We start from the raw sequence: 72089 nt of genomic DNA, 5'->3' as shown, positions 1-72089 counted from the left end.
TACTCATAGAACAATGTTAAAAGTAATTTACAAGGATATTCGTGGGTGCTATTCAATAATCATGATTCATGAGCTATTAATCAAATAAAAGAGCTTTCTACCTATATTTTTTATTTTAATTTATATATGTATGAGCACATATACGAATACATATATTTCATAATTATGTATTTATTTTTAATTATGGAATGACTAAAAAATTAATTATTAAAAGTATTTTTATTTCTTTTGTAAAAAATCCAGCTTCTGATTTTAATTTATTTATTAATAATTAAATACAGTGTTTTACACTTATATTGAATAATTAAGTAAAATTAATAATATTGAAGTTAATAAATTATTTTGAAAATTCCGAAATACTCGAGTATATTTATATTTTTACAATAAATTTTGGTAAATATATCAAAAGAGTACAATATTATTATATTCGAATTTATTACGTTATAATCGAATAATAAAAGTTAGGCTCTCAAATGTTTCAGAACAAGGTTTAACTCTTTATTTTAAGTACATATTATTATGACTCATTTATTTAAAGCTATTTATATATTTTTGTTTATAATATGGTAGGGGGTTTATATTGCCGACCTCAAGAATCAAACCATTTGCTGTTTTGATTTCGTATATACTAATTCTTAACCTTGTATTTTAACTGTAATAACGTCCGTTAAGTATATATTTAACATTTATATAATTGAGAAACTAATCAAATTTTTAGTTAGTTGTCCTAATTTTACAAAATACCTACAGTTATCTCTATGTTATGAGTTTATAGCCCTAACAATGGTTTGTTAATTCAATAAAAAAAAAAATCTCTTCTATTTTCTTTCTGCTATTTTATGTGGTCAGTAACGTTCTCGATCTGTTTAATATACAGTCATATTTTCCTGGACTCTTTGCAATTCGCCAAACTATAGCCAAAATTATCTTTGCCATTGAAAAATAATGTGATTAAATATTTTTTCGTCAAAACTTTAAATAGTATTCCTTTTCTATTGCTTAGTCTGTGTGTGTTAGATGTAATAGGTTATTAGGATTTCTATTCTAAGCACGACAGTCAGCACGTGCCTCAAATGTTTTAATATATTTTAATAATAAGTTATTATTCTTTGCATTTAATATTATTTTAGCTCTTCATTAGATATTTAAATTTTTCTAGAATTTTCAAATTCAATTTATTTTAACTTGTGAATGTTAAATTTCAACAGTTTACTTCTATATAATTAAAAGACAGATCAAAGCCAAATTTTACAAAAATTAAATGAAGATGGGGCAATAAAAAAACAAAAAAACTCAATTAAATTTCGTAATTTTTTTCTTTTTTTTCTTGCAATTGTTTAGTTTATGCAGTGTACAAGGTCCGCATGTATCTTTTTTTTAGCATCAAAAATCACATATAGATATTTATGTATATATGTGGATGTACTCTTATTGTGTAAGTAAATTGTATGTACGCGGAATATAATCTGTTAATTTTCTTTATTTTACTTCATTAGATTTTTCATTCCAAAAAATATAAGAAAAAGAAAATTTCTTGTTTTCAACTAAATAACGTACTTAATGAACATAACCACACATTGTTGTTGTTGTTGAATAATATAGATAAAAGTTTACTTACTTACTCGTATACATTGTATATACATAAATGGATACCATATTAATATTTTGCTATGTGGTCTATGTATTCTTTAAATGATTTTTGTACATGCCACATATAATTATTAGTATGTATGTATGATACGTGTGTGTACTAAAATACAAAAGTTATTTTGTTTTTTTATATTTTTGTTTTCTTTTTTTTTAAGTTTTGCACATTTTTCACTCATTTTCACAATTGAAATTTCGCACATTCTCTTCGACTCAATGTCTACAATATTTTTATACGTGATAAATGGTTGCAGATAATTTTCTTAATTATATTTTGTGTTAATCGAAGTTGGTCTCCCCAAGCTAACTTAATTAATTTTGTTCCCATCGGAGCCATTTTTATGTAGAAATTATACATATATGTATATATATATATATAAGTATTTATAGTCATAGTTAAATATAAGAAATGAATTTTCATTTACCCATAATGTGTGTATTATATGATTTTCGTAAGTATATGATTTTTATATGATTTTTATATGTATACATACATACTATTGTGTCTATATGAAGTCTATGAGCGTGCACTCAAATTTAATGAACGTGTATGCAAGTTTATGTGTATGTATGTACGTATGTATAATTATGTAAGTATACATGTATTTTAAATTAAGTATCTTCATATAAGCCTTTTGTTTCTTTAATATTTTGGAGTATAAGAAATTATTTTTTTTTTTTCAAAAATCTTATCATATTTTTTAACAGTTGTTTTAAAACTTTTTTAAAGAATGTGAAAAATTTTATTGAATTTTTGAAATGCATATTGCACTCTTCATAATATTTTGAAGAGAAAATATTTGATTTGAAGTGCGGCAAGTTGGTATACGGTTGTGTGTACACAAAGATTTAATTAAGCGTTCATTCTGTCTGTTTGTCATATTGAACTTCACAGCTCCTGTTTACTGATGGCTAATATTAACAATAAAAGTTCGAAGGGATTACGTGGTTGAATTTCAAAAGCTCATCAAATTATATTTATGACATTCCATACGTAGCTAGTCAAATAACGTGGATTTTTTTAAATATTTGAAGAGTTATAATAATTGTTGAATCTAAGACTGCAGAATTATGAAAAATATAAAATATAGGTAAATGAAAATTTTTAGTTTATATGTAAGAGAAATGAACAAAATTTATGATGCACACCCACTCGAAAATCTAAGAGAAAAAGTTTTAAATCACTCTTATATTACAATGAAATATAATTGAATATCAAATTTCAGTATAGGCCAGTTTCATTAACAAAATCTTTCTATAGATATGTATATATGTGAAGAAAATACAGAGTGGTTCATTAAATTGAAAAAAATGTGTTAAAGATATAAAAAGCTAATTTTATACCTATAAAAAGTTGACATCTGTTGCAAAAATAGATTTCAAAGAGCAGCTTAGTCTTTATATATTTCAAAAAATTCTTGTAGACTTGTTAAAGTTATATGTCTCCAGTACTATGTTGTAATTTTTTCAATTTCTCTGACAAATGTTTTTTTTTAAAACAAATTTTATTAAAGTTCTCTTCATCCTCTTTACTTACGGATCTCTTTCTCAGAATCAATAAAATTTCAGTTCTAATATTTTATTTCTTTAGAATTTGATCAAATTTAGATGGAGCCAAAGATGTTTGGTAGATGTCCTCCTGTCGAAAAATTGCTATTTATTTAATTAACTATCTAGTATTCATGTACAGTATATACAAGTAGTTCTCTTAGTAATATTGTCTCCTGGATGTATGCAATAGGAAGAACTAACATAACTTTAATAATTTTTAAATTGCTGCCCCATAATTTTAATAAAAAATTGCTATCATCCAAAAAAAAAAACTATATTTGAGATTTTTAACAAGCCTTTCATTCGATTCAGTTTTACTTCTTTAATAAAACGACCTATTCAATGTAATATTTAAAAAACGGTTCGTTTATGGTTAGAGCTTTTATAGTCAAGTCCAAAGCAGTTTACAATCTTGTATCTTCGTAAGATTTGAATTTTCTCCAATGTATTTATTTTTTCTTATACATCTTGTATATCTATTATGTTTTCTGCATAATTACTCTAGAAGAAAAAGAAAAATAATAATGTATATTGTATGTATGTATATAAATAGAAATATGATGATAGCCATAATATAACATGTATGTGCCATTTTCTTAATGGAAAATTGTCTATTAAAGAGATTTGAAAACAAAACAATTCTAATAGCATATATACAAGAATTAAATGTATATTAGTATATATCTATGTAAGTACAATAAGATATATACATTAAAATGATTATATATGTATAAATTGTAGAATATGTATACATATATATATATATATATATATATAACTTTAATTTTTGGATAATACTGATGTACGAGAGGATAATTAAATAAACTTGTAAATAAAGACCATACTTATATTTATACATTCATATGTGAATATGTATTTACATAATACACAAATGTATATCTATATGTATAAAAATATATAATGTATGTTAATATACCATAAAATTAAGTGCTTGTTTATAATATGAAAACTTTCATCTTGTTATTTTACATATATACATACAAATATTTCGATATTAAGAGCATGTAATCATATAAATATATGTATAGATGTAGATATAATGTATACGTTATAATAATAACAATAGATAATAAGAAAACACAAAAAAAAAATAATAAGAGAATTAATACTGGCATGAATATCAGTTATCTTATTACAATCATGAAGTAATTAAATGAAAAATAAATTGAATACGATAACCATGATTGCACAACATATCTTTAAATAAAAAAAAAATCAATATTACATACATACATATGTACGTATGTATATAAATGTGTTGAGCATGTTTATATCATAATATAGTCCCCTCCGCCCCCACCGCCTTATCCATTTTACCGCCTGACTCATATGCATTACAATGTTCATCCTATGTTTTACATATTCCAAATTTTTAGGGTAGTGGGCCCGTATATTTTATTACTATACTATGTCTTATACATATATGTATGTATGTGTAAAAAAAAAGAAAATTTTTAAATGCGGATATTGAAAAAGATTTTCATTTTTCGTTTTTTTATGTTTTTTGCTTTTGTAAATGGTAAATGAAGGAAAATTTTTAAGTAATTAACTGAATATCAATTTCTTAACCTAAATTAAGATTTTCTATGTATATAATAAGGTGTATATGTATGATATATGTATATATAGATTATATATGTATGTAGAATTTTTATTTTTTGGGAAAACCATTCTCTAATAGGCATTTCTTTGTATAAATATTTATTGTAAATCCTTAGTCACAACATGCATTATAATTTTTTGGAAAATTTTTTGAAATTTTTTCAAAATTTTTTAAGTTTAATATTGAATTAAGTGTATAATTTGTAATTAAGTATAAGAGAGAGATAGAGAGAGAGAGATAGAGTACATTATGCCAATGCATATTTGTATGTTAAAGTAGGTTAAATTTGGTTTAGTGCTCATAATAATAATTAAATATTCTCGTGGAAAACTTGTAAGCAATACATTTGTATTACAACCACTTGTGTTTATTTAGATTGCACTTAGGACTCTTGCGATTTTAATTAGAATTGCAATTTCAATAGTATCAAAAATAATTTTGTAAGAGTGATTTTATAATTTAAATATAAAATATAATTTAAATGTAAAATATATTATGAAAATTGTCCTCGAACAGGTATAAGTAAAAATGAATTTCTAGTATTAGTATATATCATTATAATACGAAATTGTTTGACATTTTTCTTAGTATTTCATTAGTTTTTTAATAGTAAATATAGCTTGTGATATGTGCGAGTCATATAATACAGGAAATTTTCGGCTAAAGTTTCAAATTTTATTCCAATTTAAGTTGAAGTATGTTGGGAGCCCAATATGGAATTATATGGTTCAGAAAGACATTTCTTAATATTTTAAGGATAATATTTTAAGGCGAATGTGGTAAAAGTAGTTTTAGCACGGACAAAATTAAGTTACCGACGACATTATGTTTTTAAAAAAATATTCAATTATCATTAAATTAAATTTTTTGAAGAACCTATGTGCCATTTTGAATTGCCAAAATGATATTAATTATTATGGAAAATTTGGTATAAATCTTGTTTTATTGTAGTAGAAGAGAAATAGAAATAAAGCATAGCTTGTCTAATTGTGTAATAATTTGCATACCAACCACATAAGAGAAAAACATAATTATTCATTCAATATTTGAGTACACAATAAGCTCTGATAAGCTCATTGACTCTGATGCATGTTAGTTATACGCTATAAATTATAAAATTTTATTTTATTTAAAATATTTTAAATATTTTACGTGATTACGTAATTCATACGTTAGATTTTTAAAAATCATAATTAATTAAAAAAAAAAAAATTAAGGAAAAAAAAATATTTTAAATTATTAATTCGAAAAGGAAATGAACTTGTTTCAATTCTTTTACAACTTTTATAAAAATTAATTGAATACCATCATCCCATTATTGGTTACACACGCTTTATCTTTTAAATTGATCATGAATTTATTATAGTTAAGAAAAAAATCTACTTATATTTGTTGGAAATTACAACTTATTTTTCTCTTATACAATAAGATATTAATGATTTTTTCCTTGTATAATTTCCTATTTTTAATGTGGTGTTAGGAATTTTTATAATTCTCTAATATTCTAGCACGCGACAGTAATGGTTATTGCGCAAAGTTTTTTTCTTTTTTAAATATTTTTACATTGTATCTGTAACCATGCTATGCAGTACTTGTATATTAGTTCATGTATTTGAGAAGAAATCAGTAGGTATAGGTATTACATGAAATTTTATAGCATACAAGGAAAAAAATTGTTTTCTCTTTTAAGGTATTAAAAATTATTTATAATTAAAAATAATCACTACTTAATTATAAAATATTTTTCACAGTATATCGTCCCCGCGATGGTATATTTTGGAATAATAAACCTTATTACTTGGGTTTATACAAAAAAAAGTCTGTGGCAGTGATTTTAATTTATAGTTTTTAAGATGATTTATTTAATATAAATTAACTGAATATATTCAATAGTTTCATTATGATCTGTAAAGTAGAAGTATCCTAAAGTAAAAGAAGTAGAAGGACCCATGCAATAGCTATGCGCTATTGAAGATTACAATAAAACACTATTGAACATTATTTAAAGTCATAAAAATTTAGAGAATTTTTTTTAGAATAATTTTATTGTTTTGAGAAGGTAAATTTTTAATAGCCTAGTTCCAACTGTTAATTAAAACGAATGTAAACTTTTTTGACAATATTCTCGTTGAAATAGTTTAACTTCAAATATAATTTTAATTTGACGTGATAGATTTACAAAGAGCTTTATGATTTTCTTTAGTACATTTTTTTTTCTTTACCGACTGCATTGTGTATACAATAAGGTAGTTTATGTGACGGCAACAAATTTTACATATCGAGTTTTCGGTGGGAACGCACATCTCCATGGTAGAGAAAGGTAAATAAATTTTTTTAGCAATCTGCCTATCCAAGGAGCGGATTGATGGAAATTCTTGAAATTTAATATTTGAGTTATGGTTGTTACCAAAATTTATTGACAAACTTTTCGTATAATTAAGAGCCAAATTAACATTTTTCTAGGTGTGTAAACTAAAAGCTTATTAGTGCCTTTAAAATTGTAAAGGTCTATGACTATGCCTACATAAGTAGTTTCTTCATCATCTTATTTACTTCTGTCATTGTCTTCCTAATACATGCTATCATCTATAAGCTCATTGATATGAATTTTTACGTTTTCCGTAACAACTTTATGATGTAGGTATACCTATCTTATATATGGAATACTGAATTAATTACAATGAATTATAATGAAATATTTGAACGTCTATTTTCAATATATTCAAAACATGCAATAAACACAAGTTTTTAGTAATTAAAATTTAACTGGATTTGCAATTCTATTTCCGTTCTCTTACCATATTTCATTAATGAAAAAAATTTCATTTATGACTATATAAATTTCATTTCATAGAAATTTATATTGAAAGAAGATTTTAAATAAATTCTATTTTTATTATTTTCTTTTCTATATTAACATTTGCATGAGTCTCTTACATAATTAAAATTATATAACTGATCTTTCTTAGAATAAATTAAAACAGGACGAAAATATTTTCTTATTTTTTTTACAAAAAAATTTTATTAGATTGTCTGACAAACAAAATATTGCATTTCATTACAAATGTGCATGTGATTGTAGCTGGTATACAAGAATCTTGATAAAATGCAAAAAATATTTATTAAAATATTCAATTTAATTAGTAAACCGTTTGGAAAATAACTATAAAAATGTCATTCATTATAAATAAATAAATAAGTAATTTTTCAATGGAAATTTTGTATTTATATAATTAAAATTATTTTTCATTTTATACCTACATAGCTGCATTCGCAACGTTGTATAGTGGAAAAATAGGTTTTTTTCTTAATAAATTTCTTTGTTTTTCTTAATTAAATTTCCTATCAACAATTTTGAAATGATTTTGATGCTAATGATATTGATAGTTATTTGATCACTCCTGATTAATATTGACTAATATAGAAATAAATATTTTGTTTTTTCTTGGTTTTTTGTTTTTCAATCAATACTGAATGATCCAGATCATTAAATGATCTAATTAAATAACAAAATACAAAAATAAATATTAATAATGATTTCAACTTAAGAAAATTCCATTTACCAATAAAGTAAAATTTTGTATAAAATGCTGCATGTAAGTATATTTCATGGTAGCTATATGATTTTTTAAAATTTAAAATCTGGATAGGTAAAGAAATACCAGTAAATTTCTGTATCCGTCCGCCTGCTTCTACATTTCCTTACAAAACTTCTCCGCCCTTTAAGATAGAAAGCTGTTGTTCTATAAGTATTTTTGGAAAAACAAATTTTTCTATAAGAGGAAATTTTTGTTTATTCACTCCCCGTCTCTAAAAATTATCACCTCATAAAATCCTCAAAATACTATTTTTTGACAGTGTAAAGTATCGAACATTTTATCTACATCCGCACACAAAGGTTACGATATCAAAATGGTATTTTTTTTCTTTTACTTAGACGGTAAGTCGCAGAACTGTATATGATTTTTGGATCCAGCTCAATTCTTTTTTAATTCATCTCCTCTCAAAATTGTCAAAACTTTTAATTTCCGGCTTCTAATTTTTTCGAAATATTTGATTGGGTATCGAATTTGTCTATTATGATAACGGTACTTTTAATTTTTGTTATTGCCCTAAAAGTATGCAATAATAATTTGTATAGTAATTAATGGCATAATAGCCGAAAACTTCTTCAATTTGAAATTAAATACAATGATTTTTTCTTAAACACAATTTAATACAAAATCATTTTTCACATGTTTGTATGTTGATAAAAAAAAACTTAAGTGTAGCGTTACTGGGCTTTTTACCTTATTACTTTTCAGTAGATATATATTATATTATGTTACGAATTTTTCTTTATAAAAATACTAAAAGTCCAATTTATACTTATTAAACGTCTTCATTAACATTCTTTTAATACCAATTTTTCACCATATTTGGTATTAATAAGGCTAACTAATCAAATATAGAAAGATGAAACACAAAAAAAAAACAGTATAAAAACATATGAAAAAATTAAAAATATTGAAAAAAATATATAGTTGGGAAGTTAAACTATAGGATACTCTAGAAATGTAAGACGATCTCGAAGTTTTTTTTTTAGCGTTCCCGAACAGTCTAATAATGTTAATTCAGGAAGATTGTTCATGAATTTTAATTTATAGAGAAAATTTGACACTGGCGTAATGCAATGTATGAAAAAATGAGATAACAATTTGTTTCACCTACTCTGTCTAATTGAAAAATTATAACTTGTGTTGTTGCTCAGGTAGAAGTACAAAATAATGAAGCATTGCATACACGGCTTAAGTGTGATCCATAGTTTCACATGTCGAGTTTTCCATTCAAATTTTACTCTCGGTTATAGGCTGATCACATCAAATTTGTTTTCTTAATCTAATAATCTAATACCAAATAATAGAAGTCATGTTAGCCATTAAAAAAATACGAGACTTTTAGTCTAGCAAAATTGCCTATATATTAGACCAACATTACATGTACATAAATGTATGTATACGTAGTTAAGTTTCGTATAATTAATTTTATTTTTGATTCGCTTTACTATGGACGTGTGATTGTTAAAGTTTTAATGATTTTCTCAATATTCTTTGTTATTTTCTTGGTGACCCTGTTAACATTGAATTACAGCGTTTTACTATTTTTTTTTCTCATAACAAAATGTAAATACTTTTTTAATATAGAAGAAGAAAAAAACTGCAGAGACTTATAAGAAAATTAAATGAGCAAAAAAAAAATAGAAGAGAAAAAATCGCCACGAAAAATCTTTAAGAGGCAGTTCAACTTGTCATCATCGTGTTGTATGCGATATATATACGCAATATTGTGTTTATTTATGGAGTTAAGCGTAAGCGATGTCGTACAGCATTTGTGTATATGCGTATATATAGTGAAATGTCAAATCATACACTTCTCTCATTACTATAAATGTACATAATATAAGTGTATGACGTATTGGTTTCGTTTTTTTTTTTTCAGTTTTTCTCCAATTCATATTAAAACGTCGTTATGCTTATTATGTTGAGAGTTTTTTTTTTTGTTTTGGTCCCAAAGAGTATTTACATTGTACATTATGTACATAATTTATGCGGTATGGTAGTTCATGTATTTTTCATGAAGTCAATTTGTGGACCGTAAAAATGTCTTACAGGAAATTTTTTTGTTTGAATTTTTTCTTCTTTCTTTGGTTTGTTTTCCACTATAGGTTTTGGATTATAGTGTTTGTTAGTATGAAGAGTTTATCATGAAAAGATATTTACCTTGAACGTGACAAGTTGTTATATGGTTAATTTCCTATATAAAGAACAATTATTATAGTTTCCTTTTATTTTATTGATGAAATGAAATTTATACAAGACTATTTTAGAGTATATGTGTGTGTTTAAGAATATATTATGTTTCAGCTATAACCTATATCCATATACACAAATTTGACTATGGTTAGCTTTTTTCTCTCTATAGGTACATATTATTTATTTTTTGTGTTTGTGAGCTATTTAATCTTAATTTGGTTTTATGAAAAGAGGTTGGTCTTAAAAAATATAATAATAATATAATTGATATTAATCATAGAAAATATAAAATTGGGAAAATGAAGCAAAAAATTAATGAAAAAAAATATTGCAACAAAATAAAATGTTTATATACATTTTTGATTGGAAACATTGTGTTTTGTTTATCTCTTTCCCTCTAAAACTTGCAATTTACTAATTTAATGTTTTAGGTTGTCACGTATTAAATTATTATGTATTACAGGATAAATTTATGTGTGTAAATTGGATAAATTAGTTTTTCTGTTTTTTTTTTCTCATTTTTGCAATCTAATGATAGTAATTTTAAATGAAAGACAAAAAAAAAAGTAAATTTATAACTGATAAAATGATAATAATTAATGTACAATAATAATATGTTATAATTGTAAGTAAGTATGTTTTATATGAGTATGTGAATATGTTGGTAATGATTATTGGCTACATCCCAAATGGGTTTAAATAATGATGTGTCCACTATTTTGGATATTTATTTTCCAAACAAAAAAAAATTTTTTTCCTTTTAACATTATAGGACTTTAAAAATAATATTTTAGTATGCACCTCATGTATTAACAACATACACGAGTCATGTAAATTGCACTTGTAATTATGGATATTCAAGTATACGTATGTATACATAAAAAAAATTTCATGCTATTGTTTAATATAGAAATTATTGATATTAATATTTTCTATGATAAATTGAAATGTTTTGATTTGAAATTTTGCGTGTCAATTAGCAGCGTTTTTAATTACATTTTTTTTACACCTGATGTGGATGTCAAATTGATATTATACATATGTGTAATATCATATATATACATATGTGGAGGAAAGGTTTTGATAACAGTAGCTCTATAGTGATAGTTATAGTGGGAGTGACATAGACAGTGACAATGACAGTGACAAGGACACTGGCAATGACAGTGACAGTGAAAGTGACAGTGACAGTGACAGTGACAGTGACAGTGACAGTGACAGTGGCAGTGACGGTGACAGTGACAGTGACAGTGACAGTGACAGTGACAGTGACAGTGACAGTGACAGTGACAGTGACAGTGACAGTGACAGTGACAGTGACAGTGACAGTGATAGTGAGAGTGACAGTGAGAGTGGCAGTAACAGTGACGATGACAGCGAAAGAGACAGTCATGGGTTGGTTTATTTATAATGTAAAATAATGTTTGTTTGCCATTTTTAGTTATACGAATTTTTACATAGAAATGCCTGGAAAAGTGAAACACGATACATGAACGTTATGACTTCAAATCAATTAGAATAGTGATATATTTTTGTGAGGAAGCAGTATGAGAATAAGCTGTCTACTTGATCAAAGCAATTGAATTTGTGAATGAAAAACAATATCTTTATCTTTAAGGTATAATTCTTACTCATTCTGGTATTTTTTTTTTGTGAATTGTAAATTTAAATTTCATCTCGATTAGACCTAGTTTCATATCCATGCGTATTTAAACTATAAAAAGGTCGGTCAGCTGAAGCAATTATGTATGATAATATTTTTGGCAAGAAATTTTAAACTCTATTCATAAGAAAGGCAACTTTATGTATTAATAAACATTATACAGTTTCCATACTACACCATATTTTTACAAATACACTTCCATATTATTAAAATATTGTTAAAGTTTATTATATTTGATTTCATTTAAGTGGTTATTTCTTTTTTTTTTTTAATTTTTTTGATATTTTTTGCTTATGTTTGTTTTCTTTAAATTTATTTTCCTACATTCGTAAAGCACAAAATGATTTTATTATTCAAACTTTTATTTTATGCAAATTTTTTATTGAATAGAAAGAAAAAAATTAAAATAAATAAAGTTGGATTAAACCAATGGTTGGTAGTGTAGCACTTTTCCCCTCAACAAGTGAAAGCACTGCTTTTAAAAACAATCTATATATATCTACTACACTATTAAGATTTCTATCATTCATATACGAAACTATTTCAAGGATTGCATACATTTAGGATGAACGATTTGTGTAGTCTTTAAAATAAAGCAAAAATTAATATAAAGAGGGGTTAACATAATCACGCAATTAACCCTTATTTAATGGCGTGGAATTTAAAGTTAGCTTTCTGCGTTTATAGAAATTTTAAAAAGCTTGCAGTTTCAGTTATAGGCGCTAAAAATTTTACAAATTTCGTGAGGCGCTAACTTGATACGAGGTACAGGTGCGGAAAACTTTTCTGCTAACGAAATAAACAAATTTATTAGTGTCTAAAGGCTGTTAAAATTTCAGACTTTCGCCAACCTGCAGTCTAGAAGAAAAAAGATTTCAAAAATTTGAAAAAAAAAACGGATTTTAGATAACAGTAAATTTAAACAGCCATTTTGTTTTTTTTTAAGTTCTAGTATGATATGCCGCGATAGAAGATGCCAGCCACTATATATCTGGGTTTGCAAAATTTGAAAAATGCTTATGGTTCCACTGCAATAAATAGTTGAAAAATGACATTTTTAGAGTTTTAGGTTGGTATAACTGTTAGAGGGGGGAGATAGGAAAAAATTTTCTTCTACGGAAATAAGTTTCTAGTATAGATCCCTTTACATTTGAAATTTCAGCTTTCTATCTACAAGGGAGTAGAAGTTTTATAAGCATGTCCATGCACCGCCGGACAGAGGGAAACTAATAAACACTTTTTTTCAAATATTTTTTAGAAAGTGCTAAGAATGAACAAAAAAAAAAGAAAATCATATTAAACATTAATTTTATTTTTCTTTTAATTCAAACATGCTAAAACGGCATAGAAAACAATAAAAGGACACTTTTATATTTCCTTTTGTTTTTAATTTTAGTATATGTGAAATTTTTCTATATACTCTTAACGTAGTATAGTCTCCTTTTCTATATTACTTGTAGAAAACGTACAAAAGTTTACTAATAGTCTGTCAATATTACGATATGTTCGTATTTAAGTATAATAAGCATATATGTATATGCTAAAATGTTTCCTGTGTATGTATTATTAAAATAAATCCAAGTTTGCAGCAGGAAAAAACCAAGAAAACAGTAAAGAAAATCTGATATGGTCAGCACATACAACACATATTTCAAAATTCTAAAAAGAAAAGTTAATTTTTCTACTCAATAGATTGTGTAAAATTGGTAATCTTTTATGGTCTTACGTTACATATGTATTTTTAAAACGATAGATGTGGTTCTTAATAGAGGTGCATTTTCTCGAGTCTAATGTGCTCAAAATTCTGCTAGAACATTAACAAATACAAAAATATTATTGAAACAATTAAATTGGCTTCAAGTTAAGATTTTAGTTTCTCATCCGTAATTCCCACTAAAACTTTGTTGGTAAATATATTTTTCTGTCCGGCAGAACCTATATAAATAAATAATGGAAAAAGTGAAATCGGTCCATAGTAAAGATCCTGTTGTTGAGACTTGGTGTGGCTCTAAAATTGATCAAATCAGTGCATCTCAAAAATTTTCGCAATCGGTTCGAATGAACTTAAGAAGCAGAATTTCATGGGCCGATGAACGGAAATATGCAGTTCTTTCAAAATTTGGAAATGTGATATTTAATGCGAATATAATACTTCCTTTATTGTATACAATACAGTGGTTGGTAATAATGAAATGAAATTAAAAAATAACAAAATAGTAATAATAATGTAAACACCACATATTATGCATACAATATACCGGTATAATAACGCATACATCCATACATATGCACCTATACGGGAATATGTGCATCAATCAGTATGTCGATATAAGGAGAAGGTAAATTATTTTATTCTTTTTACTTTTTCCTTATTGCTTTTTCTTCTGATTTTGTTTTTTTGGTATTTTTTAATATGTCTAACTTTACTTTTTTAATTATTTCAGGTCTTTTTAACATTTTACAAGAGTATTTGTTGTAAAGTTAAACAAGAATAAGAATTTTATTGATTTCCTTTCAAAACTAAATCCAATAACAAAAGGATTTTTCAATTTCTAAAGGACATTCTTTCATTTATTTATAAATTTGTGTGTGTACATATGTACGAGTATATGCAAACGTAATTCTTGGATTTAAAATAATAATAAAAAAAAATATGTGTAAACCTTATTTATATATTATTCGTATATATGTATAAACTTATGTGTTTTGTATTATATGAATATTACATAATATGTGAGAAATCAAATTTACTATAAGAGACTACTGCTGTTTTATAAGCCATTTTATAAGTTTTATAGTCATAAACCATTAAAAAAATAAAAATGTACAGTACCAACTAAAACAAAAAAAAAAGAAATGAAATTTTACAAGGATTTTTAAATGTTAATTGCATACAATAAATTAAATTTAATTTAATTTGTTTACTATTGGAGAACCACTGGTATTCGTTTATGTTGAACATATCGATTTAAATGAATTTGAAAGGAAATTTATTTTTCGTTTCAATAATAATTTTGAAGTTTTCTCTTCTTAATGAGATAAAGTAATTGGGAGCTTTTATTCAGGCAACTAGATTGGATGCGAAAAAAATTTATCGCTTTAATCCACAAATTTAGAATGATAGCATTTGAAATACGAAAATCTTTTTTGGAAATAACATTGGAAAAATTGAAACCGGTTTGGCTCAATTTTTCCCTTCTTAAATAATCTTGAAAAAAATTATATATAGAAATTCATTTAATATGTTTATAGGGGTGTTCCTCATGATATAAAATTATAGATTGTTTTACCTATAAATTTAGTCGTATTTTAATAAGAGAATGCAGGGTCAATTTGAACTATTTGAAACGAGATCTCATAAACTATTTTTTAACCATATGATAAAAGAAAGCCTCCATAAGATTTTGCTAACTCTTGTTCACTTTTGTTAACTGTTTTTTTTTCTAATAATCGAAACGGACGCGTCACCCTTTTCGTTTTAAATGAAATGCCGAAAATTGAAAATTTTATTGAATTTTCTTATTTGAGAAAAAAATTCAACATAATTGTGGAGTAATTTTTTTCTACTTTACTGTAAGTATGTATAGTGTACACCTTTTCAAAATGAATATTTACACTATTTCATATAGTTATAATTTATTTACATATATACATACATATAAATTAAGAATATAATATGCAGATTGTAATTACTGCATTTGAATTAAGGTTTTCGATTGTAATAAAAGTGTGCAAAAAAAAAACTACCATATTTTTCTATACATATAAACATATACATACAAATATAAAGATTTACTTATGTATGTCAACTCCATGAGGTAGTTAAAAGAAGGAACTCTTAAGTAAATATGTAACGTATATACACATAAATATATGTATACATATATGCAAATTATTTTTATATGTATATGGGAAAGTACCTAAATGACATTGATTGCAATCAAAGAGAAAAGAAAGACAAAAGAAAAAAAAAAAATGAAAAAAGAAAAGAAAATTTCTTTTTAGCTGGGACTTTTGCAAATCCTTTTGGGGTAATATTCAATCAAATTTGAAGTAAAATAAAAAAAAAGAAAAAAAAAGTAATTTGTTTTCTTTTAATTTTTATTTGATTCAAAGATTTTTGCATTTTTACATTCTTAAATTTTATGAAATCATTTTCAAAAAAAAAAAAAAAATTTAAAATAGGTTATAAAATTTTCATATATGAATGAGATTTTGTGGGTAAATGTCCTTAAGGATTAGACACACATAAAATATAAAGAAAATTAAATTGTTTTTTTTTTTTTGTGTTGTGTTTTTTTTTTATAGTTTTTTTTTTGTACACACACTATTTTGAATGAATTCACAATATTAAATTTTTGATTATAATTCTATAGAATTTTTTTTCTTGTTTTTTTTTGTTTTTATATAGGATCACAATAAAAATTAATTTCACATAAAATTGATTCATTTTAAGAAATAGTAAAAACAATGTACAGTAGTAGGGGACATATGTATGTATGTAATTATAGGATTTATACACACTTTTGTATTATAGCAGTAAAAATATTTATACAAGCATTTTGATAAATATTATAAATTGAACACAATACCACAATATTTTATGGAATAATCTCATATGAGTAATTATGAGATATATTTAGGTATATATATATATTTAAAATATTAAATATATTTTATATAAACGATATAGAGTATGTGTAATCTGTCACATCACTTTTCTTATACATCGTTTGTGATCTCTTGGGAGTACAACTATGAATAAAAGTTATAATATTTTTAATGACATATTTAAAATTAAAGAGAATGCGCTTCAGTATGCGTGTGATTTTTCGTTGCATCTGTATCTCTTATTCTATTTCTATAAAAGGCAGCTCATTTATTTTATAACATTTTACATATAAAGAGAGGTGGAAATCCAAGATATTGGCTATAATATTATGCTGAAATTACATAAAATAATTGTTGAAACAATTTGCTGTAAAATAATTAAGAATAAATATTTTTGGTGGTAAAATTATTTTGGTTTCATATTTTATAAAGAAAGAACTCTAAATTTGACACATAATTAAAATTTGGAATAACTTTAGAGCTACTCGTACAACTAAAATCTAATTTTAAATATTGTTTCTAAAATATTAGAATTTTATTTTGCCAATTAATATTAATGTATATTTTTTTCTATTTATTTTTAGATATAATGATTTGTATAACAACGTTAAGATGGCGTTGATTGAACTAAGATAAAATTATAAGGTAAATACTTTATAATAATTATTAATTACGAAATGAAAAAAAAAACATTTTAAAAAATTCAGTAGACTAGAATACAAAATAAATGAAAATTTATTAGAGAAGTTTTACTGATTATTTGATGTTGTGTCATAATAATGCCGGAATTAAAACTCTCTGAATGAGTTGCTGAATATTAGGTTTGCTGAATGAGTCGAAGCTCTCATGATTATTTAGGACTCGTGTAAAACAAATATGACTATTCCGAAGAATTTTAAAAAGACTGTGCATGGTGAGATTCTGGGACATTTTGGCACACCTTCAATTGTTTTTTAGTATTACATATATACATAACTTTAAAGAATACAAATTTTTTCCCCTACTTAAGACTTGGAAGAAATTTAGGCCTTGTGTATGGATACCGTAAACAACCATGCCCCAATTTCTTACATTAATGGTGTTTTAATTAGATGGGTTGCGACCTACCTACCTACATTTAATATGTACGGTTATTAATATTTATTGTTTTATTTTTACTGCAATTCAATATTGAATTTTATGTAAATATGGTAATTAATTATGTAATATATATGGAGATGTATATAATCTATTGAATACAATTTTTATAGTAATTTGACCAGATTTTGAAACCAAGATCCCCGTCAGTTAAAGGACCGGTGCAGTAATCACTGTGTCATTGGTCAAGTGGAATATATACAAACATATATAACAATATTTTTACTATTACCTTGATCTTGACTACCTTCCATAAACTAAAAATCATGCCTCAAACAGTACCGTCTTCAAAATTTCTTCTTCTGTTCAAACACGTGTTGAATTTCTTTTTTATATGGTTTCTATACCATATTCCATCTACGTAATTTTACTGTGTAGTGAATATATGAATCATTATGATTGTATAAAATTTTCTTTAATATCCCTTACCGTAAATATCAAAAAAATTATCAAAGGGTTCAACAAATAAAAAAATGTTTTTAATTTAGCTATTTATAATTTTTTTCTGGTTTTCATTAATAATTGCATTTTCGTAAAAATTTATGAGGATTTCGCATAACATACGTCATAATCCTTCATAAAATATTAAAATCTAGAGGAATTCCTATATTACTTTGAGTGTTAATGTGTGTTGTCTTTTCAAACTCTTATGTTTGCATAACATTTTTGTATGTATAGCAGGATGTGTATACCATACACATACTACCAGTTTTTCTTTCACTTTTGTTTATGTTTAAATGAAGTCTGTGAAATTATTTCTTAATTTTAAACCCTATAAAAAAATTTTAACTAAATATCAAGGTTAGCTTTTTAATAAAGAAATTTATTAAAGAAAGAAATGAATTTTTATGACGTACGATAATTTTTTTAGTACGAATTTGAAGAAATTGGAGTTAAAAGTTTTCGTTCCAAAAATTAATAATAATTTTTTTCTTATTAAAAAGGACATGAATAAACTGCATATATTTATAATGAAGGTCTTAACCGCGGGACTTGATACTTCATCTTACTTTTATGGTTAATCGATTTAAATCTGAATTTATTATCACGGGTATCGTTTAATGTCTGGCTCAAATCAATTTTAAATTTTCGACTTCCACAAAAGCGTAACTTTATTTGATAGCTTCTGGCAGTTTTCCAGGAATAAATTATATATTAGGAAAATCAATTGCCGATTATACTGTCTAATACTGAATTTAGTCTCGTATCATTTTTTCAACGGTATATTAAATATACCTCCAATTTCACTTTTTCATTTTTGGTTTTCATTAAAAAAAAATTCTTTTTAATAAACAACTTGCTTATAATTATTATAATTATTACTTTTATACATATATATATATATATATATAATTATTAAATCTTAAATTAAATCAGTTACCGTTCCATCTTTTGAGGGTTACCCATCACCATATATGTACGTATATTAGATCTCAGTTAATTTCTTTTATCCTAAAGCTTTTATCATCCAATGTTTATATTCCTTTTTATCCTGTCACATACAAAATACCCCATTCAAATATATTTTTAATTACACAGAATATATTACGTAATATATATTTGTGCATTCATACGTCATACATAGAGGGCATGCAATCTACTGAAATAAAAACAAAAAAAAAAAAGAATAATAAGAAATGAAAATAAAATTTAACTCAAACAATTAACTTTCTCATTCGACCGTGTTTTTTTTCTCTTTTCTTTCCTTTTTTTTAATACTCGTAATTTTGTGTTCCTCTTGCATTTCTGTACACAATATATAATATTCACTTATACATACATACTTACATATCCAGTTATTATTATTATATATTTTTTATTTTGTTGTTTTGCCTTCATGTTTAGTTTAAATTTTAATTAGGTTTATAATGAATTTACTTAAAACAAGAAAAAAATCAACCCATCAGAATGGGTCCCTGAGGAGGATGAGAAGGAAAATTATTAAGATTTTGTTTTTTTTTCTCTTCCTTGTTGCTTTTTTCTCATATTTTGTTTATATAAGAGTACCCATTACATGCATATTATAATTCTACATAAAAAAATAAAAATCATTTACAGTTACGAACAGAATTTTTATATACTTACATATGTCTGTATGTATAATAATTTTATACCTATGTGTCGTATGTATTATACTTTTCCTTAAATTCTCTAATTTTATTAAAAAAAGTATGGAAAGAAGAAAGTTGGTGTTATGAGTACGCTATTTATATTATTAGGGTATAGTAGATTAAGTACTACCCCAATTACTATTAGTTGGCTTTCCTAACAATTATAATATGTTTTTCATTTACAATTTTCAAAGATTTCTTTAATACGTTTAATAAATTGTATAACATTAGTCAGCTCTATGTTGGCATTTTTTTAAATAGTTGGCATCTTTGTTTTGTTTTTAAAAGATATGAGGTTGTCTAATTGAAAAAAATATAACTGCAATTAACAAAGCTAACGTCAATTCAAATCCTAATACAGGTTCAATTTTTCTTTTATTTTGTGTGAAAAAAAGTAACGGTAATGATTAATTAATCAGAGAATACTACTATACTACTCTTAGAACGTGTTACACTCTAAATAAGAAATATTCCATGCCTATAAAATTGCAATAAAAGTTCTTTTGAGATTTTTGAGAAGAGTAATAGTGCAGACTTGTTCCAGCAGATGGCTTTGATTTTTTAAATGGAAAATAAATGTCAAATTCCATTTACAAACGATTCCCACTGAGTCTTGGATAGATACTTTTATAAGAAACGCACCCATTGATTTATGCATGCTGTAGTATTCAATGAAATTTCATTCAATTTCAGCATATTATATAGTGATAAGGGTAGTATGGTGCAAGCGTAAGAATATACATATCATAAATATACACAGATTCTACATGTATGACCGACTTATGCTCTACCTAATATATACATTTCATAACATAGATTGTGCTCAGGTATGTAATATTATAATGTTAATATGATGTTGTGTTAAAAAGCTTAGATCTTGTTAACAATTATGTACATTATACACACGTATAGGAACATACCTAAAAAAAATTTACTCTTAATACTGAAAATTTTTTTTTTTGGAGTCATTCTATATATGAGATGATAGACATCACAGTAGTCAGTTACAGAATTTATATTTAATAATAATTTCTGTTATATTACACATTCATGAGGGAATGTTATTGTTTGAGCTTGCATGAATTTAATTATAATTTTTAAGGATAAAAAAAAAAGTTAGTTAGAACGGTATGTTCTGGACAGGGTTGAAGAAATGGTTAAATTTTGTGGAAATGAAAAAAGAAATATAGGAAAAGAAAACGTAAAATAACTATAATTATGTTGGTACATGTGTCATGTACAATATTTAAATGCAGTATAACAGTTTATGTATGTAAATTGTATAATGCTTTGTATATATTATAATATTAATATGTAATGTTGTTTTTTTTTTGGACATGGTGAATTATTTAGAAAAATACAATATTGGTTCGAAAAATATTTGTTCTTTTTTTTTGTCCTCGCTGTATATGAAACAACTTTTCTATTTCTGACGAACATTGTGCTTTGTGACAAAAGGGCTCGCTGGATACAACTATTCCTAGGAGAACATATCATAACTTTCAAGTTAAATTAATTGTAAACTTCTTGTTAAAAATTAATTGTAAACTCTCTAAATTGTCTCAGTATAGGCGAGATTTTACGGAACATTTTTGCTTATGAGCTCTATCAAATGTAAGTAATAAAATATAACGATTGATCCCTATATTTCTGTTATTTTCTTGTATTTTGTGACAAAAAACATTATTGATCACAAAAAAAAAAATTGTACCATTGTTGTAAATGTAACGTTTGCATATAAAGCCTCAACTGCTCCTATATATATGCAATTTTTCGTTATTTGTTTAAAATACTGATAAAAAATATTTATTTACAACCTATAATTTTCTTAGCAGTTGAGGAAATAACTAGCTATTGAAAAATTGTATTAGATTTAAATTCAAATTAGTATATAAATAAATGATATTGCTAACTCCTGCGTATATGCAATTTTATCATGACTTCGAATTTCAGTACAATAAGTAAAGAAAGTTCTTCTCTTACAATGAAACAGATCGATTTTTTATTCTAAATCCCGCATTAAAATATTCGCTTTTGTATTCTTGGCATTTCTTTCTGAATTTAGTTTCTGTTATAATAAAGATTTACTATGCGTTGTTCTATTTAAATTATGAGAAATAATGAGAAAAATCCTAAGCATTCTGTAAAATTAATGTTTATTATTATTTAAAATAACTACATTCTTATTTAATTATTTATGTATATTTTTTGTATATTTATAAATTGCATATTCGTATATGATATAATATATGATATATATGATATATGTGCCGGTATGTGCTATATATTTGTACATTTTAATGTAATTATTATTGTAAGTATGTGTAATATAATATAAGAATAATTTCAAAGGAATTTTTAAATTAATTTACAAATGAAAAATATTGTTGAATTGTGAATTGTAAATATTTAAAATAAATTTCAATTTAATTTTTGTTGTTATTATTTTTTTTTTTTTGTTTTATTTCTTGTTACTTTTTCGAAAATTCTGTAATTTTCTGGTATGTTTTTTTCTCTGTTTATTTCTTTGTTTTGTTTTTTCTCTTATTTCACTCTCTCGAAATACACTGACTCTTATACACATATAATATAAAGTTTTTTTCGGGTTTTGACTTTTGTAATCTAAAAGCATTAACATGAATTCAAAAATTTTTATTTTATTTATTTCAATTATTATTATAATTTTTTTTTATTTTATTTTAATATGGAAAAGAAAAGGGTTAAATCATTTCAAACGGAGTAAAAAATTTACAATGTAATGAAATGAGATTTGAGTGAAAAAAGAAAAAAAGAAGAAGAGAAAAAGAAAGTGAGTAAGGGATGAATTTGTGAAAAGGGTGTTAAGGAAAGAGATGAATGATTATATGCACATTCATTCAAACATTTTGTATTTACTTGTAATATTCAATATGTATTACATACATATATATATACATATGTATTTTTTTTCAATTTTTTCTGTTCCGTGTTTTTTATAAAAGTGAAATTGTGTGCACAGATGTTTGAAATATTTATAATATTACCGTTAAAAGCCATAATGTACCCATATAATAATAATTGTACACATGTATATAAGATGAGAAAGTTTGAAAGAGAAAGAATCCTATCACACGAAAGAGATAAGGCTCTTGTAAATAAATAGATTGAAGGAGAAAGTAGAGCGGCAGAAGAAAGTAAAAGAAAATTTTTAGGTTGAAATGCGGGTGAGTCGGTTCGGTTCGGTATAATAAAATGCATGAGTTGAATTGAGATTAAAAATAATTTATTCTGATATTGAGGAATTTTCTGTTCTTATATTTTTTTTTTTTTTTTTTTGTTTCAAATTTACCGTTAAATTTTCGTGAATATTATAGAGAGAGATAGAGAGAAAGAATAAAAGAGAGAAAGATTGTAAACGAATGATATATAAAAAAAAAACAAATGAGTGCAATAATGAAGAACAATAAAAATAATAATAATTATTATGAGCACAATAATAATGATTATAATACCGGTAAAAAATAAGAATAAAAAAAGAATAAAAACAAAAGAAAGCAGAAATAAAACGAAAAGAAAGAAATGAAAAATATTCACTAATTAGCTGAATGAACGTAATTAATTATTTTTATATGGCCAGATTGATAATGATGGAAAATATTAATAATTAAAAAAAAAAAAGAAAATAGTAATAAGAAAGAAGGGAATTTTTATTATATGAGTGTGTGTGATGCGGCGATTCGCATTACATATTATGTATGGATTACACTATTTTGTGTAGTCTGTATGTACAGTAAATGTACATTATATTATTCTATTTTCAATTTATGAATGAGTTATTTATGAATGGGCAGGTCAGTAATTATAAATATAAGCTAGAAGATGCTACCTTTTTGGAGCTATGAGAAGTATTACCATCTAAATATAAAGTAAGACATCAAATATATCACAAAAATTTTATTACAACGAAATAACTTGTTACGAAATTATGGAGATAAATTATTTTTTAAAAGCTAAAAGACAAAATATTTTCAGAGTTGATTTGAGGACACCGCGTTAGATCATATATATTCTATGGAGAATATTTTAAGTGTATGTACTTGAAAATTTTATTCACATTGTTATGAATATGAACTTCTCTTGGAAAGTGTACCTATAAACGCTATATATACCTATAATATTACATATATAAATATAATTATTTCATTTGAATATGCGATACAATGTATATGAGCGTTAAATTGAAAACAAAAAGTATTTCATTGTTTCATCTACAATTATAATGTATAGTAATTGTTATTGTCCTTTATCTTCAGGATATACTAAAAATTATATAATATGAAATGCAACGATGATACGCAATGATTTTAAATTATTGTATTTTTATTTTATGTTGTAGTTGTTGGTGCGGATATTGTTATTCTTTATCATCTCGGGATTTAATTAATACCTTTTGCTTAATTGATGTACACAATTATTTTATTTTTTTTTTACATTTTTTTTTGTTTTTAGATTAATTTGTCTGTACATTAATGCATTATGAATCATATATGTATGTAATTGCATGTTAAATTATATATACATATATTTGTAATTTTAATAGAAGTTGTGTTGTCAACGGCGTACAGATTTGTATAGATTTACTGTTCTTCTATACGGAATTGGGGTTACAGTATATGAAAAGTTATTTATAGGCCAATGGGGTCACAACGCGATAAAGACTTCTACTATAATACTTATTTGAATTTTATTTTTTAGTTTAAGTTTTCCTTCGACCACTACTTGGACATCGACTCTGGCTACATTTCTCACTCGGACTTCAATTCCGATTCTGACTCGTATTTCTATTATGACTCAGACAGCGACTCCGAAACCGATTCTTACTCCGAGTCTCGCCTAGATTTTGAAATCTTGAACTCTGATTTCGGTTCCAGAGTTGTTGTTTTTAAAATTCAGAACAAGTTATTTAAATTATGTTCAAACTTTTAAAACATCTCTCTTTATTATATTTTTAAAAACTGGTGCTCTAGAAATATTCATTTCGGTTTTAGAAACCATTTATAGGCTCTTAAATCTCGAATCTCCCTACTAGACAACTTCTTCATATAATATTACGATATTTGTCAACAAACGCCTTGTGGTATGCAATTATTTCATGCTAACAATAACAATGACAATTTTAACATATGAAATTTTTAGTACCACCACTCACATTTTAAAATAATAATCAACTATGACATTATTAATTTTCGCCTGAAATTGTTGGTTCATTTCAATGTTTTACAGTTTAAAAGTTCTTTTGATCAGAATTGCATACCCTACAATTGTCTTGATTTAAATAATTAATATTTTGTTACAGTATTATTTTACTTTAGTTGATATTAATGGAATAATTTATTAATAATTTTTATTATTTTAAATTTTTATTTATTCAATTTTCTTTGTTTGTTTATTAAAAGAGAGAAAAAAAAAACTTATTATGCTTAAAACCATGCATTGAATTGATGTAAAACGATGTAAAAAGTAATGTAAGTGAATTTACATTGCATTTATTTATTTTAATTATAATTAAATATTGTACATATATTTTTTAATAAATTATATTTTCTTTTTTTTTTAATTAAAATTAAATATTAAAAATAAACTTTAAATTGGATTTTTTTTAATTCTTAATTGCATTTGTAAAGTACACACATATTTGCACTTATTATATATTTTTTTTTTGTATAAGATTTTATTTTTTCAATTATACACATATAACGTATAAAAACATAATTGAAAAAATAAAATAGTTTGTGGATAATTGTACAGTCAGAGAAACTCTTTGTAAATCTTTTAAATACAAAATAAAATGAAAAAAAAAACATACTCAAATTTCTCAATTAATGTCATTAATAAAAATGTTAACAAAGAACGTTTTGTCTTTGAACTCTTCAATAAATAAATGTCGAAAACGTAATATTTTAAATTTGATTTACTTTTAAAATATTATGAAAATTACATTAATTATGAGAATTTCTCGAATAAAGGAAAAAAATAATTTTAATTTCTTTAATAATAAAATTGTTAACGTAAATTTTAATCAAATTTTTTATTTAAACTTAATTAGATTTTTATAAAATTATTTGGGGTTTTGTATGGAATCGGCCTAATGGGAATTGTCTGAGTATTAAAAACTGAAAACTTAATTTTCTTTCAATTTCGTGCTTATTTGTTATGCCACTGATTCGGTGTTGGCGAATTCCAGGCAGACTCTTTTTCTTGGAATTGTTCTTGGATCCTACTTCATTTAGCGAACTTAACCATTGGTGCAGTGGTCAGGCACCGGTCCTTTGACCGAAGGTTCTCGGGTTGAAACCACTATAAAAATTGTATTCAATATTACATAACTTATAAACAATACTAATAAATATTATACAAGTAATTTTCAAATATTCATAATATTCGATATTAAAAACTAAGAAAAATAAACAGTAAATATTAAAAAACTTAAATATTCAATATAAATAAAACTACGGCAGGCTAGTCATCTGCCTAATTAGCTCTATGATGCTATGAAACTAGGGCATAATATCATGCACTAGCCCTATGTTCCTCCTAGGAGTGAAGAAGGATAAAAAAAACTTCTTTTAGCTGACTACGGACAAAGCGAATATTAATGACCTTAATCGGATGATACCACGGCGGATTTAAATGCTCTCTTTGGAAAACCGGTCAATCTAACCTATACAAGCTATTTAAATTAAAAATGTTGGTTTTTTCTATGACTTTTGAGAACTTTACCTCATTTCGCATTGATATTTAGCAGCAGAGCGTCATTCAATATTTCATTTTGAATTTAATACTATTCTTCCTTTTTGATATTTAAATACTAAACTTATCTTTTTCGATATTCAATTAAAAAACCTAATGTGGTAATTTCATTTTATTAATTAAGAATAAATTATCAATTAAATTTTCAGTAAGCAATAAATAACAACAGTAATTGAAAGAATTTTTTTAATTAATGGATAAATTTCACGTTCTACATACTTAATTATAGGTCATAATAATTTTAAACTTGTCAAAATAAATTCTGTTATCTAAATTACATTTTTTTTTTTCCTGTATAATTCTTAACTATTTAATTAATTCGAAAATTTACATAAGAATTCAATAAAAAAGCACATAATTTATCACCTATTCACTTTGTATAATGTAATTTATCACTTTTGTATATAGTGCTGCTAGTGGATAAAAAATCTTTCATTATGCTGAGATAGTCTTTGTCGAATGGTTTTCTTAATGAAGAATCGATTATATAGTAGAGAGACGATGGTTTGAGTATAGGGTAAACAATTAAATAATTATTACCAATAAGATTTCTACTGTGTTACTTTAAGTTGAATTAACCTGAAAATGTATTTCCCTTTTAAGTTTGAGAGTAAAAATATCTGATCTTCAATATGGAACTTAACAGATTGTCCAAACTTTAAACTATAAACAGGGAACCACAAACAACCACTTTTGATTTTTATTTCTATTGAAAATCGGAGTATTACTAAAAACAATTCAACGTTAATATTGTTCATTTTATCATTTCGCAGCTTACTTATTAAAAAAATATTAATTTTATTAGAATTTCTTCTAAGTGAATCCTCTTCGATGCAAATCAAAACAAGTTGGGTCAGTCAATGCAGAGCAATTTCTTTAAATTTGAATTCTCTGGTAGGGAATAAAATAGAAGTTTTAGTGAATAAAGAAAGTGTTGCCAGAAAGTGTTACCACAACTACAGGTTGTTGTTTAAAGTAAATTTTATTTTAATTTTTAAAGAAATTTAAGGAAATTAGAGTTAAAAATTTTAAAATGGCAAAAATTTTTGTAGTATTCTCAGATTTCAAAGCAGAATTTCTCTTTTAAGAGCGAAACATTTATTTAGACTTACCTTCTTCATTTAAGAATTTTATCAAACTATAAATTGAAATTAATATTAGATTTTATATTTTAAGATTTCATTTAAAATTTTTCATTAAAGGCAATTTAAAATCCGCATACATACATGTGCTAAAATGTAATTATTAAGTACTTGTAGAATATATCAGAGTAGGTTCGTGTAGTGATGTTTAAACACTTTTATTTCGTTCTTTTAACATCAGGTGTTATTAATCATAAAATACATTTTTCGTGGAATTTTAATTGGACCACAATGTACATAATCTACTATGTAAAATAAAAGAATATACGCAAAATGTGTAAGCAATGCTAGAAATTTTAAGCATTACAATAATTGAAGCAATAATAAGAAGTTTTATTGTCAACAATTTTAACCTATTATTGCGTTTGTGTGAATAGCTATAAATGGTTATTCCAAAATGAAGGTGGTTATGGGAACGAAGAAATGAAAATATAAAGTATAATTAATATTTACACCTAAATGTATATAAAAACTGTATGTGCACTGTTGATATAAATATTGTAAATATATGTATACAGAGAATATAAATAAAACGATTCTCCCCATTGCTTTTCTCATTTTTAATTTTACCATTTTACCATTCAGTTCTCATTTTTAATTGATATAATTAAAGCAATTCTTTTTATAATAACATGAAAATAAAAACAACAAAAATAAGTTGAAAACGCTAAAAATTTTTCTTTCTAAATTGATATTAATTCACCGTTTGCGTTTAGGAAGTGAATGTCAAATTAAAATTTATTGGCCGTAATTAGGCACAAATTCTTAAGTCCTAGAAAATGAAACAAAATTAAAATGAAACAAAATAAAAACAGAACAAAGAGAAAGAGAGAAAGAAAATTAAACAACAAAATTTTTGTTGTGAATCTTGACTCATGATATTTTTACTAAAAAGTCTCAAAATTGAAATGAAAAATAACAAAGAAGAATTTTATAAGGATAACATGAGCTCACATTCGAATTTGAATGTGTGAACAGAGTATTCAATGTGTCGGAAAAGAGCATTGGAATTCGAAATCGCAAATTTTATTCAGAAATTTGGATGAGAAGCCTAACTTGGAATGAAAACAAAATTACTTTACTAATTAAATGGTGAAAATGTTGGAGATTCTTACACTGAAATGAATGTTTTTAGTTTTGGTATAAGTGCGTAAGAATCGTTTTAAGTTCGTTCATTCGTTTTCAGTTATTTGATTTAATTTTTTGGAAAAAAATGTTGCGTGTAGCTTGGAAGTTTTTCTTACTTGTCTGTACTAATTGAATTATTTTTAACCAAGAAATATTGACAGAACAAGGATCAAATTATCGAGAATGTCGATTTGATATAAAATTCGATTTAGATTATTATTGCATGTAGTCATAGATTTTTTTTATTTAATTGCTTTAAAATTCTAAATAAATTTTAAATATTACAAAAGTTTCTAATTTTGTTACTCTGTCTTTCCTTTAATATGAATACTATAATTTCTCCATCAAATTTACATATATATATTTTTGGATAAATCTATAATATAACATTGCGTGATTACCTCATTTTCATGTCATTTGCAAGAAAACATAATTTAACTTGAAAAAAAAAATATATAACAAGCTGTGTTCTTTTCATTTTATTTGTTAATTTTGTATATACATTCGTATATCAATATATAGAGGTACCTGAGACATGTTTATATTCTTTCATTGTGTCCAAAAAGGAAGCAAAGGTTGATTGCTTCAGAAATAAATAAACTAATAACAAACGACAAGGAAAGGAACTGGGAAAAAAAAATAATAATAAAACTATTAACTTTAGAACCTGTCCACAATTATACGAACATTAAAAATGGGTACTTTAGCATATTGTTATACATACCTACCATATAATATATTGTCGAATAATATCATTTGAACCACATATATATAAGTTTTTCCCAATGTTTATAACAATACTTTATTTTTTATATTGGAAATGGCAATAAAATTAAGAGAAATTAAAACGACCAAGTGAATTGAATATGAATGTCAATGTATGTTCTATGTCAATGGCTGTATATGTATATAATGCTAGTATGTAAATCATATAATGTAGGTATGAACATTTTTATAATATTAGCAAGCATACAGGGGCAGACTATGTAAAAAACTAAGAAACAATTGGGGTTCCATGAAAAATTGAATAAAATAAGAAAATAAAGAATAAAATTCAAAAAAAAAAAATTTTCTTCACAAAAGATTAACAATTTCAAAATTGTTTTATACTACAATATGACGACGACATTATAGGGGGACCCCATTTAAATAAAATGTATATTTAAAATGTCTATCGAATCTAAATCAACTTAACTATATATACTATGTAATATGTGGTCGGTCTCTTGCAACAATTTTTTCTTTAAATATTTACATACATACAAACATTCATATTTGTATTACAAATGGACATATTATAAATATATTTTTTAATTCATTGTATATTAGTAGTAAATTTTCGTATTGTGTTTGAATGTGTATAAAAATTTAAGTTTGTTACCTATGAACTGACCACAAATGTTGAAGAATTTGAATATTCGAAACCGCCTTAATTAGATCCTATCACGAAGATCTTTTTTGAAAAGTTTTGTTTTTGTTTTTTTCTTTTTCTTTTCTTTTCTTATATTTTTTTTTGTTTTATTTTACCTTAAAGGTGAACGTTGAATAATTTATTCAATGGTAAGGCTTCCAAATAACATAAAAACATGACGTGTCACATCTGATATGGAACCCTTAAAGAACTGTTTTTTTCTCACTATAAAGCCGTCAAACAAGTTTTTCGATACATATTTATTATGTATGTATGTATGTTAGGATGTATATGTGGATATATATGTTTATTCTTGTTATTTTTAAGTTGTTTTGTATTTTTTATAGTTTTGGTTATTTTTGGTCTTATTAGAGCTATTTTTTTTGTGCTATTTTGTAGTAGAATTGCTGTATATTAATATTTAGTGCAATAAATTTATTTAAATATATTGTGTAGGTCTTTGTGTGTTTGTGTATTTGTGCATTTTCTCGGCATTAACAAGAAGAAAAATTAAATTATTTAGACAATTGATTATAAATTGAAATTGGATTATGGAAAATAGAATAAGGTATTTGATGAGAATATTCAGTAATTGATTTTGTAATGAAATAAGATTTTAAGTGCCGAAAAGGTATAAGATTCAACTATTTATACTTGGTTTTAAATATCTATTTAATTAAATGTCACATATTGAAACTAATGACCCATCAGTTGTACCGTTTTTGTTGCATTTAGCTTAAATGAACTTGTTCTGGCTAATATCACCATTAAATACAGTAAATGCAGTTGATTAGGTCAACGAAAGTCTCAATGTATTATTATAAGTTCATAAATTTTTTATCTGCCTCACATAATGTATAATTAAGAATTAAGCCTCGCATGAACTGCCCCTTATTACCGACCGTATTGTGTAAACAATAGGTAGGTTATGTGATGGCAACAAATTTTGCATATCGAGTTTTCGGTGGGAGCGTACTTCTCCATAGTAGAGAAGTGTAAATAAACTATTTTTAGCAACCTGTCGGTCTGTCGGTCTGTCGGTCTGTCCGTCTGTTGGTCTGTCGGTCTGTCGGTCTGTGTGTGCATGCGTGTATCTCAAGTTCGGCTGAACCGATTTTGATGAAATTTTATATGTAAGTTTGTTTCCACCATGGCACGGATCGATCAACTTTTGGTATATATCAGGCCTCGGGAACTGCACTTTTTAGCGGGCCTGTTTTACATTTTTGAACATTTTGAAGAAAATATTCAACCGATTTACTTGAAATTTTATATATAAGCTCAGCTCGACCGTCCGCAAAAATTCGTATGTTCTGGAAGAAATCAGGCATCGGCAACTAGATGTTTACAGCCAAATATACATTTTTGTGTATATAAAGAGAAATAATCAACCGATTTCATTGAAATTTAATATATGAATTCCTCATATTAAAGCAATGAACATATAACTTTTTTGGAAAGATCAGGGCTCGAGAACTGATTTGCGGGCCGATTTTACATTTTTCACCATATCCACAGAACAAATTGATGGAATTTCTTGAAATTTGATATTTGAGTTCTGGTTGTTACCGAAACTAACTGGCGAGCATTTCAGAGAATTCTGGTAGCACAAAGCGAAACTCTACTAAGAGCCAAATTTACATTTTTCTAAGTATGTTAACTATAAGCTTACTAATGTCCTAAAAATTGGAAAGAAGTATTTAACAGACATTTTTATAATATTCTGTAACACTTTCATTTAACTAGACAATACACAATGCGGTCGGTTATGTGCTGACCACTTCAGATTTTTTTTTAATTGTTCAGAAGAATTATACTTGATTTTCTATTCTCTTACTTTAAAATTTCTCTTATAAAAAAAGTAATAAAGTAATTACCTCTCGGGTCTTGAGCAAAATTGTTAATGTCTGGAGGTTCAAATAAGTTTTGTCGTTGAATTTTATGCTGTTTAATCAATTTAATATTGTGCGTTTATTTGTATTGTTTCAATGCCGTATATTCTAATTTGTGTTCGTTATTTGAGCTCGGTTCAAGTATTGGATTCGGATATCAGGCCTATATTAAAATTAATTTTGATGTGGTGAAAATATAAATAATTAAGTTGTCCTGGTTACCGATTAATAACCTGTCATATTTTATTCATTTTATTTATAATTAAACTGGCAAAATTTTTTCACATCTTATTTCGCTCCTGCGAGGACCATAAGGCTGGTGCATGATATCATAGATATAACTACATAAACCAGTTTCTTACGCCATTGGACCTACAAGGTAGGTGACGAGCCTACCGTATAACTTCTTAAATAGTCGAGAAATATACATAATATCGTTAATTTTTCTTTTTTAAATACGATAATGACGTTAATAGCGTTAATATTAGCAGAAATGATTATACATCTACATATACATATGTAAATTATATAATGAATGTATGTGTATGTATTTAAACTTATATAGATTTTTGTATATTCGAAGAAAAATTAGAGTTAAATACGTCGACAATTTTGTAAAATCGTTAAACTTAAATTTTTTTTACTATATTTATAATTTTTTTTTTTTTTTTCAATTTTATTTTTATTTTTATATTTTTATAAACATAGGTCATTTATTATGTAAATAGGTATGTATTATTATAAAATTCTTATATACGTATGTATATGGACTATGAAACTTATGATTCGTGTCCATGTATAATTTCTGCAGAACCTTAAAAAAAATTATAATAAAAAAAAAGAAAATATAGGTAACAAAAGTTTGTTCAAAAAAAAGTTACGAAATTCATGCAAATTGGCTGTGACATAGTTTTATTTATTGAAAAGAACATTATTCTTACATATATACATACAATCATACATATATTTGCATGTAATTAGATTACATAGACGAGTATACATTGGTATAACAGAAAAATATATTACTGCTGTGTTATTTTGCTTTAATAAGGTTATTATTATTTAAGGTGCTGGATAATTGGAACCTATAAAACGTATGTACGTATTCGTATATGAGGTCCACTAATTGGAATTTCTATTTTAGTCATTTTAAATTGCATATAACATTTTTAATAATTAAGTATATCATTCATTGTAATAAATACGTTCATTAAATTGACATACACGTATTTGAATTAGAATTCAAATTTAAAAATTAAATTTGTTGGATATTTGAAAAATTCAAATTTAATGTAAATATGCAAGTTCTAAATTTTTGTGTAAATACACTAAGCATTTCATTAATTATTGTTTAGCATTAAGTTTTTAACAAGACGACGATTGAATACAATAGAAATTGCAATATTTTACAATAAATTCATTATGTATGTCTTTAATTTAAATTTGGTATATGGTTAGTTTTTAAGAAATTTTGTAATGGAAAATAATCATCAATTTTATATGCGTGCTCTTTTTTCTTTTAAAATTTCTATGAGAAGCATAAACCTCTCTATCTTTCTCTCTTTTAAGCAGTCGATTTTATTTGTGCAGAAGCTTTTCTCTCCTTTTTTTTGTTCCACTATTCTCGGCCACTTTTCCATCTACCATGTTTTAGTTTAACCGATGTTTTGTAATCTTGGGGATTCCATTCTAATTATTTTTCCTTCTTATTTGTTTTTATATTGGGTACTGTTTTGCATAGATCTCATAGGTCACCATTACTAGTTCTGTATGACTTAAATTTATGTATGCAAAACCAGCTGATCAAATTCAAATTTTTGGAAAAAATTCCTCTCTTCTCCGTTATTAATAATTTTTTCTCGCTAGGTGTATTTGTTTTCAATCGTCCAATATCCCCTTATTTTTATACTCGTAATTCACAGCCTTATTATAAATATAAATTCTTATTCAATTAATTATATAACTTTTGCGTGTATAAAATTTCAAATATTTTAATTTTTATTATTTGTAATGTTAACATATCAAATGGATGACAACTTTAAGTTTATAATAACATTATCATTAAGGAGGTGTTGCATTAAAGGCGAATAACTGTTTCAATGTTTTTTGAAAATATGTAATAAATTTAATTAAATATAATATAGGGATTGAAGACTTTTCTAATCAGTTTAACATTAAATTGAGTAACTCATTGTTCTTATTGTATAATTTCAAATATTTAGTAAACATTAAAATTTGAAAACTCATTTGTATAATTAAAATTGACTTTTATAGTGTCTCTCTCTTTATATTTTTCTTTGAATATACTTTATATAAATTTTAAAACCAATATTCTAGGTGATTATTGTATCATAGTATATATAGCATTTATGTAATAAAAAAAAGAGTCCGTGTCATTCTTTAGCTTAACAAAATATAAAAGTTAAAAGTAATAATAATGATTTCGTTGCATTTAACACGCAACTAGTTCTTAATTAAAAACTGTTAATCTGATAGTATAAAATAGATAATTACATATATAAATACAACTATACAGATATATATATATATTCACATCATTTAATAAGATTGATTTATCCTTAAACTTTAATTAACTATACATATACATATGTATGTATGAAAAGTGGGTGTGGAAAGGATATTTTGTTTTATATGTGTCGTGAAAAGAAGCATATCTTCTTAGCAGTGCCCCCTAAATAATAAATTATGACACTTGGTAATAAAATAAATGACATTGACCCTTGTAACTATTTTTCAATAATAATTTTCCAATTGTATTTGACATAAAATCATTATCGATTTCTAAGGGAACCTAGTGGAGTAGAAGTATTCCCGGGCCACCGCAGCCATTCGCGTTTTATTGTAACCTCCACACATCCCCACCTACAATATCCCCATTCGAAATATGAGACCGGAGACATCCCTAAGGGTGTTCGATTATGTAGGTGATACCTTACCGGATAATGACCCAAACCCTTACCGCATGTTGGAAACAAATAAAAATTCAGGAAAAATCTAAACTAACATGAAAAGGTTATTGTGTTCTAAATTCTTTTCTAAATAAAAATTAATTTGATTTTTTAGAAACACAAGGGAAAAACACGACAAGAAGAAATCAATGGATTTCCTGTTAATGTAGAATGTTGTACGAATATAATAAATTTGGTAGCTGTTTGTATGTATTTCAACGTTGTGGAAGCCAGTCGTATTTTTTTAAGACATTTTTTAACTATCCATGTGAATGCTCAGCTGTTAGCATTTTACTCTTTGTTAAATAGGTGGGTATGATTAAAATAAGAGAAAACAAACAAAATAAGAAATTCCGAAAAGGAAACCGAGTTCCTTAAAAAGGCGGCCTAACACTTATGGGTGATTAATGTTCCATGAAATGGATATATGAAGCATATGTCATAGAAGTATGATAAGTGATGTGTGATTAAAAATCATATTAATTTTGCGATATCAAAGTAATTACCTTAAATTTAGTTTGAAATTCACTGTTTTAAGAACGTATTGAAAATGCTTTGTTTTTTGCTTATAATAAACTTAAATTTTCATTATTGCTTTTGTTTTTATGTGTTCAAGGCAATTTTCGGAAAGAGGCACGACAATGACAACGAAAATTAAATTAAAATAAAAGAATTCAATGAAAAAAAAACAAAACCCCATATGTATGGTTGATCATAATCTAATTATAATGAGTACATACAAAGTTGTGTATGTATAAATTTATGTAACTAAGCATTGGAATGCACATAAATATCTAAACATAAAAGTTTATTTTAATGTATGATGAACATGAAAAATGAAAAGAATTCCGAAACCATATTAAGTCACTTCAGAGAGATTCCCCTTCTGATAACGTTTACAGTATGAGTACGTGCATATGCAATGAATAATATCGTATTTTTACATTTAAGTGTACATACGAATATGTAGTTTAGTTAGAATTTAAATTGCAACAATATTCATTTTGACAATTTAAGAAATTGTGGATAAGGAATAAAACAGCTAATTAAAAAAAAGTCATACTGCAAAAATTGTTTAATATTAAAAACTAGATTACATTATTGTACTTTATTTATTCACAATATTAAAAATTTACGATATTATCAATATAGAAAAATAAGGTATTAATAAATGGAAACCACACTTAACCACCTATTTTCAATAACAGTTGATATTAGTCGTAGGATGTTTCGAAATTAGTACATTCCGCTCTTGACAAGTTACAGGTATTACTCAACAAGGTATTGAGCAGTCGGTACTCGACAAGGTATAGAGCAGTCGGCTCTGATTCCCGTTTTCATTATTAAATTTATTGTTGGAAATTTTTGTAAATCAAATAATAATTAATTTATTTTGCTGTATTTTTCATCATTAGAATTCAGAAAGTTCTCAAATTTTTTTCTGCCTCAAATTTTGTATACGTGTGCTCGTTTATTTCACATATTTATTAAAACACAAAATATGTATGTATGTAATTAAAAATTGTAATTTAAAAATTTTCTAATTTTTCTATACAAATTTCGTTTTTCTTAAAAGTCATCTATACATATGTATGTACATACATGCTCCCCAAATAAAATTACTAATCTTTGAATTTATGTATATATACATATACATAATGCGTGAAATCAAAAACCATACATCTACTTGCAGTAGATTACAGTAAAATTAACCTATGTATAGTATGTGTTATGAGTTGTATGGATTTTTTATTTCTTATAAAATAAATTGAATATTATTGACGTAAAAAGGAGAAAAAAAACAAAATGAATAAATAACAAATAAATAAAAAGAAAAGATGAAAAAAAATTAAAACGGATCCAGAATATTAATAGTTTGTACTTGTACATAGCATAGAAAGACACACTCATTCTTGATGGTTCTTGATCATTAAATGAATAGGTATTACATCTTTATAATAAAACACTTTCCAAACTGAATTTTAAATGAGAATAACAGCAAAATTTATATTATAGAGAGAAATTTATAATGTTATTTGAAACCAGTGTTGCCATACAAAAAAATTTTTTACCAATTATTTCGACGTAAAAAATAATTCAAATAGAGGAAAAATAAACCAATCCGTAATGAAGTCCAATGAATTGCAATTCATTTTTCTTTTTTTCCTATTTCTCCTTAACAGGCTCCACCTACACTTATAAAACAGTAATTTACAGTTACATCAGCTAACATGCAAGAAATTGAGTACTGTAGTCAGTGACACGAAAAATATTTCACCATATTTAAATGTCTGTGAACAGATTTCTTTTGAAAAAATGTCAAAAATTCAACAACAAGCTCACAATAGTCAGAAGAGTGTTATGTAGATTTATATGTATACATAAGGTTTTTAAAAAAAGCGTATCAGCTACAAAAATAACAAAAAATAAAAATTATAGAAAATAGTTCCTCTAAAAAAAATTAAATTAGGAAACAAGTTTTGAATCTAACAGGATTCTATACCTGGTTAACTGAATTTTGGAAGAATTTATTCTAAAACGGCAACCCTATTTTAAACAAATATTGCATTGCAATGCAATAAACGAGTGAGCACCAGAATGAAGAGAACTGCACACACGATGATAGATAGAAATGATGGAAAAAACGGAGAGTGGCAGGAGAGAAATAAAGAGAAATAACAATAATAAAATAGAAATATGCAACTTTAAAGCATAAAATTATTATTATGGTAAATTTTCTTGGAAAAATTCCTAAACAAACTAATTAAACTAATTAAACTGAGATAAGAGGAAATAATTAATAACGCATATATATACATACAATATAGATAATAATATTCTCTATTTAATAAATGCTATTACTATATACTACTAAATAAATGTATAAGTATATACGCATATTTGTATTCATATTTAGATAAAAAATAATTAAATAGGTATTTTGTGATATTGCCAGCTATATATTTATATTAATGACGTTGATAATGTTTTTTATGTATGGTTTGTATAATTATGTGTTATGTGAATTTTAAGTGAATTCTACTACCGTTGATATTGTTTGTTGTTGGTATGGGTATTGTGAATATTACTACTATTTTATAGCGATTGCAATGCGTAAAACATTAATTTTTTTTTTTTTTGTATCTTATGCGTTCTTTTTGGTTTTAATGTATATTTTAGGTATTCCGATCATGCTTTTAAAGTTTTCCACAATAAACACCTATATTCATATAAATAGATATAATGTGCATATTATTTAAAATCTATATGTAATGTAAATGTAATTTCCATCGAGTTTTACAAATAATAGTATAATACAAGTATAGTGGTATATAATTACAAGGAGAAAATAAGAAATCTTTAATAAAGATAAAAATCTATACTATGATTTTTTTTTTGCTTCAATATCAGGTAAGAGTGTAAAGATGATGATCGCTAGAGTATAAATTTCAAAGGGATTTTATTAAAGCCAGATTGAAGAGCCATTTAATTGGATAAATAATATAAAATAGCATATTATAAATATCTTTAAAAAAAAAATTATTAAAACAATTTCATTTACGCCGATTACAATATAAAATGAAGAGAAAACCATAAAAGATATTGAGTTGAGACATTGTCCAGAGACTATTAAGAAATAAACACAGAAAATTTGTTAGTTTAAGATAAGTTGCCTTCTATTTTTATTTCTATATACGTAGAACTCATACTGGAATCTCAAAAGACTTGTAATAATGATTACTGATTAAGTTATCTATATATATACGATCATATATATAGATTTATAATTTTATTTTTTTTTATTATTTTGTTATATAGCTTAATTTTGTCTTCGATATTATCTTAGCTGTTTTCTTTTTACTAAGAATTATATACTTATTATGGATTATTTTATTAATTAGGAGATTGTAAACATTTTAATTTAAATTCTTATAATCTTATATGATATAATATATTTTAATACACTTTATACTATATCATCCATTAGGAAATGGACCAACGTAACTCTAAATATCTAATTTTACATTACAAGAGTTTGAATTATTTAAGCTTTAAGGGAATATTAAATGTTACAAAAACTGTTCTTCAAAAATTTTGCATTCTCTCTCTATACAACATGTGTATAATTTACTCTTATATCACAAGATTTTCAAATACAAAACGAAATTTCATTTATAAAAAATACCAAACTACTTTCAAGTATATTTGTGTCTTATATACTTCTGTAAAAAGAATGTAATTGTAATTATAATCTTGAAGGGGCTTTTTCAAATATTGCCATCTAAAATCAAAATTCCAATACGTCTTTCAAAAATATCTTTCTTTGCAAATCATAAATATGTATTCCGAAATTTTGGTAGTAAATACGTAAATTAAAATTTTCTCATTTATGTAATTTAATCCGTAAACTCATAAATCCCGTTTTTTTGGACTTACACTATTGTTTTCGGGAATCTGACGATATAATTATTTAAAGAGAAAATTCTTTTAAACCTGTACTGTATATTAAACAAGAAGGAGTAAACTTGAATTTTTATTGTCTAAATAAAGTTAAATTATTTTTTTAAATTTTTAAATTCTTGTTCTATAAATTCTTGTTGAAATTTTAGATTTAAATATATAATGAGTGCAAAATATGTATATACAGTAAATTTCTTTCAATAATCTTTGGAAATATAGCTAGTTTCCAATATAACTAAGAGAAATTTTATTTTAATTTACCTTTACTGTGTTTAGAGTAAAGATTACGTAAAATAGTTCGTTTGCTGCGAACAACGCGGGTAACATACCGATTTGAGATCTCAATGTGACAAAATTAAATCACGGTTTAAATTGTTTAAAAAAATTTTTTATTATTATTATTAATACAATAATTAGCAAACAATTATTTACAATAATTTATTAATGTAATTTAGAAGTTTATTAATAACAATTAAAAATATGTGAATATCATGGACATATGTAAGAAAAATTATAGACACGTTAACAATATGATATGATTAAATCTCCAAATTTGACAAAATATAATTGCATTTTCGAAATTTTTGAAATAAATACTTACAATTTCTCTCCAAGAACACATTCGCTATAGGAATTCGAAATAATTTCGCTATAGGAGTTCGAAATAGATTGCATATAATCTCAATGGAGAGAGTGTATAATAAGGACTGTAAATGTTAGCAGAGAGCACAGGTTAAGAGCACAGGCTTTAAAAAAAAATAATAATTTTATTCTCCAGCAGTTTTTATAAAACTCATGTGCCCTTTTTAATCAAATAAGATTTTATTTTTTCTATAATTTTTTCGTAATAATTAAAAGGTTTATTGAAAATTAAACAATCTATGTATATTAATTATATAATTTTATGTTAGACAAATTAAAAAAAATTACTAAATTAAACTTAAGCATAGTTTTTGCTTCAATCCAAAATTAATTGTAAATTATACTATTACAATAATTTTTTTTTGATTAATCATAGCTACCCATTATTAAAATGGAAATTAATTTTATAAAATTCAACATAAGTTTTATAAATTTTTAATAAATTATTTCTATAATAAAATTTTTAAAATATTTTTCATTTTTATTTTGTATATTTTTAGATAATCATGTACAATTGAGTCAACAAATAAAGGACTAAAATCAAAAATAAAATATCGCTAACAAATTTAATTAAAATCAACTAAAAACAACGAACAAAAAAAAAACAAAAACCAAACCCAAAGATCCAACAAAAAAGAAAAAACTAAAAAAAATATAAGAAAACAATAAATTTTTATTCTATACGAATACTTAAATTAAGCCACATAATAAATCAACATACATATATACAAAAATTTATTCCAGTTATATAATATTAAAAGTAATTGATTTCATTATGAATGCTCATTATCAAACTTATTCAAATTTATCATCACCTCATTCACCAAGTCCAGATGATAATGGAAGTTATACAACATTATCTAGTCATACAACAGGAAATTCAAATGGTACAAATAATGGAATAGGTGGAATTGGTGGAGGTGGTGGTAGTGTTGGAAGTAATGGTAGTAGTAATGGTGGTGGAGGTGGTAGTAATAACATTGGTAATACTAGTAATAATAATAATATTATTAATGGTAATGGAATTAATACAAATAATAATAATAATGGTTGTAATATTGGACTTGGTAATAATACAACAAACAGTAATCATATGAATGGACATGGAAATAATAATAATAATAATAATAATGGTATTAGTATTAGCAGTGGTAGTGGTATAAATGGTAATAATATTGGTATTGGTAATTGTAATGGTATCAATATGGTACATCATCAAAATGGTAATCATGAACAACAGCATATGCATATGGATAACGATCAACCAGATTTTCATCATTTAAATAATAATAACAATAATAATAACAGTAATAATCACAATAGTTCAATTAAGAGTTGTGCTGGTTGCGGAGGTAAATAATATTATATATTTTATTTTTTATGTTAACGTTATTAGTATGTCTGTGCATATGTAATTTTTATCAATTACAATATTATGTGCCTAATTTGCGTTCTTCAATGTTGTTTTGTAGAGACTGGTAATGCTAAAAATTTTGTAGTAAATTTGAACTGAATATTCTAAATTTTTGGATTTTTAAATAAGAAACTTACGTAAACGTATTAAAATACATGGGATTTGCCGATTTTGGCATTACAAATTTTAAGTTTGTAAGCTTATGTTGAATATCATGTTATTTAAAAAACTTCAAAAAATAAATTAATATTAAATATACAAAGACGTAAGAGACAAAATGTAAAACCGACGGCAAAATGCTGACGACATATTTTATTAAATATGTGCCTTAGACGTACCAGATCTCTTATACATATATTGGCATATTTATTGATTTCCGTTTAGTAATCTTGCATTCTTGAATTTTAATGAGTTCTTATTTTGAAATTATGGCAATACAAAGTTGTTATATTGTGTACATTCTAATTAACAGTAATCAAATTTTAATAAAATTGTAAATATTTTATGTTACTAATTTTTTTTTTTTCACAGGTAAAATATTAGAACGTTATTTGCTACATGCATTAGATAGATATTGGCATAATTCCTGTTTAAAATGTTATTGTTGTGGTGCATTACTTGCTGATATTGGTTCTAGTTGCTATACAAAAGCCGGCATGATACTATGTAAATCGGATTATACAAGGTAAGAATTTCTTTTTCAAAAATATTGATTGAACATGATTAATACGACTCTGTAACAATTCGAACAATATGTATAGTGTATTTGAATAATATTACATATATAAAATTCGAATAAAATTAAAAGTTTTCTTTTCCTTAAATTCAAATTAATGTGAAACTTAAAAGAAATATTTGTAGATTCCAAGGGAACCGACTGGGGCAAGAGGATATATCCTCCGAACCACCTCAGCCATTCGTAAAGGTTAAATCATAAGCCAATAAATTTAAAAATATAAGGTTTTGACAAATCCGAACCTGTTAAGACCAACTTTTGTAAAAAATTTATTTGGTCTGCTGACCTATAATATAATTGTTATATAAAATTTAAAAAAAAATTCTATTTGTGAAAAAATGTAGAATATAGACAAATGAGATTTGATGTCCCTTTATCTTAGATTAATTGTTGTTGATCGCCAATATTAGAAAAGATTTCTTCCAACTCCCAAAATTTTGTCAATTTCCCAAATAACGTACAATGATATAAGAGTATCCTAAATTCGCGTTACACTATATAAAATTGTATAGTAAAACTTGCTAACGTGTCAAAGATCCCTTTCAAGTAAGTGGGCGATAAATTTCCAATTAACTTTACTCGTTTTCTGCAAGCTAGACATTTGCTAAAAGTAGACAAATATCAAAGTTTAAAATATCACAATATTCAAGTTTAACATAATGTCTGTTCTCTTGATTTCTACATCTACAAATCCATACGAGTATAACATGTAATATAAGCAAATTAAATTTTAAGTAATTTGAATTTCAGATCTAATTTTATCCAATCAGTTTTAATAATTTAAAATTTAAATGTTAGTGCGGTCATATTTGTTATAGTTTTGCAATTATAACTAAAAATTATTATAATAAAGTACGTTTTATCCTTTTCATTAAAACCTTCGTCTTTGACTTTCATTAAAACTTTCGTCGACAACAATAAAACTTTATTAAAAGTTTCAAATCCTAGAAACATGCATACATTCTTCAAGTGGTCTTCCATTTATTTAAATTCATTTTGTTTTTCTTGTTAAACTTCACTAATATGGTAATGATTAAAATTGTGGTTCAATAGTTTTCGGAAGTAATTATTTAACAAAAAAATAAAAATCAAAAAGGAAAAAAGTTAAAAAAACACCTAAAAAAAAAAAACCATTTTTCAAAAATAATTTTACAATTTAAAAATTAAAATTATATTACTACCTCTCTACCTAAATTAATTTCAATTATATTCAAAAAGAAAAGACCATAATCTACTTGAGGTTTTCCTTAAAATTTAGTTTTACATTTCTCACAAAATTATTTTAAGGATTTTTTTCTTTTTTTGTTTTTCAAAAGTCATTTCATAAACTAACCAAAAAGGATAATAATTATTTTTACAACTATTATGCAGTTTTTAGAGAAATTCTATTCATATATGTGTGTGTGTGTCATATATACACATAGATACACATAGATTATTTGGTAAAATTTAAAAAAAAAAAATTATTTCAAGAGTGAGTTGAAAATTTGAATTTATTTTAGGAATAAAAAATTATGGATAAATTGCCAAGTATTGTGCTCGAAATGGATAAAATGCAATTTCAGAGCAAAAATTTTACTTTACAATCATAATATTTTCGGAAAATCCATGTCCTCATAAGAGACATATTCTCTAATTCATACTATATTGAATTTAGGCAGCTTAGCTTAGAAAAATAGCAGATTACAGCGTTCACATAATAAAGAATTATTGTTTTCTTTAATTTCATTTAGCTTCTAATGGCAAACGCATAAATGTACACTTGAATCTTGAAAGAATTAAATAAGCTTTATTGAATAGAAATATGAAAATTTGTATAATTTAAAATTTGGTTTCAACAACACTTCAAAATTCTCTATATTTTCGTTTCTAACAGTGGAAAATTGAAAATAAAAATTATTAAAAACTTGAAAAAGTAAACAAAAAAAGTCAAAGTAATTCAGAATTTGATTCAAATTTTGCATTATTGGAAAGACAACCTCTTGTTTGTGATCTAGCAAAATAATCAAAACCCTCAAACAATTTTTTTGCTTAAAGACCGAATGATCACCAGCATTTCAATTAGATCTGCAAAATTTTCTATAATCAAGTGTAAAGCAATTGAAATTCTAATTAAAATTTTCTCAATTTTTCTCTTATTTTTTCTAAACACGATGCATGCCTTATATAAGTAAATATATGTATAATACAATCGCATACACATACCACTATATAATTTTTATTTACGCAAGGATTTTAAATCAAATATTGAAAAAAGTAGGAAAAAAAAAATAAAAATAAAAATTTTATCTTTTTCATAATTTTTTATATTATGAAGAAGATTTTTTTTTTTCCAAAAAGGATTAAAACAAAAACAAAAGGAAAACAAAACGTAAAGAGAAAAGAAGAGCAAAAGAGATAGATAACAAACCTGGCATTAACACAATTTTGCGCACCATTTAAACAGAATGATAATAATTGTGTGTTTCTTATTTGAATTTGAATTTTCTTACCACAAAATTTTTGTGTCATAATTTGTTCAATTGTCGCAGTTTTCCATCATTTTTCCGTATTTTTTTTTCTCTCATTTTATTTTTGTTTTTATTTTTTATTATTTTTTTTTTTTTATGCTATGTGCCTCATAATAATTTGTCTCTCTTTTTATATTATGTATGTATGTATGTATGTATGTAAATAAAATTTTCGTAAACGTCCTAATGTTACGCCACTATGTGTGCATAAAAACCTATATAAATGCATATTCTGAGTAAACACAAACATACATCCAAACGAACATTGTACATAATATATTTCAAATAAAAATTAAAAGAGAAAAATCTCATATTCGTTCTGCAATAAAACACACAAAAAAAAAAAAAATGGAAAATAAAAAGAGACAAATAATTTTTTTGTTTTTATTTTTTCTTTCTTTTTTTTTTTACTATTTGTTTTGTTTCTTTTTTTTTCTTCTATTATTTTATTTCTATATTGAAAAGGATTTAAATGACTCATTGTCCTGATAGTATGACGTATATATATATAAATATATATATATATATATATATATATGCGGAAGAGATTCATTTGCATTCCTTTTTTTATGAATTCCGTACTGGATATTATAATGTTTTCTCTTATATGCTTTTATATAGAATGCTTGTATGCATGTATGTATTGAAATGGATGTTTGTATAATAATATGTGATGCAAATTTGTTTGATATATTAACATATAGTATGCAGAGATCTTTATATTTATGATTTAAGGGAATAGTTGAAATTAATGGTTTGGAAAAATTACATTTTGAGTTTTACAAATACCTACATGCATATAAAAATATTTTCATATTAAAGGCGTATAACACTCGTATATACAATACGAGTACTTGGTGATAGTTTTTAAATTTAACATGATTTTGTGTTGATAAATTTGAAAGTTAGAAAGTGCAGACAAAGATTTTATATTTCCTTTTTAAATATAAAAGCAAAAAGCCATCTATCGGTATAAATTTGTATTGCAATTCCTCTCTAATAACTTCTTTATATTATATTAACAAACATTACTTGAATACTATTTAAAACATTAACAATTTCTATAGATTTAATATAATGTTATACTACTCATATTCGACTTACAAATCAAAGTTCTTGTTTCCTTCGGCAATTAAGAAAATTAAGTTTTCTCTCAATTCTAGAATCAAATATCCAGTGATCTTTATGATTTTTAGTTTATAAAATATTTTTTTATTAATATTTTGCAATTATGATTCAAACTTGGCTGCACAACTCAGCATTTAATTCACAATTTTTCTCTATTGTTCTTCAAGAGTAGTAAATAGCATACTTTTAGGTGTTACAACTCAATACCTCGCAATATCTTTAAGTGACTGGAACTGTAACAATTTAAGATACAATAAAGGAAAATAATTTTTGAAAAAATTAAGGTTTCATTTAAAATCAATTAGTAAAAAACTTAATTTATAGAAATGCCTCCGGGTTTACAATTTTCTACGTTAAAATAATGGATTAAACTTTACTTAAAATTTCTAAGAAAAATTTCCCATAGCAAATAATTTTTCAGAATAAGTTGCACGAATCATGATAAAGTAAATATTTTATATTGAAATACAAATATAGTGTTAAAGAGGGTTTTTGAAAATCCGTATATAGATAGGGTCCCTGTACATACCTATGCACTCGATGGTAAAAAAAATTTATATGCACACACTAACAAAAGAACGTTCCCTAAATTTGCTTTTCATTGCAGTAGAAAAATGAATAAGGATGTTAGTTTGTTAGAGAAATAAATTGAAAATAATTTTTTTTTTCTCGCTTTTACATATTCAAATAGAGAGGAAGAAAACGCGAATAAGTGAATAATAAAACAGAAGAAAAAAATTTTGATTATTAACTTAATTTTTATAATATAAAAATAAATATTTGGTTTCATGATTTATTAGAGGTGACTAAGTAGCATTTGATGGAACATGCATCCTATTGTTTTTCTCGTTTTTCTTTCCTTTTTTTATTGTAGGTAAATAAAATTTTCCGTATTAAGTTTTATTCATTTTTGTAAATTTGCTTTTTTCGGTTTTGTAAATTTAATTTTGTGAAAAATGTTAAGAATCCTTATGCTTTTATAGTTAAGTGTCATTTAATTTCTTCGAGTGCCTAGTTCTCTAATTCAAAAGAAAATAAATATTTAGTTATCGTGTAATTAAAAATGAATTGAAGTGCACTTTTGGTGAACTTGTTTTTTTTTTTCATTAGAATAATGCAAGTATTGCATTTTATCTTCGTAAATTATGTAATTATGTGATAGAGTTGGGAAATGTTAAGATATTTCATAAGAAATTGATTCATTAAGTTAAAAGTCCAAAGAATTTGTTATGATAGCGATACGGTTTTGCGGTTTTTATCAATAAGAATGTAAATCAATAAAATTATGTAGAAATAGTAAAGGTATATAAAAATATTTATTTTGCTCTATAAAACATTAAATCAAATGTGTAGAAATTTCCAGAACCTTTGACATCACAACCCCAATTTTGGTACATGTCACTGAACAAAAGTTATAGAGATTTTCGAGACATTTTCAACAATATACCTGATGATACATTTCTCGGAATGAACATGTACAAGGTATTTGGCAAAATTTTGTTTGGGATCTGGAAATGCAATAAAACCTATGGGTTATAAGGACGTGTCTATTTTAAGAGTTAGATTGTCAAATTTTAATTTACCTTCCATAAGCTCTTTTTTTCTGTGGTACAGGGGAAAACACTCTAGTGCACATTCTTTACCATTGTGGAGCGTTGGTCTATAAGAGAGGGGCCAGATTAGACCCTGGTTGATGGGTATGCCATTGTGGGATTTCCCCCTGCGAAAAGTTGCTCACATTCATTAGAAGTGTGGGTCTCTTGCGGGTACTCTAAGCAGGAAAAGTGTTTTTTCCGATTTCAAATTTTCGGTTTCACTTATTTTTATACTTAGTCGAGTCTTTTTGTATAAATTTTTTTCACACGATTTTTTATACTTTGAAATGAAGCGTTGATTTGTAAATCTTTGATGTATATTTCCGCCTCATTCGTCTTTGCGCTTATCATCTTGTTTTTCTTTGGCTTCTTTTGTTCATTTGGATTCTTAGGGCAAAATACTACAATCTGATTGAAACTTCCATAACGCTTAATTTATTATCGGATAATAATTATAAAATATCATTCTTGGCGCAAGTATCTTGTTTCGTATTAAATTCAACCGGAATTTTTAAAGCTGCGTTTTGATAAATGTTTTTAGCAAACTACTTAATATCGTCAATATAATCATTAAATATTTTTTAACATCTCATTCGGGGTCCATGTTGTGTCATTATAAAGTCGAAACTAAAACTATACACAATGAAATTTTCTTTTTTTTTTAATTAAACTTTAAACCATATAAAGATGCCATGAATTTAAATAAGAAAAAAAAAACAATTGTTGCTTTTTATAGCTCACTTTTAATATAATTTACGACACTACTTTTTATTATACTTTAACCTCTGCCTTCTTTCTTCGCATACAATTTAAACTCATTAAAGAAAACCAAAAAACAAAAACAGGCAAAATAAAAAAAACATTAAAATTTATATAGAAATGGAGAATAACTATTCCAGAAGTTCCACAATTCCAGAACTTAATGTATTGCTATAAGAAAAATAACTAAACATATAGGGAAGTAAATACGAGAAGAGGGTCCGAGAAGAGAATGAATAAAATGCTTATAACAGGTGAAAATATTTTAATATAAATGACTTTTATTACTAAAAACACTGGTAAAAAGTTCTTTATGGTCGATTTAAAGTCCTTGCATATTTTCATATTATTTTATTTTTTTTTTATTCAATTTATTTTTTTAGTTTTTATTACTTACCACACTTTACCTTCATATATTAGTATGTACATATGTATATAATAATATTTAGGTACTTTATAATATCATTTGAATTTAAATGTACAGTCAATCTCAATAATATTTTAGTATATACCTTTTTATATACATACTTATAATATGAATGTACAGGTATGTATGTACATGTGTTTCATTTTAATACCAATAATTTCTATTTGAACATTCATATCTTGTACATGAATTATAACAGACGTGGTCTTATCACTATAAGATGCTTTAAAATTTTACAAGGAGGATTATAGGCTATAACTTCACAGAATGCAATAAGTTCATTTTGGCTCGGAACAGTACAGCATAATTTCTGCTTCACAAGAAATTCAAAAATTCAATGATGAGTGATTTCTAAAATAATCGATGTTTCATTGATAATTAATCTTCACATATTTTACTGATTCAACCTGAATTATAATATGAATTTAGTCAAAGATTCGATAAGATTATTATATGGATATGGATCAAAATCGCACTGGACCTTCTCTATTTAATTTGCTATAACTCTCAATCCCTTTGTCGAAATTTCACAAAACTCTATAGTCAAACTCTTAAAATACCAATAAAACTATTAACAAAAATTTAAGAAATCCCATCGTTTAGTTTTGAAATAGTGTTGTTAAACTTGAAACGCGATTTTCTCGATTCAAAAGTCATGGCGTATGGATCAAAATAGCACTCAGCCGACGATATATATTTCTGAATATGTATAGTGAGAGATAGCGTATTTCTGGAATTCGGTTGTTCTACTTTACATACAGTTTACTACTTTTGCCATCTAAGTATTATGTTTCATGTTGGAAGATAACCTGCTTCGGCTATTCTTGCAATAAAGAAGTCAAGCTTTTCCAACTCATATTTCTATTTTTGTGTTTTGCATACGACTTTTATATTTAACAATTAATGGGTATTTAAATTTCATAAATGACTACTCTTTCATTTAAAGGAATTTAAATGATTAATTTGAAAGCAGAACGAGAGCGATTTTCCGCGGCGAAATTTTTGATTTCATATAGAATACACATATTTTAATGGGGCTGCCCAGAATAAAGTGAAATTATCGCCACGAAATTGAAAGTGGACGGTGATAAATAGCCTAAATTGTTATTTCACTGCTGGTGGTTGTTTTCTTTTTGACATCATCTGTTTCCATGTGTGTGTGTGTGTGACATTATAAGCAAAATACTGTACTATCGGTTTTGCCGTTTCACTGTTTTACTGGGTTAACAACGGAAATCGTTTGCCGTTTCCGTTCACCACTTCGGTTCCATTTTTACAATGACGCTTCCAATTAACAGAGTTCATTATTTTTCAATACTAATAATTCGACCGAGTCTATTAACAGCCAATAAATTATTTTAAAATAAGCAAGTTATGGTGTGATGATGATAGCGATGATGAATAATCTTTATGATGATAATGGTATACCAAAAATAAAGTATATAATATTTATAATAAAAAACCAGAAATAAAAATGAAAAAAAAATAAAATAAAATAAATATGGAAAATAAAAAAAAAAAAATTCGATCTAAAGCATATTTAAAGGACATTTAGATTTCTGTCACGTTTTTCTTTATGTTTTTTGACATTAATTTGATGAACAGAATTTATGCAATTTGCTTATTGAAAAATCAAATAGAACAGACAAGAACAGAAAATAAAATAAAAGAGCAAAAAAAAAAAAACATAAGAAGAAAAGCAAAAGAAAAATTATGTTTTCGGAACGGTGGTCTTTCTGCTACCGCAGATAAATTTTTTTTCGTTCTTTCTGTGCTCTCCTTAATGTTTATAAGAGCATATATATACAAAAGTGATGTATTCGCAATAAATATACATATATGTATGTGTGTGTGTGTGTTTAAACAATTCATAAATGGCACCTTACAATGATGATTTTCGACACTTTTGAATTTATTTTTTTTTTTTATTTAAATTTCATAAGAAAATTTATTTAAAAAAAAAAAAATAAATAAATTTTATTTTTCTGTGTTAATTTTCAAATCGATTGATTTGAAGATTTGCTTCATTTTTTCTTTATCTTTTTTTTTCCTTATATTTTGCTATAGTTATGTTGTGTGGTTCTAAAAAGAAATGAATTTCGTATTTTAATAATTTCTCACCCTACTGTCGTGTCGCTATTTCAGTGTTGTATTTTGCAATTACGAGTAGAGAGCATTTCATCGGATTCTAAGATGTTGATAAAAATTCCAGGCTTCATTTATGTTTTAATTGTCAACAATGTCGTTCAATCTAAAACTATGAGTGACAGTAGTGCTGCAATTAAAAATTATCAAAAATATTTGACACCGTTCTTGTTCAGAGTATAATAAATGCCGACTTGTTGGGAATATTATCTCATTGACCATTCATAAACCAGATACGAAAATTTCATAGTTTCTGTAGAATAAATGGACTGCAATATATTTATTCACTTCATTACCATTTTTAATATTCAAATTTTTAAGGGTTAACCAAGATTATCATTAAGAGTCTAAAAATATGGGACATAATTTAATATTCTAATTCAAAAATATTTAATTACATAAAATATTCAAATAAAAATATCGGTCTTGTTTTATTGTCTTATGTTTTTCTGAACATAATCTATTCTAATATTCAAGACCTCCCTGACGAAAAAAACAAGAAAAAATGAAAAAAATAAGCATGAGGTTAAATTGTTTTAGGAATAGAAGGAAAATATTTTCGCTTTTTTTTTTTATTGAATTTTTTTTTTAGTCCTATTATACGAAACACGCAACGCATCCTCTGATCTGACTGTTGATTTATTTAAATAAGAAAGATTATGTATACATAGCTAATAGCGTACAAAGGTAATCTGTGAATATGTTAACGAAATATTTTATACTAACATGTCTTTTTTATTTAATTTTGATTAGATTAAAATTTTACTGACAAATTTTTGTTCAAGAAAAATACAAAAATAGAAAATATTAGACAAATTTAAGTGATTATTTTAAAAATATATTCGAAATTTGTCGTTAAGATGAGAATATGTTGATAAAATTAGTTAGTATTGCTGGTTTTTGATAGAATACTTGCATTTGACCCACATTTTATGCCATCTTAAACTTGTTTAATAAAAATACTCCACAAAATAAATTAAAGGTACAGTTATGCGCAGGACCTGCTAAACTAAAAAAATTGCATACTTATTGGAGGTTTTTAAAGAAAATTTATAAACAGGTCTCCCAAAATGTAGGCAAATATTTTGAAAGATGTGTACTTTAAAATTTCTGAGACCGTGCTGTTATGAATCCGGGTTACATTTTAATTTCACTCAATTTCAAATTTGTTGTAGTTTATTTCACTCCAATTCGAAAACTGAAGTAAAAAACAATAAGCTGATGTTTATTTTTCACTTTTTTTATAACAATTTTTGTAAATGCTCCGTGAATTTAAATTAGAACACGTAAAATTACTTGATTTCTAAACAAAAACAATTTCATTTTCACGAATGCTATTTTATTTTATAAGATTCGAACTGCAGAACATTAAGTTTGACTTTCATCGATATTTTCACAAATTGTGAATTGTAACACGTAGCAGAATATTTTTGTTTGATGAAGAATTATTAGAAGCATGAAGGATTATGAAAGGGGACTTATTCGCTATACTTGCTTAGCTCCTTTCCAAATATTTAATATTGCATAAAAATACCTTAATGTTGGCCAAATCAACTCTTGTTTTTTTTTTCATATTTTATAATAAGAATGTAAATACTATGATTTTCGCTGTATTACGCAAATTTGTTAACCCTCCTATATTTAAATTTTTGGTTGAATTTTTCATAATATATGGAAAGTTGATTTTGCGGATTTATTTATTGCCAATTTTATCTTAAACAATTTGTGAAAGTGAATGTGCGAATAGAAGTGTAAATTTTGTTGCCAAAAAAAAATTTTTGTTATTTTTTGTATAAATTCAAAAAATTATCAAATTTTTTCCTTTATTTGCTCATTTTTTTTTTTCTATTTTTTGAAATATTAAATTAAGAGTTGGCAGTTGATAATAATTTGCACAATTAGAAGATGAAATATTTGATTTGAATATTAAATATATGAAAATATTAACTAATTGAATTATAGAGAATTTTTTTGTGCGTGTTTTGAAATAGAAAATTTTATTGAATAAATTTAAAAATGGAGGAATGAAGATTAGAGAATGTTGAGATTTTTTTTTTACTGAACATACAGTGTAAATTTCTAAAATAATGTTTTTTTCAACAATAAAATTAAAATGCGTGAATTAAGGTATTTAAGCGTAATAAATAGTCTTTGGAATTGATAAAAAATTTTATTGTATTATTTGTGACAAGTACTTCAAATAATAATTAGAAAGCATTTTTAAACCAAGTTGTTGAATATAAATCCGAACACACAGGGGCTTTCAGAGACAGAGAGACTTGCGGCAATTGATATTTACAGGCCCTAAAATTTTTCAAATGCAATGCATAAAAAAACAGAATGACAGCAATATTTTAATGTAATTTTATTTTTAATTATTCCACAAAGGCTTTACGTACTTTCATATCAGCAAATTTAATATTTATGTCCAAATAATTTAGAGAACGAGCTATCTTATAAATAATGTTTATAATTGCTGGTCCATTTATTCGGTCCTGTCGATAAAAGGTTTTAGCAGTTCAATTATTTACATGGTAAATTATTTCATTTTGACTTATGCACAAATGAAAATATATATCATTCTCTTCATTGAAGACACATTCTCCGTTTGAAATATTTTGTTTAAAATATTGAGTTGTTAATTTTAGGCCTGCCCCCCCCCCCCCCCCCCCCCCTGTGGTAGAGCTTGTGTACACATATGTTTACAAGAATTTGTGTTATGACTATAGCTTACTAAGACCAAAAATGATTGGGGCATTTAATACTCTTCAAAATCGTTCCAATTACTCGAATTGGGTTGATTAGTAGATGAACTAGTTGAATACAACCTCTAATGAAATTTCACGTGTTTGAGCTTAAAATTTAGAACAAGGAATTAGAATTTGAAATTAAATCTAAAACCGAGCTTTAACCACAACTTCTTATTAAAATGTTCTAACAATTTCTTATTTATTAATTTTTTTTTCATATTTAATTGAACAATTACAACGTTATTAACAATTGCTATTTTTATGCATTAAACTGTATTAATAATATTTTTAATGCAATTTAATTAAATTAATAAACAAAAACCATAATATAAAATAAATCGTATTTATTTACTAATTAATTAGTAATATAAACTTTAAATATTAATTTAAATAAAATATACAATATGTAAGTGTATATAAAATTTACTTTTGTCTAATCTAATTAATTACAAATTAATTGACCGTGATTTAATTATTATATTCGTCATTATCATAATATACAATGTAATTAAATTAAAACAATTTATTTAAAAAAAAAAAATAATAATTACAATTTTAATAAAGTAATAACGTGGGCTATTGTTTTGTATTTTAAATAATAAATAATTTGATATTATTAACCTTTATATCAAATTGTTAGTTTTCCCATTATTTTATAAAATTATTCAATAGAATTTTCAATTAAATTCATAATTGTTTTATGATTAACTTTTTATGATTAATTTTTTAATAATAATTGTAAGAAATTTTTGTTACATAAGCGCTTTCAAAACAGCAATAATACCTATTTATTTCTGAATCAGTATCGTAAATTTGCGGAAATTTTCCAAAACTCAAGATTCCAAAAATTATAATGTTGTGCCATGGCGATTTGAACATTTTTTTAAATAGAGCCTTCAGTAATTAAAAGATAATTTTAATTTCAATTCAATAATTTTCAATCTGGTTGTTTTCAATCTAACTACGAGTATACTGGCCTCTTGAACAATAAAGATTCAGTATTTGATATAGTCAATTTCGATTACATACTTATAGTAAACTTGATTAAAAAGCGGTTATTGGAGTTTTAATAAATTTCGACTGTAGTTACCGGATTAAACAGTTAGGTAATGGTAATGCTTTCCTCTGTGTTTACCAGGTAGCTCTCATGAAGTTGCCGCCATCTTTACATTTTATTTCGTATATACTCCGAACATTTGTCGTGAAGAATGAAGATAAAATAAGCTTCCCAATTAGTACTCACTACTGGTCTAGTATCACCGAATTTTAATTTTTCTAAGTTGCGTACCTATTCAACAGATTGAACGATAATCATAAATTAAAAATGTCCACCTCTTACTTGTACGTCCACTTAGCTATTCTGTTTGCACAACGTACTCATATTTTTCTGTTTTAAGTTTTGCTTTCTATTCTCGATAAGATTATACATACATTCACTTCACCGAATACAATGTGTTCACTATTGGAAACTTTAATCATATGATCAAAAATTTATTATAAGTTTTTAATAAACGAAAAATAGTGGATTGCAGAGAAGAAATGAGGGCAGAAAACCAATTTATTTTGTGAATTTGTTAGAAATTTATTTTTAGTATTTTTAGCTAAGAGCCATCATAAAAAATGTGGAGAATTGTAAAAAAAAGATTCTATATTGTGCATACTTTTATATAAACCTCCCGGTGCCTGCATAGGCTTGTATATCATTCTGTTACCCTTTATTTACGCATATTACTGCCACTATACAAGTCCTGAGGCTCTATCTCGAACAAACTTGCCAGCCGGTTTGGAGTGATAACTGAAGCCCTTTTAGTTTTAAGAGTTGTTGAAGATGGTTGTATGAGGAAATAAATATTTTTCCCAAAATAGTAATATTGAATAGATTTTTTTTTTGCATATTACAAAAACGCCTCTAATTTATTGAATTTTTTTCATGGGGCATAAATTTTTAAGTATCTTCATATTTTTATTTTATTTCTAAAAATACTCTAATAATATTAAATTTTTATTAAATCAATGAAAAATTTTCAATTGCATTCTCACTTATAGTTTGACAATATTTTACTGTTTTGACATTTTAAGGTTTATATTGAATGACACTTGATTGTTTTTTTTAATTAACATCACTTATTATTATTGCTGTCATATTATAAAATTATTTAAAGAAAATAAAAAATTAAATAGGTAATTGTTTTTCATACATAATTTACTTGGTTACATAAGTATAACAAAATATGTATAATTGCGCGAGAGTGAACAAAGTTTTTACAAGAAAAATTTCTTGGAATCACAACCATTCAAATAAACAAAATTAAAAAATGTTCATATACACATACATATGTATGTACATATATAAAAAAATAACATTTTTTTTTTTTTGTAACTTTTCAGTTATTTTCTCATACCGTTATACAATCAATACTCGATTCCCTCCCAAAAACCAAAAAAAAAAATTCAATTATATGAGGAAGTCAAAATTATAATCCAATGCAGCTCTATATATATATACATATAACGTTTTATTCATGTTCTCACTGTACATTTTTTACACAACCATGTACACAAATACGTACATTTTCCACCATATACCATCTACTAGACCGTCTTTCCTTCCATAAATGTTTCTTTATGCATTTTTGTTTTTTTACAATGTGTGATGTAAAACTTTTCATATTTTATAATATATTCCTTTTACATATATACATACATACATGTTACATGCATTACAATGTCATATTACAATTATTATTCTTTCTGTAAGCAAAAGTATGTACATATATGTATATATATGGACTTGTGTACACAATACCCACCGTATTTCAACTTTTATGTATAGAAATGAACGTCAAGTATACCTATTAAAAGCATTTCTCTTATATGTCGTAATTTGAGTTGAAAATTAATTTAAGTATGGAATGTGTAATGAAGTTTATTAATTAAAACTGTTCCAAATACCTAACCATCGTAAAAAAAAAAAAAACAAAAAAAAGAAGAACAAATGAAAAGTTTAAATTCAATATGCATATTTATTTATTTATACATATTTATAAAAACATACATAAAAATATATATAAATATTTATGCATTTTGGCTGATATATGTATGTATGTACGTAAATGTGTTCGAAAATATCATAAAGATGAAAATTTTATGAATTCCTAACTAAGTTAATACAAAAAATATGTGTTGTTTTCCTTTTTGCAATATTTTTTTATATGAGAGAATTTTTACCTAAGTGTATGTTGTGTGTGCATCTTATTTGTACATAATATATACGAGTATGTACATATATGCATAAAATTATTATTATATTTTATTAATATACAATATTATTTCGCATGCATGCATATATACACATATTATTCTTATATTTATGTAGATATATTTTAATTTATATAAGTGATGGTATAACCGTGCATATTTGATATTAATAATGATTTTCCATTTAAATTGACAGAGTGTTAATTTTTGATTAATTATTTCAATTGTTTATAATGTCAGAAAATTGTATAATAATGTCACTTTCATTTGACGTTAACAAATATTAAAAAATGATGTAAATTTGTTTTGACAGGCCATTTCAATATTTAGTATTTGATGGTTTCTAGTTGACAAAATAAAAATGTTATCATTCGAAAATTTTTTGATCAATTGACATCATAACACCAATTAACACCATATTGTTTGAACTGATAGATTCTAATAACTATGATAGCACTTGCGGTAAATTTTCTGATAATTTTACAAACATATTAGTTTTATGTAAACTGTTAAACAGGCTCTTATTCTTTTCATGATGTCATGCCTACCTTTATTCCATTATTCGTAATTTTGTGATTTAAAGTTGATTGTTCATATTAAATAAATTCAGATATAAATTCATAATTTCGTCTTAATGCATGAAAAAGTCGTCATATTTCGCAAATCCGATTATATTACTACATGAAATTCAATCAAGCGCAAGCTATTTTTTTTTTTCAAAGAAAAACAGATTTATAAGTTATTTAAAGGAATACAATTAATATTACACATAATAACAAGAAAATGAAAAAAAACAAATAGTAATCAAACATGTTGCATTAAAACAAAATAGAAAAAATTTTATTTAACAAATGAAATTTCATTAAAATGGAACACCTTGTAACATATTTTAATTAAAAAACAAAATCCAAAAATAATGAAGGTTCTATATTTTACTTTAACTGTAAGAATTAAGCCCTTGCATTATTATTTTTTTTAGTTTTTATATTCTCCATCGTAACAAAGAATAAAAAATGTTGGAGAAAAAAAATTTATATAGGGAATGAGTTAAGTTTTCTAGCATGCCAGCAACTTTTTTATTTTTTAAGAGATTTTTTGTTCATTTTTCTTTTCCGTGTGTTTTTTTATTCTTGTTTTTTTGTAAAATGCAATACAAATTTTCAACATAACAGAAATAATAATGTACAGTTATGTACGTTAGACACAGGTGTTATTATTTTATAGGTAAAATGTAAAAACTCTTCAAAAATACAACAACGAAAGCAAAAACAAAAAAGAGAGTACAAAAGAAAACGAAAGCAAAAACAGAATTGGTATACAACGAAAATTTTGCTAAACGAAAACAAGAACTTGTACCAAGAATGAATTATAGGGATCAAAATGGGAATGATGTAAGGGAATCGGATCGGTTTTCAGGAATTGGAATTATTATGGTCGGTCTTTTTTTTTTTTGAATCAATAGGCATTTTAAATCAATATAATGATATTTGCTGATATAGCGCGAGAACTGTAAGAAAAAATATTGAATTCGTGTCAGAAATAAAAATTTGGTTGCCAAAAAATTGAAATAAACGTTTCTTTAGGTGTATGCTCAATGAGACCGCAATTTCGTTTTAAACTTATATAAGGACTTATATAAGGATTTGTACTTATACAGGGATGACGTACATAATATTGAATATTAAAGAAAATAAACTTAGACGTTTTAAAATTAAACTTAAAAATTAATAATAAATAAAAAAATTAAACGAGAAAATGTTAATTATTCAGAAAATTTGAGCTTAATTAAAATTAATAATAATTATTTGTTTATAATTTGGATCAATTAATTTGTGTATCAGTTGAAAATTACGCGCAAATTATAGGGGTTCCAAATTGGGGAACACTGGCTCAAAGTAGATCAACATGGAGGGGTATTGTGACGAAGGCCAAATGATGATGAATGTGATCATGAAGCGCCAAATGATGATGATGAATTCGAATCACTTGGGACTTTTAATATTTTGTGATCCTCAAAGAGACACTTTTAGCTTTCTTAATTTCTAGCTCTTAAAAAAGCAATAAATTGACATGGGTCTGGTCTAATTCATTATTAATATGTACTAACATTTGATCGAAATCTATATATTCACTTTTATACTACAACAGTTATAAGAGAACAAAATAAAATGAAAAAAATTTTTAAAATAAAATTAGTAGGAGAAAAACTCAAGAAAAATAAAAAAAAAATAAAAAACAAAATATACACATATAAGCAATAAAATGAAATAATAATAATGCATAACAAACAAAAGGAATAACAACAACATCAACAACGACGATAAAAACACCAACAACAAAAACGCTTACATAATATAAAAGGTACCAATAACGGTAAGAGCAGCAGTAGCAATAGCAGCAGCAGGAAGGAATAACAAAAAACAATAATAAGAATATATGACAATAAACAAAAAACATAAATACGAGAGCAATAATAAAACAACAAAAACATTTAATCTATATGAAACAATCAACACCTAGTGCAATAACATAATATGAAATCCAACAACAACAACATATTTTAACAAAGGAAAGGATAATTATGAAAATTTTAACTATGTACAAGATGTGAGAGTGTATATACATATATATATATATGAAAATATGTAAGAGTGTATATATTCGTATTTATACAAAAGTTTCGATATTTATTTAGATATTTTCTATGTTTTTGTTGATTTACTTATTCTCCGTTTTATTAATACAATATAGAACCCTCAAAAAAATTATGAGAAACAAAATCAACGGAAACAAATACTCATCTCATCATCCTTTTTTATAATAATATACTCAAATACTCTCAATGTACTTATACATACATATATATGTAGTTGCACTCTTTAACTTTTTTTTTCAATATTCAAATATTTATAAATAAGTGCATTCATATATAAGATATATAATGTGTATATATGTTTGTTTAAGCCATTACAATACATAATTTTGCGAAAAGAAAAACAAAAATTAAAAAATTCAGTGGAATCAAGGAAAGTGTTTTTAAGACAAGCACATTTTCCTTTTGAAATACTAGTTCTATGTTTACGAGGAATTGATTAATTGCCTTAAGAATCAAGGTCATAGTTTTTGATAAGAAGACTGATTTTTTGATCTTATAGAAGTTTGGTAAAACATAATTATGTAAAAGAAGGAGATAGCTGATCGAAAAATGACGTTTTTCAAATGGCATATAGAAGGAGGAGGAAGTAGTCAGTATGTATACAAGAAATTTCGTTCTTTTTTCAAAAAAAAGAGCTAGATGATAAAATTTGTTAAATGTGAGAGCTAAAAATTTAGAGCAGTCAAACGTTTAGAGAAATAATAAATTTAAATTAATATTGGTGTATTTCCAAATAGTTAAATTTTAAAGGGCTTTCAGGTTACCATATCCATAAGGGAGTAATTAATTCAAAAATCATATTTATGCCTCGTTTTGAAGGAATTGTAAATACCGTTCAATATCCTGAAATTTTGTATAATATTATTTTATATTTTAAGTTACAGAAACAGGATCAGGAATAATTATTAATAAATAAGTTCAAATGCACTGAATACAATTAATTGTTTAATATGTACTTGCGCTTTCACTATACTTTGGAAAGCTGTACGTTGTTTGAACAAAAGACATATATTTTCTTTAAAATTTTCTCTAAAATAAAGGAGGGCAGACAGTATGACACTTAGAAATACATAAATTTTTAATGATATTTTGAAAATACGCTAAAAAATATGAGAAAAGTGAAAATAAATTAAAAGAGTTATAAATAATGTTGAAAAAAAAAAGAAAATCTCTGATTTCTCTTGATTATAATTGACTTCAAGTACGTGTATTCGTATATATACCTTAATAAATTAGACCCAAATAAAAAACAAAAAGCAAAATCAAAATTAAAAAGTATATTTAATAGAGAAGGGAGTGAAGTGTTCTAGTTGTAGGAGGACAATATGAAAATATACAAGTATATCTGTTACATAAGACTGCAAAACAATATTGTTCTGAATAATTTTTGAAATGAATGAATGCATGTGTATGTAAATGTGTGTGTGTGAATATTGTGTATAAAATATTTATGTTTCCACGTTATTCTGTATTGTTTTTTCACTTACCTTCTAGTTTTTTTTTTATTTTTGTTTATATATACATATATTGTTTAATGCGATCTATAAGTGTGTTTCAAAATAATTGCAGTCAATTAAAAGTTTGGAAATTTTTCAAAAGGGAAATTAAAATTGTTGTGAATATTAGAAACAAAAATCAAAACAAAAAATAAAAATTTCGAAAAACAATAAAAAATGTGTGGATGTGTACTTTTTTTTTTTTTTTATATTGTAGAAAAGTTCAAATGTGTTTCAATAAAATGCAGATTCGATAGAACGAACAATTTATTGTGTAAAGCATAGAAAAAAAAAAATAAAATAAATATTGTTCGCAATTTCAATAATAATGTTTTTATGATTATTAAATTCCTGAAAATTAATTTTAGTTTTAGAAATTTATACTAAAACTTTATTTACATAACACACACAAACGCACACGTAATAAACGTGTACGAATTCATGCGTATGGAAAATAATCTCGTACTTGTTTTCCAATTAATTGTATCTTTCTGATTTTTAAATCGATTTCATAGTTAATATTTAATTTAAAATAATTTTATTTATATTGGATATTTTTATAAATTTCATTTTTGAATTCAAAAATAATTGAAAATTTCGATGAAAATGTAATGAAATCAACAATTTTCTCATTTACGATTTTCAATGCAATTTTGTAAAAATAAAAAAAGGAGAGTGTAATTAAATGTAAAAATTTGTATGTGTATATGCTATTGAATTTTTATGACTCTTGTCATAAAATATAAAATACTATAACTCTTAACAGATATTTAAACACTGAAAAAAATTTCATCTAAATTAGATATTTTTTATAAACAGAATCGATACAAACTCTGTCCAAAATCACGACAACCACATATAATAGGTGATTTTGACATAAATGTATTTCGTATCTCTATATTTTTATTTTGAATGCAATTCAAAACAGTTTTGGAAATATAGGTAATATTTTCAAATTAGTTATACTTTTAAGCCGTTTCTGAAAATTAATTATCTAGTTAGAATAAAAACAAATTTCTGAATGGGCTACAATGATTTTGTATTTTATTCTGTAGCTAAATTCAAAATGTTTTTCGAGAAATCGAAAAATATTTATAGTCACATTACAAATAAATTCTTTATTATTTGCTAATGTTTTTATTTCAGTATGCCACTAAACTTGTGTCCATTAAAACGGTTTTTGTTTTGCTACATTTTATTTTGAAAAGTAAAAACAGGGCTATGTTCAAAGGAGCTATTTATTTTCCATAATTACAGCCTTCATATTGTATCAAAATTGGATTGGGTTGGACGAAATTGCTATAATTGATATAATTGAAATTATTTGAACGCGCTTTATTATAAGAAATTTTGAAATATGTGTATGTTATATAAAGATAAAAATTATTTCTACTTTTAGTAAAAATATTGCGAATCCTTGAATATTTTATTTTCAAAACAGAAATATGATCTTTGAAATGTTTTATGATCTCTTTAGATATGCGTTTTCTTCAGTGAGTGAATGAAATTTTTGAATAATGGTGTTTTAATTTTTAGAAAAATATTACATAACGTTGTTATAATTATGTAGCAACAATATTATAAAATTATAACAGCCCCTGGCTTTATTGTTTCTTGTTATAATTATTTGATGTCAAACTTATGAATTTTCTTGATAATTGTTTCAATTAAACCTGTACGAGTATAATGGGCAAACATATAGGCCGACTAATAATCATTTCACTAGAAAATAATAACTCCTTTCCGGTGAAGTAGTGACAAATTTCACTACATGTGAAAGTACCCACAATAAATGAGATTTAGTAATTGCACTGAAATTACTAAATCTCAATTATTGTGGGTAGTTAATAAAAAGTAAGAAATCTAATATACTTTGAATAATTAATAAAAGAACAGAATTTTTAATTTTGTAAATCAAATTTTAATATGTAGGTATGTATATTTGTTTTATTTATTAGTGTTATCAACATGATCTAATTGATTTTTAAAAATAAATAATTTGAAAGTTTTAATTCTAATATTGCTTTGCAGTATTTTTTTTTTATTTTCTGCAAATAATTCTTTAGATATTCCACTCTTTATATTTTATATATTTTATATATATGTATGCATTTTAGAACTTTGGTCAAACATATGTATATGCTCATATGTACTAATAATTGTCCTCAAGAGATAAAAATTTATATTAGAATATTTTAAGTAATATTAATTTTAATAGCTATATTGTACAGTAGAAAATTCTAATAAATATTAAATCATTTATTTTACATATAAATTACATATTTTATGATTTTGAACCATATCTTTGTATACATTTTATTAGAACATTTATTAGTTGAGCATATTTATTAGAAAAACCTTTTGTATTTGAAAACTATGAATTTCGAAAGAGTTAAAGATGACGATTATTCAGTAATGCAATTAAAATTTGTAAGAATTTAATTGAGAGTTACAAAGTTAGGTTTTGTAGCCTACATAAATTTAAGTCTTATATTTTTATAACGTATATACTTCAACATATTTATAACAGTTTTCTTTATGTCTTCTATTGTGTTATTCTAATAAATTAAATAATTAATTGAAATGAAGGAGAGAATAGATAACTAATTATTCTAATGTCTTATAACTAATAATTATTCAAATGTCTTATATTGAAACGCCTTCAAGAGAAAAGAAAGTTGAGAAAAAATATTCTGGAATTTCCCATTTACATTTATAAAAATTCGTAATTTTTGACAACTAAAGAGAGCTGATTGTTTGAACATTAAATATCTGGTATTTTAGCATATTTTGAAAATCTTATTCTAAAATAAATAATATTATATTCATGGAACTGAAGTGAATTAAAATTTAAGGAAATATGTGCTACATGGAAACTAAACCACAGAATGGAAACAATATGTGTGTTTTAACCTTAAATAAGATTGTATTGAGCAGCGAATACTGCTATTGTCAATGTGATCATAAATTTTTAGAAGAGAATTCTACTGCTTTTATTATTTCTCTTTATTTCTCTTAAAGACTCAATACTGTCTTATTAAATTATTTATTCCAGAATTATTTACAATTTTTGCTTATGTATAAATATTATTATTAAGTATAGCATATTAAGTGTATATATATGCAATTTAAATAAGAATTTTTTTTTGTATTTTAATAATTTATTTATTTAGAAAATAGAAAAATATGCCCAAAATAATTAAAATTTCTTAAAGGTAATTAAAAATGTCTGAAAAATAAATATTTTTTTTTTGATTTACTTTCATAATATCATATATAGGTAAAAATCTTTGTACATAGCAATTTATTTTAAAATTTTTATATTAATACATTAAATTTAAATTGAATAAAAAAATTTTTTTCTGTATGCCCTATGGCCTATTATTTATAAAAATACAATAAGATTGATTTACAAATATTAAATTTTATGATAAAAATAAATAATTGATTTCTCAATTTATAGTAAAAAGTATAGAATAATTCGTTCATCACCCTTCAATAATTTAATTAAGCATTATCAAAAGAAATATTGATTAGAGAGTTAAGAAAAATTGTAAATTTTTTTCTGAAATACTTCTAAATTAAGAAATAATTGTTCTTGATTTTAAGAAAAATGGAAAGTTTATATGATCTATGAAAATTTATATGATGTTAAATCTCTTTGGAAAATTTTTGTTAAATAAACCAAGAGAGTTGTACTTTAGATTGCACTTCTTTAAAAGTATAATCTAGTTGATGTTCCACTGCCATAAATGATAGTGTTAATGAAAATTGTATTGTAAAAAACTTTGTATGCTATGTATTGTATAAACTATGTATACTATGTATGTGTACTTCTTTGTACACATACATATTTCCATATACCCTTATAGACATATCGATAATATTTAATTATAAAATTTTCTTTAATTATTTTGTGATATTTTTTCTTAATTTTATTGTTTGTAATAGAATGTTTGCAACAGCACCATGTTCATCGTGCGGACAAATAATTGCAGCAAATGAATTTGTTATGAGAACAACAATACCAATTTCAAATAATCAAAATTCAAATTTTCATCATCAACAACAATTACAGCAACAACATCATCAATCAAATCAACAAATGCCAATATTACCAGAAAATCAAAAACCATTTCTAGGACAAATGGAACATCATGTATTTCATTTAAAATGCTTTACATGTTCAAAATGTTCATCACAACTAAGACCTGGTGATAGGTAATAATATATATTATATGTATATAAAATTTTTATATCAATTGCATGAATACATACATATTGTATACAGGGTAATTCAGTAATTAGTGACATAATATATACCATCACTTAGGGCTTTAAAAGTAAGTAAAATTTTTGTTCAGAAGTAGGTGTCAAAATTTCTACTTGCGCAAGTTTTTTGCTTACGACTTGTCTTCCGAAAAGGATAGAAGCTTCAAATAAACAATTTTTGAAAGGACTAGTACAGAACATGAAAGCAACATACTGCTTTATTTTGTATTGAATGTACTTTCGAAATACCAAGCATTCAAAAAAACTCCAAGCAGTTTGGAAAAAATCTAATTATTTTCTTTTTTTATTTTTCTCCAACCCCGTAATTTCATACGAAATTTTTTGAAATTTGGAAGTCGTCATATTCATTACTGAATCACCCTGTGTATATTTATTGTATAATATATTAATATACAAATAAGTATACCTATTTATATTATTACACCATTATAACAGTTGGATACGATTAATTAGAATTGCACAAGTGTACAAATTAAAATTAAAATTAAATGTTTATGGGGCAAATTACATTTATTATCATATAAGATGCAATCATTATTTTAAAACATAATTTTAAATTGTATTGTAGTCTTAAGAATTACAAATTGTCAATTACTTTAGTCAATTCGAACACAATTTTTTCTATTTATAATTTCAAAAATTGAGTTTATTTTTTGATTCGCATTTTAAAACGTAAAACATTTAATTTAAGATTCCAGTTATCTTACCAAATATTATATGAGCTCTATTAAGATATATAGCTACAGAATATGGAGGAACTACAATACTACATACTTTTTTAGTACACATCCAATTCTGAAACATTTTTAAATTAAAATTTCTAGCTAAATAATTTTGAAGCAAAAAAAAAGATTTACACTCTGCAGTAATATAAACAACCATTTAAAAAAAGCGGTGTCCATTTACATTAACTACATTCAAAATCTATTTACATTAATTACATTGAATTATTATAAAATATTATGTTATTGCATACTTTTCGGGGGAGAACAAATTGAGCAATTAATACGATTTCGCAATCAATGATGTAATTTAAAATATAAAGACATATTTTCGAATGAAAAGACATTTATAGATATTCGGGGCAATGACTCGGAAGGGTAACAAACAAATGAAATTTTGTTTTAGCGAAAAAGGTTTCTCACAAATTTATTTGTAAGGAATATGCTGGAAATTATCAATTCCTTTAAAATATAGTTGTCTTAAATTTGATTCATTCGAAAATTTATAAACTTAGAATTAGAAGTAAATTTTATTTTGGACACAATATGCTAAATCTTGAGGTACAATACTAGACCGTAACTATATCGTAAAATAAAGATTTTATAAATATTTTATCAATTTTAAATCTATCAAGTAACTTTGCAAATACTAAAATTCTTATAATTTTGATAATTAAACAAATTACTCGTACATTTATTTCAAAATTTAATTTAATTAAAAATATTTACTTACTTATCTTTAATTACACTCATTTCAATACATATTTCTTATAAATTTGTCTGTATATATATGCAACATATATATTCATATAATTAGACTTTGCAACATCACATACAAGAGAATATATATGTATAACAGTATTCATGTGTGTTTGGATATTCTCATAAACTAATTTTAAACACAATATTTTATTTTATATTTAAATTTAATTTTATTCTATAATATAATGTGTGTACATTTAACTACATGAAATACATTTTACAAAATACTCAAATTTATAATACATATATATACTTATTTAAATATAAAATATACAATTATTTCTATATATTATGATATTAGTATAATAATTAAATTTATATTTTATTCAACAGATATTATATGCTTGCTGGTAGTCTAGTATGTGAACCAGATTGGCATAAATTACTTAAAAATACAACACAAAGTCCACCAATACGTAAGGGAAAAGTTGGTAGACCAAGGCGAACAAGAGACTGAGATGCTGTTATACGTCTTGGAAGACCACCAAAAATTAAAAAAGAATTATTAGAATTGGATGCAATTAAAAATAATAAATTAATATCATCATCTTCATCACAATCTATAACATCGTTATCATCTTCATCAATATCACATTATAATCATAATAACAATAATAATAATAATATAATATGCAATGATCATAATAATATTATTGAAACATCAAATTCACAATCTTTTATAATAGGAAATGTTATTAATAATATAAATGGTGGTTCGTTAATTAATAATGTTGGTGGTGGTGGTGGTGGTAATGTCTTTATGAATTTATCTCAAAAACAGCAACATCAACAACAATTAAGTATAAATCAACATCAACAATTAAGAGATCAAAATTTATTTTATAATAGTTTATATAATAATAATTGTGAAAATGATTTTATGAAGAAACTAATTAAAACAAGTGGTATTGGTCAACAAAATTTACATCAACATAATAATAATAATAATAATAATGATCTTATAATGACATCACCATCATATAATAATGGTGAACCACAAATTTTAAGTAATTATAATTTATCATCAAATTCTGGTACTTCAATGATAATTGAAAATCGACTATTTAAAACCGAAATCGATTTTGATGAAAATTTAATAAGTTTAGATGATAATAATATAATAAATACAACATATATACCATCGATAACAAATAAAATTACTGGTTTTCAACATCATAATAATAATCATAATCATTTACAACAACAAAATCATCATCATCATAATCATCATCAACATAAACGTTTATTAGAGAACAACGATATTGAAAATAATTCAAGTAAAATTATACCATTTAATACAGTAGATTTAGAAGAATTGAGAAATTTTAAAATTTATCACAATAATAATAATAATAGTAATAATAATAATAATAATTCTTCAAACTCTTCATTAAATGGTTGTGGTGGAAGAGAAAATAATGATTTTATTAATACAAGTGGAATATTAAATAACCACATTAGTAATACTCATGAAATTGGTATAAATTCTGAATATAATGAAAAATTAAACAATTGTAAAAATTTTATTATTAGTAATAGAAATAATTTGCAACAACAACAACAACAGCATCAACAAGATGAAAATAAAAAAAATAATATTGAAATATTAGAACGTAAATCATCATCAGTACCATCAACATTAGAAATATTTTATGATAATAGCCATAAGGATTTTATTAGAAATTCATCTTCAATTTCGCCTAAAATAAAAACTACTGCAACATTATCTGGAATACAATTACCAACAACAACAACATTAACATCAATAACAACAAAAATAACAAAATCTAGTCCATCATTATCATCATCAATTGTATTTGATAATAAACAGAAAAATGAGAATTTTCATTCTTTAACAGGATATTCAAATTCAATTATCGATAATAATAATAAAAATAATAATAACAATAGTAAAAAAAATAATAGCAATATTAATAATAACAATAATAATAATAATAATATAATAACAACAAAAATTGCAATGACAGTGAATAATAATGAAATACGAAAGGAAATAAATGGCTGTAACAAATTAACTAGTAAAATATATGATTGTAATAATAATGATGCAACGATGATACTTAATTCAAATAATAATGATAACAATAATAATAATAGTAATAATAAAAATAATAATAACAGCATTGGATTATTCGATATTTCAAAGAAATTCACTGCGTCAAAAATTATTGAAAATTTTAATAACAATAATAATAGTAACAAAATTATTAATAATAAAAATCATGAAATATCTCAATAAAAAAAAAAATATTAAATTATTTAATTAAATTCAATAAACAATCAAATATTTAATAATAATTAAAAAAATTAAATTAATAATTATTTCATTAATACAATGATAATAATTAGAAAAGAAAACTGCGGCGGCAGAACTTATAAGAATGAAACTCAATTATAATTCTTTTAAAATTAAAATGACCATTTCAATTAATTATATAAAAATAACAATAATGAAAGAGTAAAACAAAATAGCTTAGAAAGCGTTGAAAATTTCATATTTTTAATTAAAAAACAAAAGTTTTAATTTATTTAATTTTTAATTATTCTAAATTATAATTAAAAGAATTCTAAAAAATACTTGTAAATCATTTATAAATAATTTATTTATTTATTTTCATTTAAAACTATAATTATAATTATTTATTTTAATAAAATTAAAAAAATATATTTTATAACAAAAATTAAATGTAATTAAAATTTAATTTTATTAATTTCTTATATAATAAAAAAAAACAAAGAGAATAAAATATTAAATTGTTAAAAAAAGAACTCATATATGAACACAAAAACATATATGAAAATTACTATTGAAATCTAAATTTAATCTTTTATTTGGTCTTAATTTTAAAATATAATATTTTTAAGAGTTGAAGTGTTAAGTGAAATGGGCAAGTATAGAAGTTAAAGTTTTATTTCCTATGTGTCAATAAAATTGAACTCGTAAGAAACATATTGAAATTATTGTATATGAGTGAAAAATTTCGATTCAAATTAATTGTTTTTAAAATAGCACATTTCCTTAAATTGAGTGAAAAACACTGTGTTTGTATTTTTGCAATATTCTCCTAATATTATTTGACTTTCTCGCATTGTATGCATAATGTATTGGAAGGTTAATTAAATAATAACAGTTTAGTTAAGATAAATAACATTTTTTGACAGAAAGACACTAAGATACTGTTAGATTTAAATTTTTGGCTGGAATTTTAAGAAAACCAATAGTTTTCAAAAAAAAAAAAGATTCCGCAAATTGAAATTTTGATAATTTTCAGAGGGTAAATTTCAATACGGTATAGGGGAATGAGGTAACAACAAATTTTGTTCATACAAAATAAACTATTAGAGCGGCCAAAATTTCAGATTTCTAGAAGATAGACTGTAAAATAGTACGAGTATCACGAAATTGAAATTTTGATAAAATTTTAATACCGATTAACATATAGCTCAAACGTCAATTTCTATGAAAATTTTTGTCATAATTTATGGCCATACTTACTACATTATTCGAAAACAACTTTCTTGAAATTTTATATTATATATCTGATATTGAGGAAACTTTCATCGAATGAAAATTTTGTGTGTTTTCAGAAGCTTTAACTTTATTTAATCAATTATAGAGCTAGATAAATAATAGAAAACCCGTTAAATTTAATTTATAATAGTTTGTTAAATAATTACAAATACGAAGTACATATGTACGTACACAATTACATAATATTATGGATAAAATTTTCCTATATATATACATATATATGTGTGTGTGTGTGTATGTACATACTTAGGGTTTTAATTTAAAATTATGTTGTTTAACAATTTTGTTTACAGTTATTATCAACGCTTTTATCATTTTCTAACAAACAGTTACGTAACAACTTTATTATTTTTCTCATTTTCTTTTTCCTTATTTCTTTGTTATTCTTATCTCTTTTCCTCCCGTCATTGTTATAATGTTTACTTAGAAATTAATTTTTACCTGTATGGGGATATTGCTGCAATAGACCAACCAAAAATATAACAGAAAATACTCTAAAAATAAAACAGAAAACCAAAATCGTCTGTTGTATAAAACTTTTATGCTTTCAATGTTGTATTTACATGGTATTTTGTCTACTTGTAGAAAAGAGAAACAAAATCTAAAACAAAATCATAAGAATAAAAAAACAATACGAGTTTTTCTACCCACTTGTAATTATGCATGTCCATATGTTAATATATGTGTGTATATAAATCTAAAGATGCCCTTATTATACTCATGTGTACGTACCTGTTCGCAATATGAACATAGGGCGGTTTGTTTAGGAAGATGCAACATTTATAAAATCCAGGTGAGTACAAAATGCATAAATGCATTACATATACATACATACATACACACATAAATAAATTCATTACAATTCTAATAAATTTAAATAAACAACCATAGCAGCAGCAAAAAAAAAACACAAAATGGAAAAAAAATGGAAAAAATAAAATGAAATAAAATCAAAAAAGTTATGAAAACTTCATTTTACATACATACATACATGCAATATGCGATGACGATGATGATAATGATGAGAAGGTATGATTCATTAAGGCATGAGTTATTATGGGGGCTACTTAAATGCGCTTACTTGATTCATCGTAAATATTTCCATTTTATTCTCATTTCTATATTATGAACCTTCAAAATTTAGATATATATAAACAAATATACACCATTCATATATGCACACTGTATATAGTCTCTTATGAATTTTCACGTATAATAGTAAAAGTATAACTAAATACAAAAGTATAACGGTAACATTATTTCTATCTTTTCATTATTTTCCTTCTATATACCAAAGTATACATAAATATCTTAT

The 72089-nt window shown here is 24.6% G+C and overlaps 1 protein-coding gene across 1 annotated transcript; it reads left to right on the top strand.

Moving 5' to 3' along the window:
- Window positions 1–17472: 17472 nt before the first annotated feature.
- On the top strand, window positions 17473–67894 carry LOC129608757 (GATA zinc finger domain-containing protein 14-like). The gene is made up of 5 exons (XM_055520454.1): window positions 17473–17533; window positions 41071–41922; window positions 42516–42669; window positions 65396–65665; window positions 67555–67894. Exons 2-5 carry the CDS (start codon window positions 41346–41348, stop codon window positions 67676–67678), a joined length of 1125 nt encoding a protein of 374 aa, XP_055376429.1. The 5' UTR covers window positions 17473–17533; window positions 41071–41345; the 3' UTR covers window positions 67679–67894.
- The last annotated feature ends 4195 nt before the right edge of the window (window positions 67895–72089 follow it).

The sequence above is a fragment of the Condylostylus longicornis genome, unplaced genomic scaffold (genome assembly GCF_029603195.1).
Source record: "Condylostylus longicornis isolate FDR11 unplaced genomic scaffold, ASM2960319v2 ptg000034l, whole genome shotgun sequence".
NCBI classification, from domain to species: domain Eukaryota; kingdom Metazoa; phylum Arthropoda; class Insecta; order Diptera; family Dolichopodidae; genus Condylostylus; species Condylostylus longicornis.
Note: the sequence above shows the minus strand (reverse complement) of the source record. Positions and strands in the feature narration are given on the sequence as shown.

Bases quoted from the DNA above. Each gene is read 5' to 3' on its own strand.
- LOC129608757 (XM_055520454.1), top strand. From the start codon at position 41,346: ATGAATGCTCATTATCAAACTTATTCAAATTTATCATCACCTCATTCA. The intron at 42,670-65,395 runs GTAAGAATTTCT...TGTTTGTAATAG, and splicing joins TGTAAATCGGATTATACAAG to AATGTTTGCAACAGCACCAT. The intron at 65,666-67,554 runs GTAATAATATAT...TTTATTCAACAG, and splicing joins CAACTAAGACCTGGTGATAG to ATATTATATGCTTGCTGGTA.